Genomic DNA, 51,430 nt, shown 5'->3' with positions numbered 1-51,430 from the left:
AAAAATGTATGAGATTCTTCAAAGTAGCCACCCATGCCTTGATGACAGCTTTGCACACTCTCTCCAGCTTCATGAGCAATGCTTTTCCAACTTGAAGGAGTTCCCACACACGCCGAACACTTGTTGGCTGCTTTTCCTTCACCCTGTGGTCCAATTCATCCCAAACTATCTCAATTAGGTTGAGGTTCGATTGATTGTGGAGGCCAGGTCATCTGATGCTGCACCATCACTCTCCTTGGTCAAATATCCCTTACACAGCCTGGAGGTGTCATTGTCCTGTTGAAAAACAAATTATCGTCCCTCTAAGCCTAAAACAGTTGAGATGGTGTATCCCTTCAGCATGCTGTGGTAGCCATGCTGGTTAAGTGTGCCTTGAATTCTAAATAAATCCCTGACAGTGTCACCAGCAAAGCAACCCCATAACATGCTCGTGTTTCTTGGCCCAAGCAAATCTCTTCTTCTTATTGGCGTCCTTTAGTAATGATTTCTTTGAGGTAATTCAACCATGAAGGCATGATTCACGCAGTCTCCTCTGAACAGTTGATCTTGAGATGTGTCTGTTACTCTGTGAGGTGCAATCTGAGGTGCAGTTAATTGCCAATTTCTGAGTCTGGTAACTAATGAACTTATCCTCTGCAGCAGAGGTAACTCTGTGTCTTTCCAACTTGCGGAATTGCCGGTGATTCAGTGCCCTCGCAATAATAATGCTCACCACGTGCACGACTTTCCGCATCACATTCTGTAAGTCTAGCCACAAGTGCTTCCTGATGAATGATAAATTGAAACGTAACAAATTCGGGAATATGCTCTCTTTCTCATCAGGCCTATAAGTACCTTCTCCTTCACTCGCGTGTTTGGGGTCGCGTCAGTGCACAGAGATGCCAGATTTAACTAGTCAATATTATTATCAGCAAAAAATGTAACAAGGGCTTTCAGAATATCCTCTCCTCATGTTTGTCTCTGAAGGGGCAGTAAACATAAAAGTTCCTATCTGAACAACTCGTTTTGAGGGAAGTGGACCCAAACACATCATTAGACAATGTCACTTACATCAGTGCTTTCGTCAAGCACGATGCTAAAACACAGCGCTACAGATACAGTGGGGCAAAAAAGTATTTAGTCAGCCACCAATTGTGCAAGTTCTCCCACTTAAAAAGATGAGAGGCCTGTAATTTTCATCATAGGTACACTTCAACTAAAAAATCCAGAAAATCACATTGTAGGATTTTTAATGAATTCATTTGCAAATTATGGTGGAAAATAAGTATTTGGTCAATAACAAAGTTTATCTCAATACTTTGTTATATACCCTTTGTTGTCAATGACAGAGATCAAACGTTTTCTGTAAGTCTTCACAAGGTTTTCACACACTGTTGCTGGTATTTTGGCCCATTCCTCCATGCAGATCTCCTCTAGAGCAGTGATGTTTTGGGGCTGTTGCTGGGCAACACGGACTTTCAACTCCCTCCAAAGATTTTCTATGGGGTTGAGATCTGGAGACTGGCTAGGCCACTCCAGGACCTTGAAATGCTTCTTACGAAGCCACTCCTTCGTTGCCCGGGCGGTGTGTTTGGGATCATTGTCATGCTGAAAGACCCACAGGCCTCTCTCATCTTTTTAAGTGGGAGAACTTGCTCAATTGGTGGCTGACTAAATACTTTTTCTCCCCAGTGTATCTCTGCTGCAGAGGATAAGTTCATTAGACTTAATTACACCTCAGATTACAGCCCAAATAAATGCTTCACATAGTTCAAGTAACAGACACATCTCAACATCAACTGTTCAGAGGAGACTGCGTGAATCAGGCCTTCATGGTCGAATTGCTGCAAAGAAACCACTATTAAAGGAAACCAATAAAAAGAAGATACTTGCTTAGGCCAAGAAACACGAGCAATGGACATTAGACCGGTGGAAATCTGTCCTTTGGTCTGTTGAGTCCAAATGTTATATTTTTGGTTCCAACCGCCTTGTCTTTGTGAGACGCAAAGTAGGTGAACGGATGATGTCCGCATGTGTGGTTCCTACCGTGAAGAATGGAAATCAGGTGTGATTGTGTGGGGGTGACAAAGGTGATTTTGTAGAATTCAAGGCACATTTAACCAGCATGGCTACCACAGCATTCTGCAGCGATACACCATCCCATCTGGTTTGCGCTTAGTGGGACTATCATTACGAGAGGACATCAATGCATTATGTGCTAGTCTCGAATTCAGCCAACGTCAGATTGATGATCTAAGGAAAGAGAACACGGCGCTGAAAGGTACTGTAGACTCTATTCATAGCAAGGTGGAGGTGGTGCAAAGGGAGAGCAAACAACTTAAAGAAACCTTGCTTGATGTACAGTGTCGATCAATGCGGAACAATCTAATATTCTCAGGGATACCGGAGAATGACAACAGCAGAGGCTGTGAGGACACAGTCCGAGACTTTATGTCAACTCAACTAAACTGCCCATTGATGTTGTGCGTAATGCCACTTTCTCCAGAGTCCATAGAATAGGCAAGGCCTCTGGAAATAGGCCACGGGATATTATTGCATGTTTTGATACATTTAAGCAAAAGGAAATGACGAAGAACATGGGGAGAGAACTCAGAAACACTGATTTTGGAATGAATAATCACTTCCCCACCGAGATCAATGAAAGGAGAAAAAAACTATATCCCATCATGAAGGAAAAGCGTTGCCTGAATCAACGAGTTTCCATGGTGATGGATAAACTTTATATCAACAGGCAATTGTGTCAGGACTCTAGAATAACTTTCTGGTTATTTTAATTCAATGTTTAAAACTGAGTTTGTGTGTGGTAGTGTATCATGACAACTTCAACTATAATGAATATATGCTATATTGATCTTCTCTTGATAAGGAAAGGGCTGCATATAGCTCAGGTTAATGTATGTAGCCTTCCTAACAAAATACATGAGGTTTTTAACTTGGTCAACATAAATAATATTCATATTTTGGCTTTGACCGAAACACATTTAGATGCATCTGTAAATGATGGGCAAATGAACATTCGAGGATCTAGTCTACTGAGAAGGGACAGGAACAGGAATGGTGGGGGTGTTGCACTGTATATTCAGAATCATATACATTTTAAGAGAAGGGATGACCTTAATGTATGTCAAGTAGAGGCACTATGGGCTCAAGTATATCTGCCTCACCAGGCAGCCATATTGGTAGGATGTGTCTATGTGACTTATGTACTGGGTTTGACCAGGCCACAGATAGCAACAGAAATTTATTTATCTTGGGTGATTTTAATATAAATTGGAAGGATCACAATAATTCGAATAGAACTAAATTGATGAGATATGCTAAGAACTGTGGTTTGAAACAAATGGTTAATGATACTACTAGATCTTCAATTAAGTTCGGTCATCGTTCAGGCACATGCATTGATCTGATTTTCTGTAATATACCATTGCAATGCTTAAAAGCCAGATCAATGCCAGTGGGCTGGACAGACCATAATATTGTGACCATAACCATGAACACCAAGGTTCCAAAGAAACCCCCTAGGATTGTGGTCAAAATACATTTTAAAACATTTAACCATGAGTTATTTCTAAATGATTTGGCTGCTGTACCCTGGGAGCTGATTTATCTAGAGGATGATTTAAATCACGCTACAGAATGTTTTATTGATTTGCTCACTGAGGTAATGGACCATCATGCCCCTATAAGAAAGAGTACAGTTGGTGCTCGTCCATCTCCATGGATTGATGATGAACTGGGTGAGGCTTTTTCTCAAAGAAATATGAAAAAAGTCTTAGCAGCCAAGTCAAAATTAGAAATTGATGAACAGAATTATAGAACATTACGTAATTGTGCAGTTAAATTGAATGGAAAGAAAAAAATGATATTTTACAACAATGCTTTTATTGATTGTAAAAATGATTCTCAGAAGGTATGGACCACAGTTAAGGGCTTACTTGGTACATATATCTCATCATGCCCATCTAGTGTGGAAGTTGACGGGAGAATAATAACAGAACCAGTTGATGTTGCCAATCATTTTGCAGATTTTTTTACACAGAAAATTAAATTACTGAGCAACAATGTAGACATACATTCTTCCAAACAAGCTATTGTCCAATGGATTGATGATCATATTATGAGCAATAAGATCTGCTCTTTTAGTCTACAAACGGTGTCAGTGGAGGAGGTGTTTGCTTCGCTGTGCTGCTCCCCAGATTGCAGTTCCACTGAGATACATATTTAATTGGTCACTGGAAAAGGGGATGTTTGCAAATGTATGGAAGCATGTTAAACTGTGTCCTTTTTCCCGAAAGACAGCAAAAAAAACATTACTCCTGCCAATAGTCTACCAATTAGTCTACTCCCTACACTCAGTAAGATATTGGAGGGTATTGTGAGTAGACAAATGTGGGAGTACATGGAAAAGAATGATCTGATTACAGCCAATCCGCATGCTTATCGCAAAACACATTCCACTACCACTGCATTGGTTGACATGACTGACCAGTGGCTCAATGCTATGGATAATGACACATTTGTAGGTGTACTATTTTTAGATTTCAGTGCAGCATTTGATTTAGTGGATCTTGAAATAATTTTGACAAAATTAATGCAGTATGGTTTTAAGGGGGTAGCATTGCATTGGGTACAGCCATATTTAACTGACAGGAAACAGTCCACCTATATCAATGGTTCATTTTCTTCCCCTAATGTGTTAAACTGTGGAATACCGCATGGTAGCTGCCTTGGGCCACTTCTTTATTTAATATATACCAACGACCTTCCATATGCCTTGGTTGAAACTCAATCTACTATATTTGCAGATGATACTACAATTTAATGCAGCAAGACAATCGGTTCAACAGGTACAGCAGGCTTTACAAGGAGATTTGGAGAATATCAGGAAGTGGGTTTGCCAAAACAAACTTGTTTTAAACACCAAGAAAATCAAAGTTATGTTGGTTTGTTCAACTAGGAAAAGGCAAAAACAGCATGGGATACAATTAAGTATGGGAGGAGTACAAATTGAAGAAGTGGCAGAAACCAAACTATTGGGAGTGCAGCTAGACAACTGCTTATCATGGTCGTCTCAAATAACTAATCTATGTCAAATAATTATTAAAACAGCATGCATAATCAGAAGGATAGCTAAATATTTACCAGGAAAAATTCTTCAGCAAATAACACAAGCATTAATTGAGAGTCAGGTGAACTACAGTTCGGTGGTCTGGGGAAATGCATCATCAAGTGAAGTTTGGAGGCTGCCGAATGCACAGAATAAAGCAGCAAGGATTGTTTTAAGGTGGCGATATGGTTCTTCTGTTGCAGTCAAATCAAATCAAATGTTATTTGTCACATACACATGGTTAGCAGATGTTAGTGCGAGTGTAGCGAAATGCTTGTGCTTCTAGTTCCGACAATGCAGTAATAACCAACAAGTAATCTAGCTAACAATTCCAAAACTACTACCTTATACACACAAGTGTAAGGGGATAAAGAATATGTACATAAAGATATATGAATGAGTGATGGTACAGAGCGGCATAGGCAAGATACAGTAGATGGTATTGAGTGCAGTATATACATATGAGATGAGTATGTAAACAAAGTGGCATAGTTAAAGTGGCTAGTGATACATGTATTACATAAGGATGCAGTAGATGATATAGAGTACAGTATATACATATACATATGAGATGAATAATGTAGGGTATGTAAACATTATATTAGGTAGCATTGTTTAAAGTGGCTAGTGATATATTTTACATCATTTCCCATCAATTCCCATTATTAAAGTGGCTGGAGTTGAGTCAGTGTGTTGGCAGCAGCCACTCAATGTTAGTGGTGGCTGTTTAACAGTCTGATGGCCTTGAGATAGAAGCTGTTTTTCAGTCTCTCGGTCCCAGCTTTGATGCACCTGTACTGACCTCGCCTTCTGGATGATAGCGGGGTGAACAGGCAGTGGCTCGGGTGGTTGTTGTCCTTGATGATCTTTATGGCCTTCCTGTGACATCGGGTGGTGTAGGTGTCCTGGAGGGCAGGTAGTTTGCCCCCGGTGATGCGTTGTGCAGACCTCACTACCCTCTGGAGAGTCTTACGGTTGTGGGCGGAGCAGTTGCCGTACCAGGCGGTGATACAGCCCGACAGGATGCTCTCGATTGTGCATCTGTAGAAGTTTGTGAGTGCTTTTGGTGACAAGACGAATTTCTTCAGCCTCCTGAGGTTGAAGAGGCGCTGCTGCGCCTTCTTCACGATGCTGTCTGTGTGGGTGGACCAATTCAGTTTGTCTGTGATGTGTACGCCGAGGAACTTAAAACTTACTACCCTCTCCACTACTGTTCCATCGATGTGGATAGGGGGGTGTTCCCTCTGCTGTTTCCTGAAGTCCACAATCATCTCCTTAGTTTTGTTGACGTTGAGTGTGAGGTTATTTTCCTGACACCACACTCCGAGGGCCCTCACCTCCTCCCTGTAGGCCGTCTCGTCGTTGTTGGTATTCAAGCCTACCACTGTTGTGTCGTCCGCAAACTTGATGATTGAGTTGGAGGTGTGCGTGGCCACGCAGTCGTGGGTGAACAGGGAGTACAGGAGAGGGCTCAGAACGCACCCTTGTGGGGCCCCAATGTTGAGGATCAGCGGGGTGGAGATGTTGTTGCCTACCCTCACCACCTGGGGGCGGCCCGTCAGGAAGTCCAGTACCCAGTTGCACAGGGCGGGGTCGAGACCCAGGGTCTCGAGCTTGATGACGAGCTTGGAGGGCACTAAGGTGTTAAATGCCGAGCTGTAGTCGATGAACAGCATTCTCACATAGGTATTCCTCTTGTCCAGATGGGTTAGGGCAGTGGGTCTAGGGTGTCAGGTAGGGTGGAGGTGATATGGTCCTTGACTAGTCTCTCAAAGCACTTCATGATGACCGAAGTGAGTGCTACGGGGCGGTAGTCATTTAGCTCAGTTACCTTAGCTTTCTTGGGAACAGGAACAATGGTGGCCCTCTTGAAGCATGTGGGAACAATAGACTGGGATAGGGATTGATTGAATATGTCCGTAAACACACCAGCCAGCTGGTCTGCGCATGCTCTGAGGGCGCGGCTGGGGATGCCGTCTGGGCCTGCAGCCTTGCGAGGGTTGACACGTTTAAATGTTTTCCTCACGTAGGCTGCAGTGAAGGAGAGTCCGCATGTTTTAGTTGCGGGCAGTGTCAGTGGCACTGTATTGTCCTCAAAGTGGGCAAAAAAGTTATTTAGTCTGCCTGGGAGCAAGACATCCTGGTCCGTGACGGTGCTGGTTTTCTTTTTGTAATCCGTGATTGACTGTAGACCCTGCCACATACCTCTTGTGTCTGAGCCGTTGAATTGAGATTCTACTTTGTCTCTATACTGACGCTTAGCTTGTTTGATTGCCTTGCAGAGGGAATAGTTACACTGTTTGTATTCGGTCATGTTTCCAGTCACCTTGCCCTGATTAAAAGCAGTGGTTCGCGCTTTCAGTTTCACGCTAATGCTGCCATCAATCCACGGTTTCTGGTTTGGGAATGTTTTAATCGTTGCTATGGGAATGACATCTTCAACGCACGTTCTAATGAACTCGCACACCGAATCAGCGTATTCGTCAATGTTGTCGTCTGACGCAATACGGAACATATCCCAGTCCACGTGATGGAAGCAGTCTTGGAGTGTGGAATCAGATTGGTCGGACCAGCGTTGAACAGACCTCAGCGCAGGAGCTTCTTATTTTAGTTTCTGTCTGTAGGCAGGGATCAACTAAATGGAGTCGTGGTCAGCTTTTCCGAAAGGAGGGTGGGGCAGGGCCTTATATGCGTCGCGGAAGTTGGAATAGCAATGATCCAAGGTTTTTCCAGCCCTGGTTGCGCAATCGATATGCTGATAAAATTTAGGGAGTCTTGTTTTCAGATTAGCCTTGTTAAAATCCCCAGCTACAATGAATGCAGCCTCCGGATATATGGATTCCAATTTGCAAAGAGTCAAATAAAGTTAGTTCAGAGCCATCGATGTGTCTGCTTGGGGGGGGGGGGTATATACGGCTGTGATTATAATCGAAGAGAATTCCCTTGGTAGATAATGCGGTCTACATTTGATTGTGAGGAATTCTAAATCAGGTGAACAGAAGGACTTGAGTTCCTGTATGTTGTTGTGGCCACACCACGTCACATTAACCATAAAGCATACGCCCCCGCCCCTCTTCTTACCAGAAAGATGTTTGTTTCTGTCGGCGCGATGCGTGGAGAAACCAGCTGGCTGCACCATCTCCGATAGCGTCTCTCCAGTGAGCCATGTTTCCGTGAAGCAAAGAACGTTACAGTCTCTGATGTCCCTCTGGAATGCTACACTTGCTCGGATTTCATCAACCTTGTTGTCAAGAGACTGGATATTGGCGAGGAGAATGCTAGGGAGTGGTGCACGATGTCCTCGTCCCCTGGAGTCTGACCAGAAGACCGCTTCGTTTTCCCCTTTTTCGAAGTCGTTTTTTGGGGTCGCCGGCTGGGATCCATTCCGTTGTCCTGGGTGAAAGGCAGAACACAGGATCCGCTTCGCGAAAGTCATATTCTTGGTCGTACTGATGGTGAGTTGACGCTGCTCTTATGTTCAGTAGTTCTTCTCGACTGTATGTAATGAAACCTAAGATGACCTGGGGTACCAATGTAAGAAATAACACGTAAAAAAAACAAAAAACTGCATAGTTTCCTAGGAATGCGAAGCGAGGCGGCCATCTCTGTCGGCGCTAGACAGTCATGCGCAGTGTTCTTGGTTGGTCATCAATCGACAAGGTAATTGAAAAAAACATGCTTATTTTATTTTATAATATACATCATTTAAAACGGCCAAGTTCTATTCACAACGGTATTCAGTTGGTAAGAGACAGACATTCCGTAAATACTAGGAATAGATTGTCCACCATCTATGCGTGATCCAGACAGAAAAGAGAAATAGGCAAATTAACATTTCGATTTAGAGCAATACAGAAATGGAATAAATTAACTGAGCAAACTAGAAACCTTTCAATATATAAATGTAAACATTATTTTAAAATAATTTAAATATAGTATATAGAAATGTTGAGGGACTATAGTAGATGAAGAATCAATATTTTTTAGATTGAATGTTTATTAGGTCATTAAGCTAGTATATTATGTATGTTTGTAATAGTGTGTTATATGTGAAAGTGTGTTTGTATTATAAATTGTGTTTTAATGTTTAAGGACTCTTGGAAGATTAGTCCAAATGGGGACTAAAAGAGATTCAAATAACATCATTAGTTTTTCAACAGGACAATGACCCAAAACACACCTACAGGCTGTTTAAGGGCTATTTGACCAAGAAGGAGAGTGATGGTGCTGCATCAGATGAGCTGGCCTCCACAATCACCCGACCTCAACCCAACTGAGATGGTTAGGGATGAGTTGGACCGCAGAGTGAAGGAAAAGAAGCCAACAAGTGCTCAGCATATGTGGGAACTCGTTCAAGACTGTTGGAAAAGCATTCCTTATAAAGCTGGTTGAGAGAATGCCAAGAGTGTGCAAAGCTGTCACCAAGGCAAAGGGTGGCTACTTTGAAGAATCTAAAATATGAAATATATTTTGATTTGTTTAACGCTTTCTTGGTTACTGCATGATTCAACATGTGTTATTTATTTAATAGTTTTGATGTCTTTACTATTATTATACAATTTCAAAATAAAGAAAAACCCATGAATGAGTAGATGTGTCCAAACTTTTGACAGGTACTGTATGTTATCATTATGGGGCATAATTCTAACTAGTCAAACATACAGGTCATCAAAAAGAAAGGAGGACCAAGGCACTCTTCATATAATTAAAATGCCTTTATTTGTATGGCATGTTCAATAGAAACAAAGTTTAAAAATCTGACGCGTTTCGGCTGCATGGTCCTCTTTTGAACAGCTTTTCCAATTAGCTCTAATTTGAAGAGGGGTGGTTACAAAATTGATTGGACACACCTGGTAAGCAATACTATACACATTAAAAAGTTAAATAGTGTAGCTATATTATCAAAAAACCTTAAGGTTAGAACTACCTTTCTAGGCGTTCTGATACTACAGTATTTCACTTTTTAATGTGTATAGTATTGCTTACTGGAAATTAATATAATTCAATATGTACTAAAGATACATTTGTGAGATTTGATCTTTCTTGAATTAATAGCCTATTTTTCAGAGCTTTATTGAGAGAAGTGTTGAATAATTTGCAGTTCATAGGCTAGGTGTAAATACATCATGCTGCTTGGTTAGCAAGTGTCACTTCCTCCTGATTTGGTTCCCATCAAGGCTTGAACCCAGGACTTCTGCCTTCCTAACACACATGACTGCCCTCCTGAATCATCTTACCAGTTGGTACCATGTGAAAAGCTAGTAATTTGCTGGCGCAAATGGGGACACTTCAGGCTGAGTAGTAGCCTAAGTGCTACATTGGCAAGGTTGAGTCACTGAATCCTATTGGTGTATGTAGGAGTATAATGATCTGGCTCTTGTGTTCACATGAGAACATGAAACCACAAAGTGCTTTGGAATTCCCACAGAGCAAGCCACTATTGCCCAAGGTAAACAAAGAGTGTGTGTTTGTTACGAGTATGCGTTATTCAAGAGTCATCCAAAACACTTGATGCAATCCAAAACTTTACAATTACTATTTTCTTTGAGTCACCGGCCTTCCCTCTTTCACAGGTAATACACACATTTACACTACAAATACTAGAGAACCTCCAGGGAAAATTGGATAGTGCTTGCGTGTGTTTAGTGTTGAACAGCTTGTTGATTAGATGAGAAGGAGCTGGGGCAGATCAGCTGTGTTGTCATTCTTTGGTGGAACAGCTTTGTCCTGACTTGTCTCTAGTCTAGTCTGTACTGTAAACACTTCCATATAACCCTATACATCTACCAAACATTTATAAGGTACAGATGAGAGATCTTAATTTGAGACAGTGTCCTGCACCAACAGGAAATGTGAATTATTATATGGATTATATAATTAATAGAACAGTTTTTTGTAGGTGTTGCTACGTTTTTTGTTAATGCAAATCAATTCTGACATTTTAAAGTGGAAATTACAAACTTTAGAAGCCTGTTTAAACCTACACACATTACAAGTTTGCATTTCCTGCTGTGCAGGAAAATATTCCACAACAAAACATTTTTTTGTCACCCAGTGCAAGTTTCAGACTTGTCTGATTAGTCTAAATGTGTGTATTACCTGTCTCAGTATTTGGAGTAGATTTGTTTGTTTTTCATAGATAGGGATTTTATCAGATTAACACTCAGTAGTTTGTGGTTTCTATGGGCCTTTTGCAATCAAAAAGGTTTCTGGGTTCAACGACTGAGAACATTATTTTTGGGCTGCGAGAATACAAGATTAGAATTATATAACAAATTAGATACTGAAAACTGCGAATGAAAAGCAAATAAACACAAGGCAAAACCACAAAAGACAACCAGTATTGATTTCAATGAGATTTTCCCATGTTTTGTGTATCTCAGTTTTGTCCCTGTTTTTAGTTGAGCAAGTACCAATGCACATCTGTAGAAGGTGTATAACTCTGAGTAAAAAAAGGGAAAACACCTCAGTGAGGTTTTCATTAGTGGTGACTAATCTGAAAAAGTCCCTGAGACATTTTTCCTATTCCTGTTAACACTCCCTGCTCTGAGACGGTAGTATCACTGGGCAGAGCTCTACCTGTGCACATGGTGTTTCAGTTCATATTTAATCTAAGGATCAGCTAAAAACAACATTGTGGAGCTAGAATAGGTTCACTCACATATAAACCTGGGACATACTGTACATTAATTTACATATTGTTATATTACCGTCTCTGCTGCTTGTTCTAAGGTTCACATTCATTCCTGTCCTCACTTGCAACATAGATGTATCTTAATGATACAGATACCTGGAGCAGTTATAGGGCAATTTGCTGTAAAATGTATTCCATCACTGGGAGAGAAGAACAGAGTTGAAGTAACATTTACCAACTGCAACAGACATCCCATAGCAGCCTAAACATGCCAGCTGCTTCGCTCAGTGTTGTTTGTTTCTTATGAAGTCATATGTTTTGTTACAAGTATTTATTCGTTATATGTTGCACGAAATGTGCAGTATCTTGTGCTTGAAATTACACTTGTGCAACGCAGGCGCATATCTATAGGGGAGGCATGTTCGGTGGGAAGCAATGGATCTGTTCCATCAGGCGATGCCTGCCCATTAAACCAGGCCTTCCCTCTTTCTAGCATCATAGGCATTGTGTAGGTATCCAGTGCTACTGTAGGCTATGTCACAGTCTGCAGAACAGCCACAGATCCACTTGTTGTGTCTTTAGGGGTTACTATCGCAAGCTTATTGCATGCCAAGAGCTCAGCCAACATTTTATTGGGTGTAATAAATGCATAATGAAGGCCATTAGCAAAGAATAAGACCCAGCGTTTCCTGTTTCACATTGATTCAGCTTTACAACAAGACAGACAACTAGCTATCAGTTTGTTTTCGTGGCCACAGGCTCTTTGCTTGGCTGGCTTCCGTCTGAGCTGATTTTCTAGGAAAGCGTGAGTAAGACAGTTGTGACCCAGTCGCTTATTGAGAGCTTGCAAAGTAGGGACTGAGTCATGTCTGGAATACCTTGATTGTTCAAATAGTTAATTGCTTTGATAAATATATTAATAATGGTAAGGTTGATAGGTTTATTTTGATCCAGCTCTTTCAGATCAGTGAGAGAAGGTGAGATGTAGAGGTTATTTTAAATACACAGTAGCGGCAGCTCCTATAATATGTGCAATGTCAAAACTACTCGTTCAATAAAGAGCAGCACTACATGGTACAGACTTACTGCCTATTGGGGCTATCTTTGTTCACCTGAAAAACAAAGATACAAAACTGGGATTGAAATTAGATATTTTTTTGCCAATGACTTAGCTGCCTTACAAGTCTCAGAAATGTCTTGACATTGCCTGAAACATAGACAATAAAACAATCCCTCTATTTTGTTTTTCTGCACAGTATACCTAAAGCATGTAAAACTGTCTAGAAAGGCTGATCAGACTGTCAAAGTTTTTCATGTGATTTTCCACCATATAGCTATTCCAAACTACTACCATGGTCCATTAGCCAACATTTCCTGCTACAGAATGCAGGATATGACTTCATCCCTAGGACGTAGGAACACTGATTCTATCATTCCATACCGTCCCTCATCATAATTGGGAAATTTGTGAGTCATCCTCAGGGTACAAGGTCAGATTGTAAAAAGCAGACACCTATGGGGGATATGTAGAGACATGTCCAAAGTGATTTTTTGATTTTGACATGTGCGTACGTTCATAAAAGTGTTTGCTTAGTCATTGCAAACATTGTCATGCTCTGTCCCATTAACTGGAAACTATAGAGCATATCTAGAGCTAATATTAAAACTGCATAAAACTTTACTGTAAGTCGCTCTGGATAAGAGCGTCTGCTAAATGACTTAAATGTAAATGTAAATGAAGATTATGAAGCCTTCAGAAATACCCTTGTTAAGCCTACACAGATTGTTAATAAATAGTTTAGGACAAAATTACATATTATATACTACCATAACCATCTCTACCTATCATGTCCTTATTTACATCAACATTTATTGTGTTCCACAAGTCTAGTCATACATCAACCAATAGATTCTGGCAAATACAGCAGCAGCCAATTGGCTGCTATTGTACTAGACTCTGATATGGGAATGTATACTGTTCTGTATCTGCGAGCTAAAGCCTAATCTCACTCCCAAATCTCAGTTTTTACCCCATTATTATCCTGATAGCATACTTGTACAATGTTGCATACCTCTCTGTATGCTCATCCACAGATAACCACTTGTTAACATGTGGGTAGGTAAACCAATCATTTTGTGGTACCTTCACTACACCTGGAACATGTCTAGAGCTATTGCACTAGTCCTGTTGGGACAGGAGCTCTCAAACTGTCATGCCTGCTCCCGCTCCCCCTCTCTGACGCTCGAGGGCGTCAGGCTGTCCATCATTACGTACATCTGTCACTATCGTTACTCGCATCTGCGCTTCATTGAACTGACCTGGACTCCATCACTTTATTGATTGCCTCCTCTATATCTGTCTATTCCTCAGTTTGATCCCTGTGTCAGCATTAATGTCTTTACGTTTCCCTTGTCCAGACGCTGTCCGTGTTTTGCTTCATGTCTGTTATTTATTAAATATTCACTCCCTGTACTTGCTTCTCATCTCCCAGCGTCTGTCCTCACACAAACATAATTCACAGTATGATCTAGGTGGTCCCCTACTCCATACACTGTAGACACAGCACTGGAAAAGATGATAACCAAGAAAGAGAGCAATAGGCCTCGCCTCGGCAGAGTTTGAGTCGGTGGGACAACGTAAGGCAAGGGGACAACCTGGTTGACCGTCCAGGCTCTGATGCAGCCCTGCCTGATATTAACTTTTCCCCTCTGACCCCCAGGTCGATCCCCAGACAAAGACCCAGGGCGACCCCTGAGAGGACCATCAGATGCTGACCTGGAGTTTGCGGAGGTATTTATGAGAGGAGGCATAGGCTGTTACCCCTGGTAAGACAAGACTCTTAGACTTACTATTGCATTTTAGAGTGCTGCTACTAATGAGAGGTCAAGTTTGAGATGGTTTTATTGGCAGACTTTTAGAGGCTCCTACAAAGGCAGTGAGTGCAGCCTTGCTCAGGTGTGTTGCTGGTTCTACTGTTTGAACAAGCGCTATTCTTTAATAGGTTGACCCTATTATTTCAGAGGTGATCTTGTGATTGACTGGGCTGTAGTGGAGCGGGTCGAGAGTTTCAAGCTCCTTTGTGTCCACATCCCTAAACAAACTATCATGGTCCAAACACACCAAGGCAGGAGTGAAGAGTGCATGACAACACCTTTTCCCCGTCAGGAGACTGAAAAGATTTGGCATGGGTCCCCAGCTGCACCATTGAGAGCATCCTGATCGGTTGCATCAGCGCCAGGTATGGAAACTGCTTGGCATCCGACCGTAAGGCGCTACAGAGGGTAGTGTGTGCAGCCCAGTACATCACTGGGGCCAAGCTTCCTGCCATCCAGGACCTATGTAACTAGGCAGTGTCAGAGGAAGGCCCAAATAATTGTCAAAGACTCCAGTCACCCAAGTCATAGACTGTTCTCTCTGCTTCCGCACGGCAAGAGGTACTGGAGCGCCAAGTCTAGGTCCAAAAGGCTCCTGCTACATGCTGTTTATTATCTATGCATAGTCACTTTACCCCTACCTACATGTACAAATTACCTCGACTAACTTGTACCCCCGCACATTGGCTCGGTACCGGTGCCCCCTGTATATAGCTTCATTATTGTTAATTTATTGTGTTACTTTTTATTACATTTTTTACTTTAGTTTATTTAGTAAATATTTTCTTAACTCTATTTCTTGAACTGCATTGTTGGTTCAGAGCTTGTAAGTATTTCACGTTTGTATTTGGCGTGTGTGATAAATAGCATTTGATTTGATTTGATGCTGCAGATATAAGAACTGTGACAGCCAGTGTGATCTGGAGAGCATATGGCAGCAGTTTATATTTTGTTATTTTCCATCTTGCTCTACTTAACTTTTATTCGAACATATAACAAGGTGTGTTATGCTTCATTATGTTTGGCTTCAGGACATTTTTTACATCTGTGTCTTTGATTACAGTGGGAGCTGTGTACAGGTATCGTAACTGAACCTACTGAGAACAACCACAACTACAAGCTTACAGTCAAACTGCCTGACCATTCATTTAGGTGTTAAGTCCCCTATATACGGGACTTTGAGTGGTTCTGGATCGGTTCCGACTGATATTTTAGCTCTCTCAACATGAAAAGATACTAAATAATTTCACAGATTTGAAACAAGACCGCTTTCTGTTGGTCACAGACGGACAAAATGACTTAGTGCTTAAAGCTGAAGTAACGAGTCTACAAACATTTGATTGGTGTCTCTGCGCCACTCAGTGGATGTTGTCAATTATATGAAATGCTACCAATATTGTATAGTAAATCATTTAACATTTGATTGTTACTCTATTTAGAAAGCATGACAGTCTTTTCAAGCCCTATTCCACCACTTTTGTTGAATAGGAAAAAAAGTATATATGATATTTCATATTTTCATAACATTTTTACTATGTACTTGAGCTTGTGTCCTCAAAAGTGAATGCACATCAGCAATTTATATTTATTATTTTTAACTAGAATGGGGAGTTTCAGAGCTACGAGTGAGAAGCGCTACAGGTGAGAACAGCAACCCTGAGCTACAGGTGAGAACAGCAACCCTGAGCTACAGGTGAGAACAGCAACCCTGAGCTACAGGTGAGAACAGCAACCCTGAGCTACAGTGCCTGCCAGCTCTGTAAAAAAAAACGGTTCCCTCCCCTCACCCCGAGGATCTCTAGCTAACCTCCAGCCACGAGGTCCTCGCAGATCAGGAGAGCCTTCAGAGGGGTCTTGAAGATCTGAGCTAAGGTCATTCCCAGCCGGTTCCACCATCCACAGTGAAGTTGAGCTCTGTCTAGGGAGGCCAGCAGTGTGCCGTCTGTACATACAGTGTGCCGTCTGTACATACAGTGTGCTGTCTGTACATACAGTACACTATGGTATGTTTTCCTGGACACAGATTAAGCCTAGTCCTGGACTAAACAGCAAGTTATTCTTTGTTCTGGACTAGGCTTAGTCTCTGTCCTCAAAGCCCCTACATGTCTGATCCTGTCCTAGAGTCATGCATTGAATGCAACTACATTGCCTTAAGAAAGTATTCATACCCTTTGACTTATTCCACATTTTGTTAAGTTACAGCCTGAATTCAAAATTGACTAAAAAAAACAAAATCACACCCTTCTACACACAATACCCCATAATGACGAAGTGAAAACATGTTTTTAGACATTTTTTCAAACGTATTGAAAATAAAATACAGAAATATCTAATTAACTTAAGTATTCACATCCCTGACTCAATAGTTTGCAGAAGCACCTTTGGCGGCGATTATAGCTGTGAGTATTTCTGGGTAAGTCTCTAAGATCTTTACACACCTGGATTGTACAATATTTGCATATTATTCTTTTTAAATCTTCAAGCTCTGTCAAGTTGATTGTTCATCAATGCTAGACAGTCATTTTCAAGTATTGCCATAGATTTTCAAGCAGATTTAAGTCAAAACGGTAACTAGGCCAATATTCAATGTCATCTTGGTAAGCAACTCAAGTGTAGATTTGGCCTTGTGTTTTAGGTTATTGCCCTGCTGAAAGGTGAATTCGTATCCCAGTGTCTGTTGGAAAGCAGGCTGAAACAGGTTTTCATCTAGGATTTTGCCTGTGCTTATAGTTGTATTTTTTTTTATCCAAACAAACTCTTACAGTAAGTCCTTCCCGATGACAATCATATCCATAACATTATGCAGCCACCACCATGCTTGAAAATATGAAGAGTGCTTCTCAGCTCTGTGTTGTGTTGGATTTGCCTCAAACATAACACTTTGTATTCAGGACATTTTTTATTTATTTATTTCCCCTTTATTTAACCAGGTAGGCTAGTTGAGAACAAGTTCTCATTTACAGGGGCGGCAGCGTAGCCTAGTGGTTAGAGCGTTGGACTAGTAACCGGAAGGTTGCGAGTTCAAACCCCCGAGCTGACAAGGTACAAATCTGTCGTTCTGCCCCTGAACAGGCAGTTAACCCACTGTTCCCAGGCCGTCATTGAAAATAAGAATGTGTTCTTAACTGACTGGTTAAATAAAGGTTAAAAAAAAAAAAAAAAAAAAAAAATTTAAAACTTGGACCTGGCCAAGATACAGAGTTACACATGGAATAAACAATAAACAAGCCAATAACACAATAAACAAGTCAATGACACAGTAGGAAAAAAAGAAAGTCTATATACAGTGTGTGCAAAAGGCATGAGGAGGTAGGCAATAAATAGGCCATAGGAGCAACTAATTACAATTTAGCAGATTAACACTGGAGTGATAAATGAGCAGATGATGATGTGCAAGTAGAGATACTGGTGTGCAAAATAGTAGAAAAGTAAATAAAAACACTATGGGGATGAGGTAGGTAGATTGGGTGGGCTATTTACAGATGGACTATGTACAGCTTGCAGCCATCGGTTAGCTGCTCAGATAGCAGATGTTTAAAGTTGATTTCTTTGCCACATTTTGTGCAGTATTATTTAAAAGCCTTGTTGCAAACAGGATGCATCCTCAGTTTTCTCTTATCTCTTACTCTTCTTTGTGAGGTATTGAAAAACCTACCTGGTCTTTTATGGTTAAATCTGTGCTTGATATTCACTACTCCATTGATGGACCTTACAGATAATTGTATGTGTGAGGTACAGAGATGGGGTAGTAATTTAAAATGATATTAACCACTATTATTGAACACTGAATGAATCCATTTAACTTATTATGCCATTTGTTAAGCACATGTATACTCCTGAAGTTATTCAGGCATGCCATAACAAAGGGGTTGAATACTTATTGACTCAAGACATTTCAGCTTTACATTTTTTTATTCATTTCAAAAATGTTCTACAAACACATTTCCACTTTGACATTATTGGGTATTGTGTGTAGATCAGTGACACCAAATCTAAATGTAATCCATTTTAAATTCAGGCTGTAACACAACAAAATGTGGAAAATGTAAAGGGGTGTTGTCACGTTCTGACCTTTATTTCCTTTGTTTTGTCTTTATTTAGTATGGTCAGGGCGCGAGTTGGGGTGGGCAGTCTGTGTTTGTTTTTCTATGGTGGTTTTTGTGTTCAGCCTAGTATGGTCCTCAATCAGAGGCAGGTGTCGTTAGTTGTCTCTGATTGAGAATCATACTTAGGTAGCCTGGGTTTCACTGTTGGTTTGTGGGTGTTTGTTTCCGTGTGAGTGTTTGTCGCCACACGGTACTGTTTCGGTTTTCGTTGTCATCACATCGTTTATTGTTTTGTATTTCAGTGTTCAGTTAGTTTTTAATAAATCGTCATGAACACTTACCACGCCGCATCTTGGTCCGATCCTTACTCCTCTTCAGACGAAGAGGAAATCTGCCGTTACAGGTGTGAATACTTTCTGAAGGCACAATACTGTATATAAGGGTGGGGTGTGTGAGGAATTTTGTTAAGAAGTTTGAGTTCTAGACCATAAGCATGGCTCTCCTTTTGATGGAAATTCAGAAACTATTCAGACCCCTTTACTTTTTTCACATTTTGTGACAGTACAGCCTTATTCTAAAACACCCAGTTACCCATAATGACAAAGCAAAAACAGATTTTTAGAAATGTTTGCAAATAAAATAAAATAAAATATCACATTTACATAAATATTGAGACCCTTTACTCAGTACTTTGTTGAAGCACCTTTGGCAGCGATTAGTCTCGAGTCTTCATGGGTTGGACGCTAGAAGCTTTGCACACCTGTATTTGGGGAGTTTCTCCCATTCTTCTCTGCAGATCCTCAAGCTCTGTCAGATAGGATGGAGAGCGACGCTGCACAGCTATTTTCAGGTCTCTCCAGAGATGTTAAATCGGGTTCAAGTATGGGCTCTGGATGGGCCACTCAAGGACATTCAGAGACATGTCCTGAAGACATTTCTGTGTTGTCTTAGCTGTGTGCTTAGGATCGTTGTCCTGTTGGAAGGGGAACCTTCCAGTCTGAGGTGCTCTGGAGCAGGTTTTCATCAAGGATCTCTTTGTACTTTGCTCTGTTCATCTTTCTCTCGATCCTGACTAGTTTCCCCGTCCCTGCTGCTGAATAACATCCCCACAGCATGCTGCTGCCACCACCATGCTTCACCGTAGGGATGGTGGCAGTTTTCCTCCAGATGTGATGCTTGGCATTCAGGCCAAAGAGTTCAGTCTTGGTTTCATCAGACCAGAAAGGCTTCTTAACAGCTTCTACCCCCAAACCATAAGACTGCTGAACAGCTAATTAAATGGCTGACCTGACTATTTTTATTGACCCCCCTGTTTATTATCTATGCTTAGTCATGCTGATTAAGCAATTGGTTAACTTGTCTTTTTTACAGCGTACTGTGTATCATAACCTGAGGGCAGTTCTGATTCTGAATGATCTTCAGGTAGAATGTTATCACACTCCACATACTCAATTATCTGTTCTATTCCCAACAGAATTCAGCTACTTCTTCACGGGGAATGTAAAGTAGAAATATGACCCCAAACTCAAACATGTCACTGCCACAGGGCCTGCCAATGGGTTGTAGGAGTGTACAGGACAACTTAACAACAACACACTGAAGAGGGGAGATAGCAGAGTCATCTTCTGCTCAAAATCTCACACTCTCTCTTAACCCCAGAGACGGTTGTCCAAATTAGGGAAGACTCAATAGAGGAACCGAATCAGATGCATGAAAGAGATGTGTCATTTTGGTCTGGAAACAACCACAACAAGTTGGTTTACATCATTAAATAGACTCTGCAATGCCTTATTACAACTTTTAGCGATGAAACATTCTGTAAGCAGGATAGCTATTGAAATGCTTGGTTGAATTGACAGTATGCTGTCCGCTCAGGGAAGTGAAGAAAGGTGTTGCATGGTTATTTGATGTGACACAACCTGATAATGATGAAATGATATAATAAATAAAGTGTAATGCTATAAAAAAGTCTAATCAGGGTTAAACCAGATTACAAGAAGTCTAATAAAAAGTCTAAAAGCCCAGGAACTACTGTCTAGCATTGTTACACCTACTGCCTAATGATTACTGTGCATTTCCTCTGATATAAAACATTTATAAACTATACAATTATTATATATTGAGTGTGAAATGCTCTGTCAATATATGAAACAATAATTCCAATCTTGCGGGAAGCTTTCATCTAATGGAAGTAGCCTCCGGAAGTGTTTTGCCCTCATGAAGTTCACACCAAGCTATGGGATTGCTTGCTTGTGTCTGTGTCATTCATAGCACTAGAACCCCCCCCCAGGAAAAAATATATATACTTTGGGGAACCAGTTACCCATCGATATTGATTTAAAAAATAAATAAATGTATATCTGTCCTATAAACAGTGGCACTTGCCTCACCAGGAGCATTTGTTTTTGTTTTGTTTTTTTTCGGAAATGAGCAACCAGTGTCATGGTTAAAAAAAAAATCTTAGTACATACTGCTGTTCTATCACACATGCAATGATGTCTGTGTGAAAAAACATTGTTTGAAGAACATCTTGTAACAACAATGTTATTGTAATATTGCAAACGGATGTGTCAGTGTCACCGCTATGGATTACAGTTCAAGGTTGACTAATGCTATTGACTATCACAATTACCTGAGACCATTGAGTCATACAGTACAGTATGTGGGAAGGATAGTTCCTCTTGTTGCCCCATGTTGGAAGATTGCAGATGCTGACTGAAACATAAGGAGTATTTCTTCACAGCTGGATTGTGTACCAGGTAACAATGAATGAAATCCAACAGTGTTAAAATTACCTGGGTTGTTGACAGCCTAAGTGTCAACGTAACTTCATTATTTCATAGTTATGCTCCTGTAAGTTAGCTAAACTGCTCTAGACTATTTGAATCCTTATTTAAATGATTCACTGCATGTTTCTTTGCTGTAGGTAGTTGGCAGCATAACCCATAGTGACAGGACTGATGAGTAAAGGTTGGCATGCTACTAATTGAGAGTAGGCTACTACGAATCTGTGGGGTTGCCCTGGCGATGCCAACTTAGCGTGACTCTGTCTGTCTGTCTGACTGTCCTCAGCACTGCTTATTTAAAACCATTACCTTCACTTTACATACTCCATGGTCATAATCAGTTGTTCAGTTCATTATCGATGTGTCTATGTAAATTACAATAATGTATCTATTACACACATATTACACTAGAGGCCCAGAGGCTAGAGAAGAGGACCAGTAGCCGGAAGGTTTGAATCCCAGGCCGGGCATTAAAAATGAACTGACAACCAGAATGCACCTGGTATTAGATCTCCTCCTTAACCAACCATAGTTTAACCATAGTTTAACATACTTTAACCCAACCATAATGCCAGAGGCACTGCACTGCAGCTGACCCTGTGCTACTCCCAAAGTATGGTATTTTTCCACTTCTGATGGACTATAGTGCTACAGGTGGACGTTTCATGATAGGTGGACGTTTCATGATTGATGGGCATCATGGGTCGTTGCACTAAAGTAGTTTGGGGCCGGTGTCTGTGAAATGGGACAGTAGTCAACTAGCCAAGTCCATGGGCTGCATCGGTTTCCTCTCTCTTTCTTTTTAATAACCAAATATTATATTTACTTTTGTTTTGATAAATCAATGTCATATCACTCTTTTACACTTGACTTAATATGATGGAAATAATAGTTCCCTCCTATACATGCAATAACAAGTTTTTCTGAGAGAGTGGTACATTCTACAATCCTAAGTACACAAAGTGTTTTTCGCAATAACTTAGTAATTTAGAATGTGAAATACACAATAGATTGATGTCAGCAAGTAAGACAAATATAAATCAATTTACCAATTATTTAGAGGATATGACTATTGATAACACATTTATTTTTAGCTTGTTGAGCTTTATTTCTGTGTCTGAATACAGTTTTGTGGCTATTTTTTTCTTCCAATTTATAGTACATTACAGTACATTGTGAAAAGTAATTACGATTAAGGCAGTGTTTTTGTCTGTCATAATGTATTTGGTGTCTGTCATCACCTTGATTTCCTTCCTCTTGTTTGATGAGTGTTTTACCAGTGATGACTCACTGACATTGCTCAACTCTCCGGGCTTTGAGCGTATATAAGACGTCTCCTGGCCACAAACCACACAAAGAAGACACTCTTGAGGAAGAAGCATCATGAAGACTTTCAATCTGTGCTTACTACTAATCAACCTGGCAATAGTGGTTCACTCTTTGCCAATCTCGCCACCTAGTGAAGAAGATGAAGCCCTTGCAGAGGTATGCTACTTGTCACATCTTTTGCTAGAAGGGCCTATATGGGTTTTCCAACTGAAATGATTGTGATGGAACAGATTTGTACATGTAACTTCATATGGCTTGGTCAGTTTGTTATTGTAAAAGAGAATGTTGATAATAAAAATACATTGGACTTAGTTGTGTTGAACTATTGATGTGCAAGAACTATTGAAATACTTGCTTAGTTAGATGCTATACTCATAACACAGTAAAGTCATTGTTTATTTTAACACTTGTTGTGTGAGCCTTGTACACCTACCATAGGATATTATATTCATAACTGTAGTAAAGGTCACCATAATGTACTATCATATTAACATCATGCTTGCTGTGTTTTCTGTAGACGTACCTGAAGAGGTTTTTTAACCTGACAGAGGAGACGGGTCCTGCGTTCAAACGGGGGCCCAGCCAGCGGAGCAGGAAGGTCAGCGAGATGCAAAGTTTCTTTGGCCTCCAGGTGACAGGAACCTTGGACGCTGAGACTGTGACGATGATGAAGAAGCCACGCTGTGGGGTACCTGATGTCCAACTCAGCCGCTTCACCACCTTCGACAATCGCAAGTGGCAGACCAACCAGGTTACCTACAGGTGAGAGGAGTGAGAAAGACTCATTTGACCATGGTGAATTTATGCTAAGAAAAAATAAGGCTTAGCATTTAGTTATGTGCGTTTATTAATCAGGTGGTCTTTAAACTTTGAGAAAAACATAAAGGCAAGTATCCACTTAGTGTGGATAATAATGTTTTTGTATTTGCGAACATCAAGTTATGTACAGAGACAGTGATGATAGCCCTTTGAGGAATGTTTTTCTAATGTTGACTGTTGGTGTATTGTGTTCTTCAGGATTGAGAACTACACCCCTGACATGACTGTGGCTGAGGTGGACAACTCCATAGATAGAGCACTGCAGGTGTGGGCCAAGTTCTCCCCCCTGAGGTTTACCCGCATCTACAGTGGCATCGCTGACATCATGATCTCATTCGGCACCAGAAGTAAGAAACTTTTATCCTACCTAACACAATGAAACAGAAAAATACTGCGAAACGTTTATTGTACATTATGATGCATTGCGGGAACATTTTGTGGGTGGGGAAGGAAATGCTATATTTCGAGTGGTACTGTAATTCCATTGCACAGAATACAGTACCAGACCGTATTTTTGGAGTGCCGAAAGCCTTTTGTCCACTCGTGAGTAAATGGCATTGTTGTCTGGCTCATTAACATATTTTGAGGTGTGCCTTGTAAGAGGCTATATTTGTTACACCCATTAGTGAGAATGCTGTACCAATTTAACTTGTATGTGGTAATAGTGCCCCATCAATTTACAATGTATAGGGGACAGATTGGAGTGGCAGCAAGTCTTAAACCTTTCATTGTCAACCTCAAATTACCTAGCAGCCAACCTGCTGGCACCAACCCCATGTAATTACAGCAAAATACAAACCTTACCTCCCCTAACTGAATATCATTCATTCATCCATTGCAGTATTGTACTGTGTGTAATTACACAGTACATGCTTTGATACTGTATTTAGATTACAGGTGATATATTGCAATATGAAATGCAGTAACTTACTAACCACTTGCTGCTCGTAAGTTACTGTCATATTCACAGCAACCCCTTTACAGTGTGCTATAATTAGCTAATAAGCTGATGTACCAAAATGTCATACTGTAGATGTTCACAAAGAATGTATCCATTTACAAAGGGAACATAAAGTACTGTATGTACTGTACAGTGCTTTGTTTTGAAAGACAGACGGTCACTTCAAAGGCTCTCAGGATGTTTTTGTATAGCAGAGTTAGAAATGGAGGGATGGAGGGAGATACCTGTAGGATCCACTGTTTACATTCCTCCTGTCAGAGTGTAGTGCAGGTATAGACCTATTCAGGGGCACCCTCCGCTACATGCCACTTACATAACCAACATCACCATCACTCACAAACACAGACATCCACAATGGTCTCGGTGGCATTCTGCTGCACTTTAATCTCTTTTACATGGTTTGATGTGCTGACAGAATGGAGAGACACCCAAATGCCACTCACATAACCATCATCACCACTCGTAATCTTAAACATATACATCCACAGTAGCATCAATATCATGTCACTGCTTGTCCCTCACTGTAATCCGTATTTACAGTTTGATGAGTTGAAGGGGTGTTATTAGAGCCACTCTGCCTTATTTCACCCTCTGAGGTGTTACGAAGTGTATCGGTTTTAAGAAACTAACATTCTATATAAATCATTTGAATATAAATGTTTATACAGTATGCATTTGTCCTTATCTCTGATGGCTCAAATAATGATTTCTCCTGTCTGTGTAGATCATGGTGATTCTTACCCCTTCGATGGCCCTGATGGCACCCTGGCCCATGCCTTCTCCCCCGGCGCTGACATTGGAGGAGATGCTCATTTTGACGATGACGAGTCCTTCAGCTTCAGCTCAACCAGAGGTGAGACCCTCTATCACAACAATATGTGGAACATGACTTCATTTACGCTGTTTCAATTGTACGACAGTCCTGACTGACATGTCATGATAATTGCCACAAAAGAGTAGAAGATCTGTAATTATGTATTGTCATCATAAAGGGTACAACCTGTTCTTGGTGGCTGCCCATGAGTTTGGCCATTCCCTCGGTCTCAGCCACTCCACCGACCCTGGAGCACTGATGTACCCAGTGTACAGCTACACAGACCCCAGCACCTTCTCTCTGCCCCGCGATGACGTCAACGGTATCCAGCACATCTATGGTCAGTATTCAATTATCTTTTCTCTTTCTGCCCAGTTTGCTTCAGCTTTATATTGCTAAATTCCACTTTGTTTGCTTTTGACTGATCAACAAAAAGGCTCAGGCCAAATCATTTATATAATTGATCTCCAAGTCATTTTATACTGGAACTTGAATTAATGAGTATCTGTGTCCTCCAGGTCCAAACACAGATGTGAACCCCAAACCAGACAAGCCAGATCCTACACCCCCTTCTACCCCTAATGCCTGTGACCCCACCCTAGTTTTGGATGCTGTCACCACTCTACGTGGGGAGAAGATGTTCTTCAAGGGCAGGTACAGCAAATCATGTAGCCTATCAAATGCTATCAAATGCTCAGTGCTATCAAATGTTCAGTGACTTATGGTAACCTACAGCTCAAAAAAAGTCAATGAATGACACAGTTTCCCAGGAAAACAGGTTTCCTGTTCATCTGTAATCAAGAGCTTTAACGTCCTGATGTCTTCCCTCCATCCTCAGGTTCTTCTGGCGTAGCTACTCTCAGAGCAGCAAACCACAACAGAGCCTCATCAAGAACTACTGGCCCGAACTCCCCGACAACATCAATGCTGCTTACGAGAGCCAGCTATCTGACAGAGTGTTCCTCTTCAAAGGTATGGCAGAGTCACCAAATGCTTCAAATTAGTCCTGGTATGGCTGTAGTCTCCATAAATTGTCTAGAGACATATCAGAGCTAGCCTCATACACTACAGTGGCTTGCATTACTATTCACCCCCCCAAAGTCAATACTTTGTAGAGCCACCTTTTGCAGCAATTACAGCTGCAAGTCTCTATAAGCTGGCACTATGGCTGTAATGAATACTGTGTGAATATGTCTCAGCAATACATTCTCTGTCCCTGCAGATAGTCAGGTCTGGGCTCTCTACGGCTATGACATCGTCCCCGGTTATCCCAGAAACCTGAAGAGCTTGGGCCTGCCCAGTACCGTGAATAAAGTTGACGCCGCCCTGTACGATGTAGATTCTCGCAAGACCTTGTTCTTCGTTGATGACAACTACTACAGGTTAGTGGAGTCTGTTTAATCATTACAAGTTATTGCATTTGTATTCATTTTTCTATGTACTGTGTATTGCCATTAGATGTCAAGAGTATCACAATCTCACTAATATTTCTGTTACCGTAGTTACGACGAGGCAATGAAAAGGATGGACAAAGGTTTCCCCAAGCGTGTGGATGAAGGGTTCCCAGGCATGACAAGCAAAGTGACTGCAGCCTTCCAAGTCCGAGGTGAGTGTGATACAGCATCTAAACACATTACAAGCATATGGAAATGAACAATGTTGATTCAACCAGTATGTGCCCAGTAGGATGTATCTAACCTCTCTACCCTCTATGGTTTTACAGGCTTTACCTATCTCTATAGTGGCTCCTATATGTTTGAGTACAGCATGAGGACCAGGAGACAGCTACGCGTGCTAGGAAACAACTACTTCCTGCCCTGTTAGAACATCGACACTCATGAGCCGTTTAAAGTAGCAGCCATGAACAACAATGAATGCAGCCAAATATTTTTTTTATAATATATAATATAGTTGTTGTAACTTTGAGATTTTAAAGATTTGTTTTCTAGTAAATATTTTTGTCACGTCTATTTAAATATCTATTCAAATATCTATTCATGCATCTCAATTATTTGATATGTTTCTTGATTAAATTGTAACCTAAATAATCTGAAAACATGAATGTATTGAATGAAGGCCAAACAAGTTTTTACACTTTGCATATTCAAATAAATTCCAAGTTTTTTATTGAGATTTTTTTTAAACCTTTTACTGTGGTGTACTTATGGTGGAAACATTATGGGGAAAATATGCGCATTTGATCCATTGCTTCAAATGACATTACCAAACAATTCACTTAAACAAATATACAACCCACAGAGGGTCCTACTAATCACCCAAAACAACCGCAAACAACTACAGAACAGGTGTCCCAAACAACCCGCAACAACCACAAACAGATACACCAAACAACCCAAAACATCCACAAGCAACCACAAACAGATAACGCAAACAACCCAAACAAACTCAAACAACCACAAACAGATAACGCAAACAACCCAAACAAACTCAAGCAACCACAAACAGATAACGCAAACAACCCAAACAAACTCAAACAACCACAAACAGGTACCACAAACAACCACAAACAGATAACGCAAACAACCCAAACAAACTCAAACAACCACAAACAGGTACCACAAACAACCACAAACAGATAACGCAAACAACCAAAACAAACTCAAACAACCACAAACAGATACACCAAACAACCCAAAACATCCACAAGCAACCACAAACAGATAACGCAAACAACCCAAACAACCACAAACAACCACAAACAGATAACGCAAACAACCCAAACAAACTCAAACAACCACAAACAGGTACCACAAACAACCACAAACAGATAACGCAAACAACCAAAACAAACTCAAACAACCACAAACAGATAACGCAAACAACCAAAACAAACTCAAACAACCACAAACAGGTACCACAAACAACCTCAAATATCCACAAAAACAGGTAACCAAAAGAACCCCCAAAAAACCCAAACAGGTACCCAAAAGAACCCAAAAGTACCCTGTCCCCAAATAATGAGAAGCATCCAGATGCAGAGTATGCACGCTGAGGCCACCTGTTATGAACGAAGTGCATTTTCTGGCGTATTTTTGCGTCTCAGTTGGTATGTGTTCTCTAACGCCCTGGACCACAGCTATAATATGTCACTAGCTCTGGTCCAAAGCATAGCTAGTAGCTTGCTATGGTCCCCACTCGCTCTGGTCCAGGGCATAGCTAGTAGCGCTGGTCCGATACTAGCTAATGTGGACCAGAGCTAAACCAGAGTTAATGAGGATCAGAGCTACTAGCTACTAGCTATACACTGGACCAGAGCAAGTTAGTGCGAACCAGAGCTAGACTAGAGTTAATGTGGACCAGAGTTAATGTGGACCAGACATAGTTATTTACTAGCTACGCCCTGGACTAGAGCTATTGCGGCCCAGTGCTACTAGCTATGCCCTAGACCAGAGCTAGTGTGGACCAGTACTAGCAAGCTACCAGCTATGCCCTGGACCAGAGCTAGTGGCAGATTATAGCTCTGGTCCAGGGCATTAGAGCACTGCACAAATACAAACTCAGACGCAAAAATATCATCTGAGACGCAAGCGCATGCTCTTTGAGGTTTGCAGACCAGGTGGCCTCAGAGTACATAATCTGCAGTTTGATGCTTCTTGTTGTTTGGGGTTCTTTTTGGTACCTGTTTGGGGTACTTCGGTGTTATTTTGGGTACCCGTTTCTGGTTGTTTAGGGTGATTAGTAGGACCCCCAATGGTACATGAAATGGGTATAATAACAGAGATGGAGAATAACAATGAAGGAACTCAATCTTCTACATGCCACACTGATTTAGTATACCACAAGGTATAACTAAACTAATTATTTAGGGAAATCATATGGTGTATGACTTTGATCTGGTCTGCCTAGACTGCTAGATATTTTGTTATTTTCACAGTAAAATATATATGAGAACATTTCGAAGAACCCCTCTGCCATATCAAGCAATGATCCTCTTGTAATGAAATACAAAGGCCAATGAGTATTATGGTCCAAACACACAAAGAAAGTCGTGAAGAGGGCACGACAATGTATTTTCCCCCTCAGGAGACTGAAAAGATTTGGCATGGGTCCCCAGATCCTCAAAACGTTCTACAGCTGCACCATCGAGAGCATCCAGACCAGTTGCACCACCGCCTGGTATGGCAACTGCTTGGTATCTGACCATAAAGAGCTACAGAGGGGAGTGCGTAAAGCCCAGTACATCACTGGGCCCAAACTTCCTGCCATCCAGGACCTACATACATGTATATACTAGGCGGTGTCAGAGAAAGGCCCAAAAAATTGCTGAACAATTAATCACATGGCCACCCGGACTATTTACATTGACCCCCCCACCCTTTGTTTTTACATGCTACTCGCTGTTTATTATCTATGCATAGTCCCTTTACCCCTACCTATATGTACAAATTCCTCGACTAACCTGTACCCCCGCACAAATACTCAGTACCGGTACCCCCTGTATATAGCCTCGTTATTGTTATTTTGTTGTTACTTTTTTTTTTTTGCTTTAGTTTATTTAGCAAATATTTTCTTAACAATTTTTCTTGAAACTGCATTGTTGGTTAAGGGTTTGTAAGTAAGCATTTCACAGTAAGGTCTACACCTGTACATGTGACAAATAAAATTTGACTTGATTTGAGCAATGGAAAGAAACCATGAGCTAGCATGACAGTCCCCAGGCTACATGAGAAAATGACACACATTTGGCAACTATTCTGGTTTGCTTGATCTAACCCCCATTATAGTCCAGTAACACAGGAGAAAATGATATGTTATGACACATCAAAAAATAGGTAATTAGTTGTCACATCAGTATGAGCCATGCTAACGATACAAAAAGAGGCTAGACTCCTCTCATGACAGGTGCAAGCTAGGAGTCAAGATCCTCCCCTCTTGCCAATTAAGTTTTTACAATTGCCTAATCCCCTGTTTCTGCTCTTTGAGCTACAATTAAACGTTACAGTAGGTCAACATCAGTTTAACAAGTTTCTCCCGTAAGAAAATATTCCACAGTGATTAATAAAAATGTTGTATATGTCTGAACGCTTGCTTGGATTGAATTAATCAGCCACTTTAAATAATAAGTGAATAATAGTCGAAATAATAGAGTATCTCTCAATCCTCTCAATCCTCTCAAATGTTTTCAGTTGTCAGCTTCAGTGTACATCCAGTAGTTTATGTTAGAAGCTGTCTGCAAACTTTCTGTATACTGCATCAGGACGTCCGTACATAGCTAGCAATAATTATGCTAATGCATCCTTAGTCCCTAACACCACCATGCTTCACCGTAGGGATGGTGGCAGGTTTTCTCCAGACGTGATGCTTGGTATTCAGGCAAAATAGTTCAATCCTGGTTTCATTAGACCAGAGAATCTTGTTTCTCATGGTCTGAGAGTCCTTTAGATGCCTTTTGGAAAAGTCCAAGCGGGCTGCCATGTGCCTTTTACTGAGGAGGGGCTTCTGTCTGGCCACTCTACCATAAATGCCTGATTGGTGGAGTGCTGCAGAGATGGTTGTCTTTCTGGAAGGTTCTCCCATCTCCACAGAGGAACTCTGGAGCTCTGTCAGAGTGACCATCGGGTTCTTGGTTACCTCCCTGACCAAGGCTATTTTCCCCCAATTGCACAGTTTGGCCGGACAGCCAGCTCTAGGAAGTTGTTAATGTCTAGGAGCAACAACGGCTGAGCGGGGAAGTGGAAGGCCACACAAGCTCGCACAACAGGACCGCCGAGTGCTGAAGCGCGCAGCGCGTAAAAATCGTCTGTCCTTGGTTACAACACTACTGAGTTCCAAACTGCCTCTGGAGGCAACATCAGCACATTAACTGTTCTTTCTGAGCTTCATGAAATGGGTTTCCATGGCCGAGCAGCTGCATACAAGTCTAAGATCACCTTGAGCAATTCCAAGCGTCAGCTGGAGAGGGGTAAAGCTCGCTGCCATTGGACTCTGGAAAAGTGGAAAAACCTCTGCTTGGCAGATGCCAGGAAAACACTACCTGCCCCAATCCATAGTGCCAACTGTATAGTTTGGTGGATGGGGAATAATGGTCTGGGGGCTGTTTTCATGGTTCAGGCTAGGCACCTTGAAGCGAAAACGCTACGGAATACAATGTCATTGTAGACAATTCTGTGCTTCCAACTTTGTGGCAACAGTTTGGGGAAGGCCCTTTCCTATTTCAGCATGACAATGCCCCCGTGCACAAAGCGAGGTCCATACAGAAATGGTTTCTCGAGATCGGTGTGGAAGAAGTTGACTGGCCTGCAGAGAGCACTGACCTCAACCCCACAGAACACATTTGAGATGAATTGGAACGCGAATGTTCCAACATCTAGTGGAAAGCCTTCCCAGAAGATTGGAGGCAGTTTTAGCAGCAAAGGGGGGACCAACTCCATATTAATAATGTCCATGATTTTAGAATGAGATTTTTTGATGTCCACATACTTTTGGTGATGTAGTGTATTTCATCTGCATTGTTTACAGTGGGAGCAAATTAAGCATAGAGGGCAGAACAAGCAAGGAGGTAGGCAAAGGCAAGCACGAGCTAGCGAGATCCTAATAGCGTGTTGTAGCATGTATTTGATATTTCCGTTAGGGAAACTCAATTAGACCTTGGAATCCTCCTAAACATCACAATTTTGTACAAATTTGGCAAAGCGTCAAGTCTATAAATCTTAGTGCACTGTGTTCATAAAAGATTCCAGTTTAGGGAAGAGAAAAAATGATTGAGATCAGATGTTTCATCGATAAGAAAATTAGCAGAACATTGGCCCAGTTTCACCTAGTTCCATCCTCTCCCACTAACCGCGACTGAACTTCCTCTCACTACCATATTTAGTGATAAGAAAACGTTCTTCTTCTTCGATAGGCTTTAACAGCGGTTGGCATCCAATGTTAATGGTGCAATACTGCCATCAGCGTGACGGGTTATTGAATAAGAAACTAAAAAACCATTGCGGGAAAGGGGGAAAACATCAATATACAAAATACAAAATTGAAACGTCAACTAACAAAACTCATCGCACTTCTTCAATCACAGTCCACTCCAAAGTACATCCCTACACAAGCTCAGTGGCCTGCAATGGCGGGAACATTCACTGACAGGGGGCGTGAACAAATGGTGCCGATAGATAGGGCAGCCGTGCTTCAAGCCCCTATGCAACTTTGCAGTATTTTGTTGTCTTATGTGTTATTTCTTACATTATTAGCCCAGAAAAATGTTTGTGTTATTACACACAGCCGGGAAGAACTTTTGGATATCAGAGCGACAGTAACTCACCAGCATTACCAGCATTACGACGAGGAATATGACTTTCCCGAATCGGATCCTACGTTTGTTTCCCCCAGGGCAATCAAACTGATTCCAGAGGCTGATCCTAAACACCGTCGGTGGAGAAGAGGTATTCGGAGGGGACTTCTTGTCCGACTCAGGAGGCACGCACACCACCCACTGCTTACGAGTATATTATTCGCTAATGTTCAGTCTCTGGATAATAAAGTTGATGAGCTCAGGGCGAGGTTTCCTTCCAGAGAGATAACATACTCTGTTTCACAGAAACACTCGACCACTGCTACTCCAAATCCCGGGATGCCGACAAGTCCTTCCCCCGGCCTCCCTTCGGCAAATATGATTACGACTCCATTTTGCTCTTCCCTGCCTATAGGCAGAAACTCAAACAGGAAGTACCTGTGCTAAGGACTATTCAATGCTGGTCTGACCAATCGGAATCCAAGCTTCAAGGTTGTTTTGATCATACAGACTGGGATATGTTCTGGGTAGCCTCTGAGAATAACATTGATGAATACACTGATACGGTGATACAGAGTATATCAGGAAGTGTATAGGGGATGTTGTACCCAATGTGACTATTAAAACCTACTCTAACCGGAAACCGCGGATAGATGGCAGCATTCGCGCAAAACTGAAAGCGGGAACCACCGCATTTAACATGGTAAGGTGATTGGAATATGGCCAAATACAAACAGTGTAGTTATTCCTTCCCTAAGGTAATAAAACGTCAGTATAGAAACAAAGTGGAGTCACAATTCAACAGCTCAGACACAAGACATAAGTGGCAGGGTCTACAGACAATCATGGACTACAAAGAGAAAACCGGCCACGTTGTGGACACCGATGTTTTGCTTCCTGACAAGCTAAACACCTTCACCTGAGGATAACACAGTGCCACCGATGCGGCCCGCTATCAAGTACTGTGGGCTCTCCTTCTCTGTGGCCGATGTGAGTAAATCATTTAAGCGTGTTAACCCTCGCAAGGCTGCCAGCCCAGACGGCATCCCGAGCCGCGTCCTCAGAGCATGTGCAGACCAGCTAGCTGGAGTGTTTACGGACATATTTAATCTCTCCCTATCCCAGTCTGCTGTCCCCACATGCTTCAAGATTGCCACCATTATGCCTGTACCCAAGAAAGCAAAGGAAACTCAACTAAATGACTATCTGTCTCAACCCCTGGTCCTGGGTCTCAACCCTGCCCTGTGCAACTGGGTCCTGGACTTCCTGATGGGAAGCCCCCAGATGGTGAAGATAAGAAACATCTCCACTTTGCTGATCCTCAACACTGGGGCCCCACAATGGTGTGTGCTCAGCCACCTCCTGTACTCCCTGTTTACCCATGACTGCATGGCCATGCACGCCTCCAACTCAATCATCAAGTTTGCAGATGACACAATTGTAGTATGCTTGATTACCAACAATGACGAGATAGCCTACAGGGAGGAGGTGAGGGCTCTCGGAGTGTAGTGTCAGGAAAATAACATCTCACTCAATGTCAACAAAACAAAGGAGATGATCGTGGACTTCAGGAAACAGCAGAGAGAGCACCCCTCTATCCAAATCGGAAGGACAGCAGTGGAGAAGGTGGAAAGTTTTAAGTTCCTCAGACAGTGTGATGAAGAAGGCGCAACTGCGCCTCCTCAACCTCAGGAGGCTGAAGAAATTTGTATTGGCCTCTAAGACCCTCACACGTTTTTACAGATGCACAATTGAGAGCATCCTGTTGGGCTGTATCACCGCATGGTACGGCAGTAACACAAGTGTGTGTGGAAGGGCGGTAATACTAGTGTGTTTGGATGGGGGTAATACTAGTGTGTGGAGGGGGTAATACTAGTGTGTGGAGGGGGAGGGGGTTAACACTAGTGTGTGTGTCAAGGGGTTAACACTAGTGTGTTTGGGGAGGGGATAACACTAGTATGTGTGGGGGCTGGGGTAACACTAGTGTCTGTGGACGGGTGTAACACTAGAGTGTGTGGGGGGTGTAACACTAGTGTGTGTGGAGGGAGATGTGTGGAGGGGGATGACACTAGTGTGTGTGAAGGGGTGGGTAACACTAGTGTGTGTGAAGGGGTGGGTAACACTAGTGTGTGTGGAGGGGGGTCTGGTAAATAGCAGGATGACCTCGGGATGCAGTGTAAGTCCTGGCTGGTAGCCTCTTAGATGAGAAAGGGCCTCGCAGCTCATCTTCCTCAGGTTCATGATGGCTTCGTGGGGCAGTGTGGGCTGAGGTGGGTGGTGACAGGCTTATCTTGGCAAGACGCACAGACTCTTCTTCAGGGCGATACGCCCCGAACCGCAGAGCTCTCCAGAAGGCGGTGCAGTCTGCCCAACGCATCACCAGGGGCAAACTACCTGCCCTCCAGGACACCTACAGCACCCGATGTCACAGGAAGGCCAAAAAGATCATCAAGGACAACAACTACCCGAGCCACTGCCTGTTCACCCAGCTATCATCCATAAGGCGAGGTCAGTACAGATACATCAAAGCTGGGACCGAGAGACTAAAAAACAGCTTCTATCTCAAGGTCATCAGACTGTTAACCAGCCATCACTAGCACATTAGAGGCTGCTGCCCTATATACATAGACTTACTAACCACTTTCCACTTTAACATTGGAACACTAGTCACTTTAATAATGTTTACATATTTTGCATAACTCATCTCATATGTATATACTGTATTCTATTCTGTTCTACAGTATCTTAGTCTATGCCGCTCTGACATTGCTTGTCCAAGTATTTATATATTCTTAATTCCATTCCTTTACTTTAGATCTGTGTGTATTGTGTGTATTGTTGTGAAAATTTTAGATATTACTTGTTCGATATTTCACTACACCCGCAATAACATCTGCTAAACATGTGTATGTGACCAATAAAATTTGATTGGATTTTGACAGGATTTCTGCCATTTATCTGGGTTGCCCTGTCTTTCTAAAGTCTTTGAAAGCCAAGTTAGTAAACAGATCACTGACCATTTTGAATCCCACCATACCTTCTCCGCTGTGTAATCCAGTTTCCGACCTGGTCACGGGTGCACCTCAGCCACGCTCAAGGTATTAAACGATATCATAACCGCCATCGATAAAAGACAGTACTGTGCAGCCGTCTTCATCAACCTGGCCAAGGCTTTCGACTCTGTCAATCACCACATTCTTATCGGCAGACTCATTAGCCTTGGTTTCTCAAATGATTGCCTCACCTGGTTCACCAACTACTTCTCAGATCGAGTTCAGTGTGTCAAATCGGAGAGCCTGTTGTCCCAACCTCTGGCAGTCTCTATGGGGGTACCACAGGGTTCAATTCAATTCTGGGGCCAACTCTTTTCTCTGTATATGTCAATGATGTCGCTCTTGCTGCGGGTGATTCCCTGATCCACCATTCCGTATACATCTGGCCCGTCTTTGGACACTGTGTTAACAAACCTCCAACCGAGCTTCAATGCCATACAACTCTCCTTCCGTGGCCTCCAACTGATCTTAAACGCTAGTAAAACTAAATGCATGCTTGTCAACTGATCGCTGCCCGCACCCGCCCGCCCGACTAGCATCACTACTCTGGACGGTACTGACTATGTGGACAACTACAAATACCTAGGTGTCTGGCTAGACTGTAAACTCTCCTTCCAGACTCATATTAAACATCTCCAATCCAAAATTAAAGCTTCCTATTTTGCAACAAAGCCTCCTTCACTCATGCCGCCAAACATACCCTCATAAAACTGATCCTTGACTTCGGCGATGTTATTTACAAAATAGCCTCCAACACTTTACTCAGCAAACTGGATGCAGTCTATCACAGTGCCATCCGTTTTGTCACCAAAGCCCCATATACCACCCACCACTGCGACTTGTATGCTCTCGTCGGCTGGCCCTCGCTACATATTCGTCGCCAGACCCACTGGCTCCAGGTCATCTATAAGTATTTGCTAGGTAAAGCTCTGCCTTATCTCAGCTCACTGGTCATGATAACAACACCCACCCATAGCATGCGCTCCAGCAATTATATCTCACTGGTCACCCCCCTTAGCCAACACCTCCGTTGGTCGCCTTTCCGTACAGTTCTCTGCTGCCATTGACTGGAACAAATTGCAAAAATCGCTGAAGTTGGAGACATATCTCCCTCACTAACTTTAAGCATTGGCTATCTGAACAGCTAACTGATCACTGCAGCTGTACACAGCCCATCTGTAAATAGCCCATCCAAATATCTACCTCATCCCCATATTGTTTTTATTTACTTTTTTTCTCTATAGCACACTAGTATTTCTACTTGCACGTCATCATCTGCACATCTATCACTCCAGTGTTAATTTGCTAAATTGTAATTACTTCGCCACTATGGCCTATTTATTGCCTTACCTCCTCACGCCATTTGCACACACTATATATGTACTTTTTTTCTATTGTGTTATTGACTGTACGTTTGTTTATTCCATGTGTAATTCTGTGTTGTTGTTTGTGTCGCACTGCTTTGCTTTATCTTGGCCAGGTCACAGTTGTAAATGAGAACTTGTTCTCAACTGGCCTACCTGGATAAATAAAGGTGAAAAAAAATAATAGCCCTTTTGTCTGTGGTAGATTCCTTTAGATAACTACAAGTTGTGAATCGTTTTTACTACAATGACCACAATGCGCACTGACGTTTTGCAAACACACCTCTCGTTCTGATTGGTCCATTGGGTTGGCGCTGTACTAGTCGGCTGAAGGTGAAATAGGTCCAACTTTGCGAACAGACCTCCGTTGCAGTTCAACATTATGTCATCAAGTGGACTTTTAACCATGCGTTCTCAAATTTGCAAGCGTTTGGTAAGTGGGGGTGACCAAAATCAATGTGGGCACTTCAAACGGGAAGCATTCCTTCTCATTTTTATCGGCCGCATGCATATGCTAGCTATTGTTGTTTTGACAGCCGGTTACGATAGAAAAGGCCTGCCTTGTAAACCTCTCTATCTATCTGATATAGTTAACTAGCCACAGCAATCACTGTAATGTGTTAGCTTGCTATATATTGTTAGTTGACTCCTAGAAATATATTGCTCTATCTACACCTCAATAATAGCAGTAGTAGCTAATCAGATTGCTAGCTGGCTGAATGTGGCATAACGTTGTCGTCCCCCCTCACACACTGACTGTTATACAAAACAGTACCTAGCTGCTAATAGGTATATCCCTCCTCTACCCTTGCAGGCTCACAAGTACCTGCCAAGGACATATTCAACTCGCCCTTCTTTAAATGTGAGTAAGTGACTGAAATGTTTTGGAACATAATTTACCCTTTTCAGGATCTTTGCAGCTAACTTGACACATTGAACTGACTGAGTGAAAGTGAGAATGTAGTAAGCTACTCAAGGGTTTTTGCCAAACTTTGGTGGGTCATTTCAGGAAGTGGTCATCGTCAGTGCCGTCCGCACCCCGATTGGGTCCTTCAGAGGGAGCCTGGCAGCCGTACCAGCCACCAAACTGGGTTCCATCGCAATCAAAGGAGCCATTGAGAAAGCAGGTATGGAAGTGATATGAAGACTTTACATCATTCCATTCATTCACAGTAAAAGTATTGACAATTAGATGCATGTTTTGACACAGCAGTAGTGCTGAGCGATTAGTGCTTTTTGAGGTCAATTTGATTGTTATAAAATAATAATGGTTTTTGGTTTTGATACATTTTTTTAAACAAATGCATTATGTAGGTTGTGTGGTGTGACACATACTAAAACGGTTAACCAAAGTCCATTGATGGTAGTGACTGCCCATTATTGCTTGTCACTTAGCCCTCATTTATTCACATTACTTTAATACAATATTTAGGTTGTGTATATTACATTTGTTTTATTTGATGATTTTATTATTTAATTCCAAGTCATCTTCTCATCTCTATAGAGCTGCTGTCTGACAAAATAACAATTTTAGTTCTTAAAAGTCGTTCTTAAAAGTAAATAAGGCATACTTTTATCACTGCTGAATACCAATGATCAATCACTTAGATCATGTATTTTCTGGTAGAGATACCTTGCGAAGCAACTGCTCTCTATCCCTTAATCGCACATTCTTCTGTCTCTTTTACGTAGCAGGTGTAAAAGTAACATAGACCGGACAAGTAGTTGTACAATAGATTATGGTCATTGTCGTTAATTGTCAAGTTTTCTGCACTAAAGTATTGTAGAATATCAAATCAAATTTATTTATATAGCCCTTCGTACATCAGCTGATATCTCAAAGTGCTGTACAGAAACCCAGCCTAAAACCCCAAACAGCAAGCAATGCAGGTGTAGAAGCACGGTGGCTAGGAAAAACTCACTAGAAAGGCCAAAACCTAGAAAGAGACCTAGAGAGGAACCAGGCTATGAGGGGTGGCCAGTCCTCTTCTGGCTGTGCCGGGTGGAGATTATAACAGAACATGGCCAAGATGTTCAAATGTTCATAAATTACCAGCATGGTCAAATAATAATTATCACAGGCAGAACAGTTGAAACTGGAACAGCAGCACGGCCAGGTGAACTGGGGACAGCAAGGAGTCATCATGCCAGGTAGTCCTGAGGCATGGTCCTAGGGCTCAGGTCCTCTGAGAGAGAGGAAGAGAGAATTAGAGAGAGCATACTTATACTGGAGGCTGAGACAGGAGGGGTCAGGAGACACAATATTAGCCTGTTGGAAACTACAACTCCCTACTACATCGCATATTTCGGGCTTGATCTGATTTATTTATCTTACTATTGTAAAATACATTGTGTCCATAAAATGTTTATAGTATGTATAAGCTGGAGGTAGAAGCCTAAGTGTTGTCCGTTTACTCCAAATAGGGGAGGGGCGGTAGGGTTGGGGGAAAATTATATATTTTAAATGTATCTATCCTAAATGTATCTATCCTATCTACAGTGCCCCTTGACTTTTTCCTTATTTTGTTACTTTACAGCCTTATTCTAAAATGGATTCAATAGTTTTTCCCTCAATCTACACACAATACCCCATAATGACAAAGCAAAAACAATTTTTTAGAAACCTTTGCGCCGTTCATCTTTCCCTCGATCCTGACTACCGGTAGTCTCCCAGTTCCTGCCGCTGAACAACATCCCCACAGCCTGATGCTGCCACCACCGTGCTTCATTGGAGGGATGGTGCCAGGTTTCCTCCAGACGTGACGCTTGGCATTCAGGCAATAGAGTTAAATCTTAGTTTCATCAGATAGAGAATCTTGTTTCTCATGGTCTGAGAGTCCTTTAGGTGCCTTTTGGCAAACTCCAAGCGGGATGTCATGTGCCTTTTACTGAGGATTGCTTCTGTCTGGCCACTCTACCATAAAAGCCTGATTGATCAAGGGGTCTGAGTACTTCCCAAATGCACTGTATAGTGTGTGTGTGTGCCTCTGGGATAAAGTCTATCATGCTGGCTGCATAGAGTCTGATGTGTGTGTATATACACTACTGTTCAAAAGTTTGGGGTCACTTAGAAATGTCCTTGCTTTTGAAAGAAAAGCACTTCTTTTTGTCCATTAAAATAACATCAAATTGATCAAAAATACTGTGTAGACATTGTTAATAAAAAAAGAAAAAATGGAATATCTATGTAGGCTTATCTAGGCCCATTATCAGCAACCATCATTCCTGTGTTCCAATGGCACGTTGTGTTAGCTAATCCAAGTTTACCATTTTAAAAGGCTAACTGATCATTAGAAAACCCTTTTGCAATTATGTTAGCACAGCTGAAAACTGTTGTTCTGATTAAAGAACCAATAACACTAACCTTTAGACTAGTTGAGTATCTGTAGCATCACATTTTATTAGTCACATGTGAAATGCTTATGAGCACCTAACCAACCATGCAGGATAAAAAATAAATATGAATAAGAAAAGTAACAAGTAATTAAAGAGCAGCAGTAAAATAACAATAGCGAGACTATACGGGTGGTACCGGGTCAATGTGCGGGGGCACTGATTAGTTGTCATAATATGTACATGTGGGTAGAGTTATTAAAGCTTTATCTTGACCAGGTCGCAGTTGTAAATGAAAACGTGTTCTCAACTAGCTTACCTGGTTAAATAAAGGTTAAATAATATTTGTATTTTATTTTTTAAAGTGACTATGCTGATGATAACAGCAGAGTAGCAGTGGTGTTAAAGAGTGGGGCAATGCAAATAGTCTAGGTGTTCAGCAGTCTTATGGCTTGTGGGTAGAAGCTGTTTAGAAGCCTCTTGGACATAGATTTGGTGCTCCGGTTCTGCTTGCCGTGCAGTAGCAGAGAAAACAGTCTATGACTAGGGTGGCTGGAGTCTTTGACAATTTTTAGGGCCTTCCTCTGACACCGCCTGGTATAGAGGTCCTGGATGGCAGGGAGCTTGGCCCCAGTGATGTACTGAGGCAGAGCAGTTGCCATACCAGGCTGTGGTGCAACCAGATGCTCTCGATGGTGCAGCTGTAGAACCTTTTGCGGATCTGAGGACCCATGCCAAATCTTTTCAGTCTCCTGAGTGGGAATAGGTTTTGTTGTCACCTCTTCACGACTGTCTTGGTGTGGTTGGACCATGTTTAGTTTGTTGGTGATGTGGACATTAAGGAACTTAAAGCTCTCAATCTGTTTAGTCCCAGGGTCCTTAGCTTATTGATGAGCTTTGAGGGCACTATGGTGTTGAACGCTGAGCTGTAGTCAATGAATAGCATTCTCACTTAGATGTTCCTTTTGTCCAGGTGGGAAAGGGCAGTGTGGAGTGCAATAGAGATTGCATCATCTGTGGATCTGTTGGGGCGGTATGCAAATTGGAGTGGGTCTAGGCTTTCTGGGATAATTGTGTTGAAGTGAGCCATGACCATCCTTTCAAAGCACTTCATGGCTACAGGCGTGAGTGCTACGGGTCGGTAGACATTTAGGCAGGTTACCTGAGTGTTCTTTGACACAGGCACTATGGTGGTCTGCTTAAAACATGTTGGTGTTACAGACTCAGACACGGAAAGGTTGAAAATGTCAGTGAAGGCACTTGCCAGTTGGTCAGGGCATGCTCGCAGTACACATCCTGGTAATCCGTCTAGCCCTGCGGCCTTGTGAATGTTTACCTGTTCAAAGGTCTTACTCACTCACATCGGCTGCGGAGAGCGTGATCACACAGTCTTCCGGAACTGCTGGTGCTCTCATGCATGTTCCAGTGCATTTTACCTCGACGTGAGCATAGAAGTAGTTTTGCTCGTCTGGTAGGCTCGTGTCACTGGGGAGCTCTCGGCAGTGTTTCCCTTTGTAGTCTGTAGTGCTTTGCAAGCCCTGCCACATCCAACGAGCGCCAGAGCCGGTGTAGTACGATTCGATCTTAGTCCTGTATTGATGCTTTGCTTGTTTGATGGTTTGTCGGAGGGCATAGAGTGATTTCTTATAAGCTTCCGGGTTAGAGTCCCGCTCCTTGAAAGCGGCAGTTCTAGCCTTTAGCTCAGTGTGGATGCTCCCTGTAATCCATAGCTTCTGGTTGGGGTATGAACGTACGCTCACTGTGGGGACGACGTCATCGATGCACTTATTGATGAAGTCAATGACCTGATGTGGTGTATTCCTCAATGCCATCGGAGGAATCCCGGAACATATTCCAGTCTGTGCTAGCAAAATAGTCCTGTAGTTTAGCATCTTCTTTATTTGTCCACTTTTTTTTTGTTGATCTAGTCGGTGGTGCTTCCTGCTTTTGTTTTTGCTTGTAGGATTGAATTATGGTCAGATTTGTGTTAGGATAATTATGTTCTCATGTTCATTAACCAATTCAATTAAACTACTCAGTCTGCTATATCAGGATTTGTAGGATACTGATAGAAATGAAAGCAGACAGAGGCCCAGTCTACTATAGTCAAATGTTTATTCACGGAACGTTCTGGTGTACACAGTACAAAGACCTTAATTTTATAGTGACACACATACTTCTACACAAAACATTAGGTATCCGATGCCCACACTGTCCTGCTACCCAGCTGACAGAGATTAGGGGAGTCAGGGAGAATAACTTCTTCCCGCCCTCCCCCAAGATAGGGAGACCCTGGGAAGTTCTCAGACAGTCTGTTATCACGATACTAGGCATATTGTCTCCAAAACATTAATTCTGACCAAAAACTACACTCCCGGATATATAATTCTACTGACTAAACCCACACACAGCATTTAAAATAATGAAATTATTCTAATCCATTTCATAAAATCATATGGTTTCAGAGTGTAATATTCTAATCATTTATTAAAACATATCCCATTAACAATTTGCCAAGTGGAGGGAGAGCTTTGTGTGTGAAGGTGGTCCAGAGTTAAAAAATTCTTATTTTTAAAAAAATCCTCTGGTTTAACATGCTGATAGAAATTTGGTAAAACGGATTTAATTTTCCCTGCATTAAAGTCCCCGGCTACTAGGAGCGCCGCCTCTGGGTAGAGGTTTTCTTGTTTGCTTATGGCGTAATACAGCTCATTCAATGCTGTCTTTGTGCCAGCCTCTGACTGTGGTGGTATGTAAACCGCTACTTAAAATACAGATGAAAACTCTCTCGGTACGTAGTGTGGTTTACAGCTTATCATGAGATACCCTACCTCAGGCGAGCAATAGCGCGAGACTTCCTTAGATATCGTGCACCAGCTGTTTACAAAAGTACATAGCCCGCCGCCCCTTGTCTTATCAGACGCCGCTGTTCTATCCTGCCGGTACAGCGTATAACCAGCCAGCTGTGTGTTGATAGTGTCCTCGTTCAACCACGACTCTGTGAAGGATAAGATATTACAATTTTGAATGTCCCGTTGGTAGTTTAATCTTGCGTGTAGGTAATCTATTTTATTCTCCAAAGATTGCACTTTTGCTAGCAGAATGGAAGGAAGTGGGGGTTTATTAGATCGCCTTCAAATCAGCATTAGTGGGTTCGATTACAGGCTCAAAATGGCCAGAATCAAATACCTTTCTTCTGAAACTCGTCAGTCTGTTCTCGTTCTGAGAGATTAAGGCTATTCCATGCGAGAAATTGCCAAGAACCTGAAGATCTCGTGCAACGCAGTGTACTACTCCCTTCACAGCGCAAACCGGCTCTAACCAGAATAGAAAGAGGAGTGGGAGGCCCCGGTGCACAACTGAGCAAGAGGACAAGTACATTAGTGTCTAGTTTGAGAAACAGACGTCTCCCAAGTCCTCAACTGGCAGCTTCATTAAATAGTACCTGCAAAACACCCGTCTGAACATCAACAGTAAAGAGGCGACTCCGGGATGCTGGCCTTGCAGGCAGAGTTGCAAAGAAAAGCCATATCTCAGACTGGCCAATAAAAAGAAAAGATTAAGATGGGCAAAAGAGCACACACTGGACAGAGGATCTCTGCCTATAAGGTCAGCATCCCTGAGTCCCCTCTTCATTGTTGACATTGAGACTGGTGTTTTGCGTGTACTATTTAATGAAGCTGCCAGTTGAGGACTTGGGAGACGTCTGTTTCTCAAACTAGACACTAATGTACTTGTCCTCTTGCTCAGTTGTTGCACCGAGGCCTCCCACCCTTTCTATTCTGGTTAGGCCAGTTTGCGCTGTTCTGTGAAGGGAGTAGTACACAGCGTTTGAATGAGATCTTCAGTTTCCTGGCAATTTCTCGCTTGGAATAGCCTTCATTTCTCAGAACAAGAACATACTGACAAGTTTCAGAAAGTTTTTTTTTTTTTTTTTTCTGGACATTTTGAGCCTGTAATCGAACCCACAAATGCTGACGCTTCAGATACTCAACTTGCCTAAAGAAGGCCAGTTTTAGTGCTTCTTTAATCAGAACAACAGTTTTCAGCTGTGCTAACATAATTGCAAAAGGGTTTTCTAATGATCAATTGTCCTTTTAAAAATGCTAATCTTAGATTAGCTAACACAACGTGCCATTGGAACACAGGAGTGATGGTTGCTGATAATGGGCTTCTGTACGCCTATGTAGATATTCTATTAAGAATCAGCTGTTTCCTACAATAGTCATTTACAACATTGAGCATGTCTACACTGTATTTCTGATCAATTCGATGTTATTTTAATGGACAAAAAAAAGTGCTTTTCGTTAAAAAACAAGGACATGTCTACTTGACCCCAACTTTTGAATGGTAGTATATATGACAAACACACACTCACATGATTTATCTCTAGAGAAACTTCTCGATGTGCGCATTGAGCTCACAAAAAAACTAACAAAAATGGAATTCAAATAATTGAACTGACTTAATCGCTAGGCAGTATACAGCACAGTTAGGCTAGTAAAATATTGTAAATTTCATCTGAAAGGAGGTGTCAACTGCACAGTCAATTTGTTTTTATCTGTAAGGGTATTTATATTGTGTGATGGTGACCAGGTATCCCAGTTGAGGAGGTGCAGGAGGTCTACATGGGAAATGTACTGCAGGCTGGGGAAGGACAGGCCCCTACAAGACAGGCCCTGCTTGGTGCAGGTATGTTTAGAAACACACACATATACACACACACCACATTATCAGGTGTGCTAATCGACTGCTACTTATCCCCCCAGGGCTGTCCCTCTCCACTCCAGCAACAACAATCAACAAAGTCTGTGCCTCTGGAATGAAGTCTATCATGCTGGCTGCCCAGAGTCTGATGTGTGGACACCAGGTACAGTAACATAACAGCTCACTGTGTTACCATAACATGACTTGACACCAGACTTAGCTGCTATTACCCCTGCTCTGATCATCTGCAATATCACTGTGTTACTCAGTTTGCCAAAACATTATGGTAGGTATGCCCATATGAGGTCATGGAAGATCACTGGATTTTACTACATAGAGAAGAATAAAACCCTAGTGGCATTGCACTCACAGAATACAGACGTCCGGTGAAGGTCATTGTGACCTAAATATAACCATGTTATTCATCTTTATCTAATAAGCCCATTATTTTCCGATGGAAAGGGTTGCATCATGTAACATAGGAATAATCTCCTAAAAAGTGTTCAGGTTTTTGCTGAGAAACAAATCTGGTTGCTTTCATTTTTGTTTCTCCCACTAACTCTGACTGTGTCAGGATGTGATGGTGGCAGGCGGTATGGAGAGTATGTCCAATGTCCCCTATGTGATGACTAGGGACACTCCATCCTACGGAGGCGTGAGGATGGAGGACCTCATCGTAAAGGACGGCCTCACTGACGTCTACAACAAATTCCACATGGTATTTTATCACTGTGTATTAAATATTTAAATAGAGCAAATGTTCTCTATAGGAGTGTGTGTTGGTGTTGCTGGCCGCTGTCCGGACATTATTTCCATTCATTTGGAGACAGAGTAAGCAATGGTTAGTAGTTGAGTTCTTGACTTTTGAAGAGGATATAATGTGTTTTAATGGAATTTAATGTGTAGGGAAACTGTGCAGAAAACACAGCCAAGAACAGCCAGATCAGCAGGGAGGAGCAGGATGCCTACGCCATCAGCTCATACAGCCGCAGCAAAGCAGCATATGAATCAGGAGTGCTCGCGAAAGAGATTGTCCCCGTTAGCATCCCCCAGAGAGGTAAAGGATGGTATCCTATAACATATAACCTCAATAAACTAAAACAAACCATGTTACCATGTTTATCCATAGGCATATTATCAGTGGTCAGATGCATATAGCTGACATAATGTTGTTCCTCTGCAGGCAAGCCTGATGTGGTAGTGTCAGAGGATGAGGAGTGGAGGCGTGTGGACTTCAGCAAAGTCCCCAAACTAAGAGCAGTGTTCCAGAAGGAGAATGGTAAGCACCCTAAGTCCAAGTTGATAGGCCTCTGAACTGGTGTCTGCTGCATGTTTGCTTATATATTACTGAGTAGGAGGGTATCTGAGCTTACAGAAAGCCAAAAATAGATGTCTGTTTTTTCAACTCTTGGGTTGATATCCTTTTTTCATGGTAGCCCAAGGTAATCCATGATAATGAGCATAAAGAAAACGTCTTCAGAAGTAAAACTACTGTGAACGGTATTTGCATAAGGACCGAGACAGACTCAAACATTCACTGATGTGCTTGAGACAAAGCTCTGTGTGCAGACTAAGTTGATTCTGATTGGTGATTTGGATTCCAGGCACGGTTACTGCAGCCAATGCCAGCACGCTGAACGACGGGGCCGCCGCTCTGGTTCTCATGACGGTCGATGCGGCAAAGAGACTCGGCGTCACCCCATTGGCCAGGATCGTCTGTAAGACACCAACCCCCCCCCCCCCCCCCCCCACGTAGCCCAGTACCAGACTGTAGTTGCATAATGCTATGGCACATAGTGTCTTTGTAGAGATAACAATCCAGGGGGATTCCCAGGAACATCATGAACTTTCACCTTAAACCTCTTAGAGCTACCCCCCTACTTTTTTCAATTTCCGTCTGAAGACATACCCAAATCTAACTGCCTGTAGCTCAGGCACAGAACCAAGGATATGTATATTCTTGCTACCATTTGAAAGAAAACACTCTGAAGTTTGTGTAAATGTGAATTGAATGTAGGAGAATATAACACAATAGATCTGGTTTAGATAATACAATGAAAAAAACATTTTTATAATTTTTATCATCTTTAAAATGAACAAGATAAAACAACCATTCAGATAGGATGATGGGGACAATTTCAGTGAAAAACATAAGAGGGTAACAGTACTTGTGCAAAGTTTCAGAATGATACTGTACCTTCCAAAATGAGTGTGCTACATGACATTTATCATGAGGTCACCCAGGTGTCCCACACAAGTAGCCCAAATGTACCCAAGTGGCCAAATTGGTGAATTTATACATTTCGAATGGAATAACTATATATAAAATACCAAAATGGTATTCTAACCCCCCCCCAAAAAAGAAGAAAAAAAAACATTTACAAAATAACACTTTCAATATTTGGAAGACCCTCCGTCCTCTACACAATATTATGCTGCTGATGCCAGGTGCCATAGCACATCCATGAAATACATTTGGGCAGATGAACACCACTTGTGGCAGGAGCTGGATGAACCAGCTTCAGTGGGGGATGGACACCTTGGCACTGGGGGCTCCCATTCGGAGTCAGTGTCACTGTGAAAGATGTTCAGTTAAATCCAGTCTGTAATTGCTGCCAAAGGTGCTTCAGCAAAGTACTGAGTAAAGGGTCTGAATACTTATGTAAATGTAATGTTTTTTAAAATGTTTTTAAAATTCTAAAAACCTGTTTTGCTTTGTCGTTATGGGGTATTGTGTGTAAATTGAGGGGAAACAGCAATTTAATCCATTTTAGATTAAGGATGTAAAGTAACAATGTGGATAAAGTGAAGGGGTCTGAATACTTTCCGAATGCAAAAGGTCAAAGATGAAAGTAAACCTTTTTTTAAATTTTTTTAAACAACACTAAAGGAACACTGTTACATCCCAATGCCTGTTTGCCTGAGACTGATGCCACGTTAGTGCCTCTACACGCGTATACACTCTTGTTTCGGGGAGGACTGTGGAGGGGTCTTAGATGGTTGAGGGGCAGCTCTCAGGGGAGCTGTGGGGGGCTCTTTGATGGTTGCTGGCCTGGCGGGGGGCTCTTTGATGGTTGCTGGCCTGGCGGGGGGCTCTTTGATGGTTGCTGGCCTGGGGGTTGGGAGCTTAGGCCGGTGGCTGAGAGGTCGCTGGTTTGGGTTGTTAGGGTTAGTTACTTACGTCCTTCTTTGTCAATCATTGGTTCATTGGTGAAATTAGCATTATGACAATATCTTTAATTAAATAATTCAAAAACCTTTATTAATGCAATTGCGGACAGAAGTTGACAAACAGGAACACAGCATGTATGTTTCTGAGTCATTTCTGCATCAAACAAAAGGGCTCAAGTTGTTTTATAAAACCGAAGTCCCGCCTTAGTGATGTAACTGACTACGTCATTACCTTTTTACTCCTGAGACCAAAACCCTGCATCCACAGCTGTACAAACATAGAGTTTCAGTATTTATCTAAAAGCTAGGCAATAATTGTCCCCTCCCCAAAGTTGATTTATTGTGGAATGTCTGAGTAGTCTTTAATAACACATTAAAAATCTGCTATTCATTTTACAATTCAGGTTAAAGTGCTAAGTTTTATAAAGAGCAGTATTTCCCCTTTATGCATTTAGCCACTGCGCACTGCCGCTGCTAAATCGTGGCCGCCACTGTGGGATGGTTAAAACGTTTTCACATATAAATTATGTAGGAAAGATAATAGCAATATATATATATATTTTTTTTTGGGAAGTTCTTATAAACATACAATTAAAAACTAGCCAGTCAGGGAGAATGTAAAAATTCAAAAAATGGCATGGCATGGGGCTTCCCAATTTTTATTTTATGTTATGTTTTGAGTCACTCCGGTAGCCTAAGACCAAGGCATGCCATGGCAAAATGTGTATAATTCCAGGAAATTTGCTTTGAAACAGCTAAATGTTTTCTTTCCTGCCAAGAGGGCCTCTAAAACCGTGCCATTGGCCATACCCACTACCATGCCCCCCCCCCCCCCCCCGATTATAGTTTAAGGTTATACATGTTAAATTTCCACCTGCAACTAATACCAAATGTCAAATCACATACCAGTCATTTTTAGAATGCCGCGTGATACTGCTAATCAGTTGTTACCGCAGCTAGCTGGTCCAGCTGTTGTCTCTACAACTTCCTGTATTACGATTGAGTCTCATTAGCGATGTTGACCACAATAGCAAAAACATTAGTAATACAAAACTCCTTCACGTATCTGAAACGTGTGTTTTTTGGATTATGATCAAGTTGCAAAATGATTAAATATAACATGTTGCTCCTTTTAAATAAAATGTCTTCATTTTCCAGCTTTTGCAGATGCAGCTACCGCTCCCATTGATTTCCCCATCGCTCCTGCCTTTGCTGTACCAAAGGTGAGTCTGAGGGTTAATGGGAAATCTCTAAATGTTTTAACTCCAAATACATCTCCAGCACTACCCCCAATATCAACATATGTGAAAATACAGCATTTTTATGTTTTGTAGTACAAATACATTTTTACCCAGTCGTAGGCAATGCCTACTCATCATTGGTTGAAGTCACATGATGCATACCTGATGATGCCATTGGAAAATTGTATCTTCCTTTATCTTTTTGACTACAAAACATAGAAACCTGCCACTTTCTCATACAGTATGTTAATGTTGGGGGTAGTGCTGGAGAACTATATGAATTTAAAAATGTATTTTAATTTTTTATGTCCCTTTAACAAAATGACTGATATAGTGGTTGTTTCAAGTAACTTGTGGGTCTCATCACTGTTCCTTTTAGATAATATGGGTTATCAGAGATCGGGACAGTAACATGACTCATGAATATAGCTTTTCACGGTGAAAGAAGCATCCGTCTTTGTTCAATTTAATTGAATGACAGCACATATTTGCTGTAAATGATCATGTATTCTCAGTCAACCTGGTAAAATAAGTGTGAAATATAAATAAATAAATGTAAATTTTTATGGTCCTCAGGTCCTGGCAGCTGCAGGGCTAAAGAAGGAGGACATTGCCATGTGGGAGATCAACGAAGCCTTCAGCGTTGTGGTTCTGGCCAACGTGAAGATGTTGGACATCGACCCCAGCAAAGTCAATGTCAATGGAGGAGCTGTCTCCCTGGGACACCCTATTGGGTAAGCAGCATTGCCATAGAGTGCTATGCCAAAAAAAACCTGATGATAAACAAATAAAAGCCTGATAATAAGGGAGGGAAAAGCCAGATCTTTGTGATGCTTACTTTCTGTCATTCTGTCAATCTCTCAGGATGTCGGGGGCGAGAATCGTGGGACACATGGTACATGCTCTGAAGTCTGGCCAGTACGGCCTGGCTGGGATCTGCAATGGTGGTGGTGGAGCCTCCTCTATCATCATCCAGAAGTTATAGGAATATTTTCTCTTCCCCTTAAAGGTTATTAACAGACAAGCATATAAACTGCCTGAACTGAGCTGTTAAAACACTTTTGGGATGTACTTGTCATGTTTTAGACTATGCCTTATCACTCTCGATAATATGTCTGAAATGAACAACCTCCAGTCTGGCAGCCTTACTGGTCACCTCACGTACTGAACTAATATTATAACTCCCATGTTTAAGTCACTCCTGTTGAATGTTTGTTGCAAAGAGGCAAATTTATATTTAACTTTTCGACTGTAAAGATGAATAAATAGTTTATGAAAAAAGAGCCTTCTATCATTGTTTTTTGTCTTCATTGTTATACATAACCTATCCTTACTATAAATGTGTAGCCACTAAACAATGACCGTTAAGGTTGAAAGAGCTTTTCATGATAAGATGAATCGTATCAAAACATAGTGGTTTATATCATATATCAAGGTAATACGATTTACAATTAGATGCACACATTTTCCGAGGCCAACCCAAGAACACTTGGGGAGATGTCCAGGCAAAAATGACTGAGAGCTGCCTCAACTTGAAAAACATCCCCTGAACCGATTGAGAACATTCTTCAATGGCCTATGCTCCTTATAGGAAGTATTTTGGGAGTTTCTCCCATTCTTTGCAGATCCTCTCAAGCTCTGTCAGGTTGGATGTAGAGCATCACTGCACAGTTATTTTCGGGTCTCTCCAGAGATGTTCTAGGTTGGGCCTCTCAAGGACATTCAGAGACTTGTCCCGAAGTGGATACATGTTTATTTATTTAAACTTTTGAATAAGACAAAAAATGGGTGTCTGTCTGCCTGTAATAGTCACAGAGGCCTTGGCCACAGATTAAAGTACAGTGCTTTCGGGAACTATTCAGACCCCTTCACTTTTCCCACATTGTTACGTTACAGCCTTCTTATAATAAAATGGATAACATATGTTCCCCTCAATCTACACACA

General features: G+C 41.8%; 2 protein-coding genes across 2 annotated transcripts; both read left to right on the top strand.

Moving 5' to 3' along the window:
* Positions 1–22,789: 22,789 nt before the first annotated feature.
* LOC115135872 (collagenase 3-like) lies at positions 22,790–27,503 on the top strand. Its single transcript, XM_029671027.2, has 10 exons — positions 22,790–22,932; positions 23,294–23,538; positions 23,794–23,942; positions 25,281–25,409; positions 25,549–25,710; positions 25,889–26,024; positions 26,209–26,342; positions 26,593–26,752; positions 26,873–26,976; positions 27,094–27,503. Exons 1-10 carry the CDS (start codon positions 22,831–22,833, stop codon positions 27,192–27,194), a joined length of 1,422 nt encoding a protein of 473 aa, XP_029526887.1. The 5' UTR covers positions 22,790–22,830; the 3' UTR covers positions 27,195–27,503.
* A 9,824-nt stretch (positions 27,504–37,327) lies between these two features.
* acat1 (acetyl-CoA acetyltransferase 1) lies at positions 37,328–50,768 on the top strand. The gene is made up of 12 exons (XM_029671029.2): positions 37,328–37,466; positions 37,848–37,895; positions 38,043–38,160; positions 44,963–45,058; positions 45,136–45,236; positions 45,648–45,791; positions 45,980–46,130; positions 46,257–46,352; positions 46,678–46,791; positions 49,403–49,467; positions 50,062–50,219; positions 50,350–50,768. Exons 1-12 carry the CDS (start codon positions 37,416–37,418, stop codon positions 50,468–50,470), a joined length of 1,263 nt encoding a protein of 420 aa, XP_029526889.1. The 5' UTR covers positions 37,328–37,415; the 3' UTR covers positions 50,471–50,768.
* Positions 50,769–51,430: the final 662 nt, after the last annotated feature.

The sequence above is a fragment of the Oncorhynchus nerka genome, linkage group LG10, assembly GCF_034236695.1.
Source record: "Oncorhynchus nerka isolate Pitt River linkage group LG10, Oner_Uvic_2.0, whole genome shotgun sequence".
NCBI lineage: Eukaryota > Metazoa > Chordata > Actinopteri > Salmoniformes > Salmonidae > Oncorhynchus > Oncorhynchus nerka.
This window is presented reverse-complemented; position numbering and strand designations above follow the sequence as displayed.

Coding starts and splice junctions, on each gene's coding strand:
- LOC115135872 (XM_029671027.2), top strand. CDS start 22,831: ATGAAGACTTTCAATCTGTGCTTACTACTAATCAACCTGGCAATAGTG. Junction 22,933..23,293: donor AAGATGAAGCCCTTGCAGAG/GTATGCTACTTG, acceptor TGTTTTCTGTAG/ACGTACCTGAAGAGGTTTTT. Junction 26,977..27,093: donor TGCAGCCTTCCAAGTCCGAG/GTGAGTGTGATA, acceptor ATGGTTTTACAG/GCTTTACCTATCTCTATAGT.
- acat1 (XM_029671029.2), top strand. CDS start 37,416: ATGTCATCAAGTGGACTTTTAACCATGCGTTCTCAAATTTGCAAGCGT. Junction 37,467..37,847: donor CTCAAATTTGCAAGCGTTTG/GTAAGTGGGGGT, acceptor CTACCCTTGCAG/GCTCACAAGTACCTGCCAAG. Junction 49,468..50,061: donor CTGCCTTTGCTGTACCAAAG/GTGAGTCTGAGG, acceptor TATGGTCCTCAG/GTCCTGGCAGCTGCAGGGCT.